Source organism: Biomphalaria glabrata, chromosome 18 (assembly GCF_947242115.1).
Source record: "Biomphalaria glabrata chromosome 18, xgBioGlab47.1, whole genome shotgun sequence".
Classification (NCBI taxonomy): Eukaryota; Metazoa; Mollusca; class Gastropoda; family Planorbidae; genus Biomphalaria; species Biomphalaria glabrata.
In genome coordinates, this window is record NC_074728.1 from 17190615 (window position 1) to 17262703 (window position 72089).

The 72089-nt window shown below is 33.8% G+C and overlaps 2 protein-coding genes and 1 long non-coding RNA gene across 4 annotated transcripts; 2 read left to right on the forward strand and 1 right to left on the reverse strand.

Moving 5' to 3' along the window:
* The first annotated feature begins 11194 nt into the window (after positions 1-11194).
* Positions 11195-32354, forward strand: LOC106063221 (mitogen-activated protein kinase kinase kinase A-like). Its single transcript, XM_056017636.1, has 8 exons — positions 11195-11281; positions 17560-17689; positions 21443-21611; positions 23408-23640; positions 27560-27666; positions 28037-28091; positions 31651-31733; positions 32268-32354. The coding sequence occupies exons 1-8, from the start codon at positions 11195-11197 to the stop codon at positions 32352-32354; spliced, it is 951 nt and encodes a 316-aa protein (XP_055873611.1).
* Positions 32355-33737: 1383 nt separating this feature from the next.
* Positions 33738-41212, forward strand: LOC129923989 (uncharacterized). The gene is made up of 3 exons (XR_008775963.1): positions 33738-33791; positions 37618-37813; positions 41060-41212. It is a non-coding gene; the product is annotated as an uncharacterized LOC129923989 (long non-coding RNA).
* A 14406-nt stretch (positions 41213-55618) lies between these two features.
* LOC106059703 (uncharacterized) lies at positions 55619-69505 on the reverse strand. Of its 2 annotated transcripts, none has more exons than XM_056017483.1 (3): positions 69441-69505; positions 60375-60608; positions 55619-60229 (listed from the first exon to the last, which is right to left on the reverse strand). In XM_056017483.1, the coding sequence occupies exons 1-3, from the start codon at positions 69495-69497 to the stop codon at positions 59021-59023; spliced, it is 1500 nt and encodes a 499-aa protein (XP_055873458.1). In that variant the 5' UTR covers positions 69498-69505; the 3' UTR covers positions 55619-59020. The 2 variants fall into 2 exon arrangements, with proteins under 2 accessions (XP_055873458.1, XP_055873459.1); XM_056017484.1 differs by having other exon boundaries at positions 60375-60598; positions 69441-69459.
* Positions 69506-72089: the final 2584 nt, after the last annotated feature.

The following is a 72089-nucleotide window of genomic DNA, read 5'->3' on the forward strand; positions in this document are numbered from 1 at the left end:
CAATATGGAAAACGCCAAACATACGCGCGATTAAAAAAAACAGCATTAAGCAATACCCGTAATTGTGGAATCTAGTGAAAGAAGCTTCTCGCACCTCAAACTAAAAAAGAATTACTTGAGGTCACCAATTCTCGTAGATAGATTAAAACATTTGCTAATGCTTGCTTTTAAGCGTGATCTATTTAAGACACAATACAGAACTAAGACTTCTTGAGCGCTTCCACCAAAGATGCTTGCGCTCCATCATGGACATACGGTAGCAAGACCGCAGTACAAACAGCGCTGTCCTTGCAAACGCCTGTATGATAGTATAGAGGGACTTCTTATGGTCCGACAGTTACGCTGGGTAGGGCGCGTATCCCATATGGGAGACGAACGTATGCCAAAGGCAGTCTTTTTTGGTGAAAAAAAGTAGCATCTTTGCTAAAAGGTGGTCGACGTAACAGAGACACCCCACGGCAACGCTTCAAAGACCAGCTGAGGCGTCAACTTTCCTTGGCTGACATAGAAGAGAGCACCTGGTTGCATGCGGCCTCAGAACGAGACAGCTGGATGTCACTCAAGAAGGCCGCGGGATACTGAACTCAAATGCCTCGGGCAACATTTCCCTGATCGACTAGCGCTGACCTGTGTCAAGATATAATCTCCCTTGCTCTGGCCAAGCCCTGATCATCTTCCCTTCGCCTTCTTTTACCACCTGGGCAGGAAAACAAAGGGACGCGAGAGACCTGTTTCCTGGTCTCCCAATTCACACCTTTACTCATTGTCTATCCCCGGGAAACTTTTGTCTCGATCAAGCGGGGAATTCTTTCTCAATTGGCGCCAGATAGTCTGCCTGTCGCCCCACAGTTCCTGCTCCACCCCCTCTCAATCTTTAAATGGACAAACCTTTCGGTCCGAGAGTTCATTCTCGATCAAGACCGGATTGGGAGCGGACGTTCTCTTGCTTTGTCATTTTCTTACTTTCACTTTGGATTGGTGCTTTTATCTTTAGACAATCTTCACCGGGTGACTTATCGACCTACCGCTGATACCAGATTTGTTGGCTCCAGATCTGCATATACCAGCCCTACACACACTTAACTCGTGTCCCAATAACAACGCTATCTGAAGACTCAACACTGGCCTCGCTTACATTAGCTGATCCCTGCCCCTACGTAGAGTTGGAGAGCACACGGCCTGGACCCTCTACGCCAGCCCACCAGCAGACAGCCGTCAGCACCTGTCTCCTTAAGGCAGCACCGGACACATAAGCTAAGGAAGATAGCATAATGACAATCAAACCACTTGGATCTCGAATCTAATGATGATATACCTATATATGTAAATAAACTAGATCTCATCCCAATCTATTCATTATCATTACACCATTTATTTCCTCTTTGTGTAATAAACATGTACATATCTATACATATATATATATCATTTGTTGCCTGCTTTTATAACGTTGTGCCTGTTCGTAAATTTGTGCAAATGTGGGTTCTCTATAAAACCCCCTAGATGCATTAAAACGCCCAACTTTTAAACCACCTTGTCACATATTCACATGCAGAACTGATCCCTCAGTGTGTTTGTGTTACTTATTTTAGTTCGTATAGATCATGCTTGATTTAAATGTTTTAAATACAGCAAAACAAGACTTGCATTGGAACTTATTTTATTGGAAATAAGCCTAAGAAGATACTAAAATGAAATTTATTGGAAGACATAGAACTATTTTTTTTAATACAAGAATTCTAAAGACGCTATTTACATTTAGGATTTATTAAGATAGCTTTAATTAAACTATTTATATTATACAAGAGAGGGCCTTCTAGACTACTAATACTCTTCTACCCTACACACAAAGTTGAACTATCCAGCTGAGACGGGTGGGGATTAGGAGGGTCTTGGAAAAGTACCAAACTTAACTGTAACGTAAACACAGTGTAGAAGTGTATATAAAGAGTCTCCAATTCCCTGGACAGAATCAGAATTCTCTGAGACGACATTTGTCACAGAATCTTCGGCTGAGAAGTTTATGAAATAAAAGAACTCTTCCACTTTAATTGAATATTAAGTACTAGTTGACCGGCGGCGTAGCATACGCCCTTATTTTGCATAGCCGGTCTTAGGCCACTGCAATCTATGCGACCGCAGTGGGCCGCCACTTTCAAAGGATCCGCACTTTCATAGTACCTGCGCTAATTCGAGGTGTATAAATTATTAAATTAAACAATTTTTTAACTTAAAACAGATTTACCGCGCCCCCATGTCGATTTACCAGGAGGTCATCAATTCTCAAAGATAGATTGAAACATTTGGTAATTCTTGCTATTTAGCGGGATCTATGTAATAAAAAGAATTATTATGATATACTGTATGACTTTGCTATACGCATGGCTTGTAATTAATTATGTACATAGTAAAGAATGCATAAAATGCAAAGACGAATTTGTTTTCTAATACAAACTCTTAAATTTGACTTATTGTCCGCTTCCCTATCCAAACTTGACCCCGCGAAATCCGTTTTGAATGGAAGTCAGGACTGAGTTCTGGTCAGCCTGAGCCTCCTGTTTACTGTAGAGGAGAAGGGGGCAATTCAGGTTGTTGATTTAACAATCTTTTTTTAAAAAAACTGACATATTTCTTTGTATAATTTGGATCTAAACTGAGATTCATTATCAGAGAGTATCTGTTCCGGGAATCCTATTCTAGTAAAAATAGCACTTAGAACTTCTATTACTACTATTGTTGTTGTATTAGGTAGTGGTATAGCTTCCGGCCATCTTGTTGCCAAATCAACCAACGTTAAAATGAATCTATTCTTCCGATCTGTCATTTGGAGTGGTCCTATGATATCAATAGCAACTTTAGCAAATGGAGTGGAAATAATATTCATGCGCCCTAGTTCTACCTTTCCAGCTTTTCCTGGGTATCTACCTCTTTGACAAAGGTCACAACATTTAATGTATGTTTTTATATCTTTATCTACCCCAGGCCAAAAGAAATGCGAATATACCCGATACCTGGTTCTAATTATAGACATATGTCCAGCTAAAGGTGTAGAGTGTGCTATTTCTAATATTAGTTCACGTCTATTCGTAGGATTACAAGTTGTCGTTCTATTACCCCAGGGGTATCTTTTCTCTCAAATTCTTTGTAAAGTAGACCTTCTTCTATTATAAATGATACCAATCCCTTTTTCTTATCTTCGACCGTTCCTGCTTTCGCGTTTTCCCATAATCTAACTAACGAACTATTATTTCTTTGATCCTCTCTAAAATCACTGTCCAATTCCATCCACTTGCTTAAACCAATCCTGTCATTATCTTCCGATTTGACCCTATTGTCTTCTGCTTTCGCCATTGCCCTACTAACAGCATTCCCATATAAAAATGCTTTAGCCTGATCAACATTTCCAATAATAATATCTGCTATTGGGTCCTTGAACATGGCCGCTACAAAGACTCCTTTTAAAAATGTAGTATCAATGTATATCCAAGCAAGTGGATACTAAAAGTTTGTCCATCATTTAACTTTAATGTAGAACATCTAAAGGGCAAACTAAATGTAATTGCTGACTTTCTATCTATACTAACAGAATAGACCAACATGACATTGATTACAGATAACTGACATTTAATATTTATTCATTTCAAAGTTATTTGTTTGCTAGGATTGGGGATATGTAATTAACCGCCTTTTACAAAAGGTAGAATATATGTTTGCACACTATTTTTTGTTTACATGTTGATATATATACATATTGTTACGTGCGCATCTTAGTGTGAATGTGAAATGGTGCGATTGCGTGTTGAAAGGAGAGAAGAACCGAAATGGAGGACTATGAACAAGAAAGTGTTTTCAGTGTTAATAAAGATTAAAGTATTTATAAACTGTGATTTGTCGTTTACATGTCTAAAGAGTCTCATCCAATATGAAAACGTAACAAGTGGCGCCCAACGCAAAGGTAAAACCCACGTATCCCTCTATACACAGGGGATCTCCTGTCAGCAGACAGTAGAGATAGTAAAGTCTAGATCTAGAGACAGGAGAACATTCGATTCGATATTATTAGTAATCGACTATGGCGGACAAGGCTGAGGTAGCAGCGTTGAAGGAAGAGGGAAGGTTGTTGGAGCTTGAAGGGGCAGAACTAAGAAAATACGTTCAAGAAAGGTTGATGGAGAGGGAGAGATTAGCGATGGAAAGGGAAAAAGAAAAGGAGAGATTAGCGATGGAAAGAGACAAAGAAAAGGAGAGATTAGCAATGGAAAGAGACAAAGAAAAGGAGAGATTAGCGATGGAAAGAGAAAAAAAAATGGAGAGATTAGCGATGGAAAGAGACAAAGAAAAGGAGAGATTAGATAAGGAGGACAAAAGAGAAAGGGAAAAAGAAAAGGAGAGATTAGCGATGGAAAGAGACAAAGAAAAGGAGAGATTAGATAAGGAGGACAAAAGAGAAAGAGAAAAGGATAAGGAGATAGTAGCAATTGAAAGGGAAAAGAAAAATGAATTGGTCGCCATTGAAAGAGAAAGATTAGCATTTAAAAAAGAGACAGCAGAGAAAAAGTTAAAAACAGACCAAGGAAAAGAGAATGATAAAAGAAAGAGTGAATCTACAGGGAATAAACTGGCAAAATATAAAGGTTTGATATTCAACGAAGACAAAATGGACATAGACATTTTTTTGAAGAAGTTCGAAATAGAAATGAGAGAACTGGAGTACCCTGAAGACAAATGGACATTCTTATTGTCGAGATCATTTACAGCGGAGGTGCCTTCAAAAATATGTATGAACCAGAGTAACTACAGCATTGTGAAAGAACAACTACTTCGAACTTTCGGGAAAACAGAAGCTTTCTATCGCCAACAGTTTGTTAATTGTGAATTAGAACCAGAGGATGACCCGCAGACATTTATGGACAGAATGAGCAGCCATTTCGATAACTGGATAGAAACCGCTGAGGTAGAAAAAACCTTTGACAGTCTTAAGACATTTCTCATGCTGGACAAAGTGATGTACGAGTGTCAGGAGGAATTAAAAATATTTCTGTTGGAGAGGAAACCGAAATCCATAGAAGACATAGTAAGACTATTAAGGGCTTATAAAGTGGCACATCCCGAGAAGAAATTATCTAGAGGCAGTGATATAGAAGAAATAGTTGCCTTTAACAGAACATGTGAGACACAGAATAACTCTCACAGAACAAGGGAGACACATGATAGACAGTATAGAAGTGGTACATATGAAAGACAAAATGATAGCCGCAACGAAGATATCAAGGAAACAGACAGGAAAGAAAGACCTGGGAGAAAGGTAGAATAGAGCAAGGCTTATCATTGTCATCTGATACTGGAACAGTGGAGATTTTTCAGACATTCGTAGGGAACAAGGCAGCCAAGACCATCAGGGATACTGGGAGCACTATTATTGGAGTGAATAAGAATTTAGTGGAAGACCATGAATATACAGGCGAATCTAGGAAGTGTGTTATGTTTAATGGGAATATTGTACAATTACCGATTGCTAAAGTTAGTATAGACACACCGTATGTTAAGGGGACAGTGGAAGCTTGTGTTGTAGATCAGGGTGAGATAGATTTAATTATTGGGAATATCCATGGGGTGAAAATATGTTCAGTAAAGGAGATTGAGAATTGGAAGAAATATTATGGGATAAAGTCTACGCGAGGTAGAAATGGGGATGTGGAAGAAGACATAAGATCTCATACATCAGATGACATGGGTAGCAGAGAGCACGAGAAGAAAGAATTAACAGATAAGGTAGAAAGCGATGCAATAGGAATGGGTCCAAATCAAAGTAAAGTAAGGCAATCAGTGGTACAGGGAAAGCGATTTAAACCCGCATATAGACGTACAAGTACATACATCTTATGCTTTAATTGTGGGAGAAGGGGGCATATTAGAAGACAGTGTCAACAATTAATTAGAATTAAGGATTCAAGGTACAATAGTGAAGAGGCGTATACGAGAAAAGAGAGGGATATTAGCAGCCTAGAAAACAGTACAGCTAGATCATTAGGTAGTAGGATCACAATGGGACATCATTGCAAAGGAGGGAAGCGGAAAGGATGGCATGTCAATAATGTTAGAATTATATAGATATGATTAGAAAAGGTGGGAATGATGGACATTAATTATTGTTCTATTCTACAATGAATAAATATATGTGTAATGAATTGAATATTGTTGTTACAATATGCATGGAGCAAGATAGACTTTGTTTGTTAACTATTTGATTGCGACTGGAATGATGGTGTTTTGTACAGGCATACGATTATGAGTGGGGAGTTGTATTAATAGAAATATGATTACTTATAGGTATATGTTAACAGAAGTGGTTTCAATTGCTCATAATAACAGTTATTATTGTGATGAATATAATTGTTATTCCATGTTGGCATTGTATTGGTATTAACATGACATTGTGTTTGATTTTGTGTAGTTATTACATTATGGTTTTATATGTTACCGATTTGTTTTAACTTGGAATAGTCTGATAATATATTCAGTGATTTGTATTTTGGACGTTCGATGTGCATCGAACTTGTTAAACAGGGGGGGTGTTACGTGCGCATCTTAGTGTGAATGTGAAATGGTGCGATTGCGTGTTGAAAGGAGAGAAGAACCGAAATGGAGGACTATGAACAAGAAAGTGTTTTCAGTGTTAATAAAGATTAAAGTATTTATAAACTGTGATTTGTCGTTTACATGTCTAAAGAGTCTCATCCAATATGAAAACGTAACACACACACATATATATATATATATATATATATATATATATATATATATATATATATATATATATATATATATATATATATATATATATATATATATATATATATATATATACATATAATTATTATTGCCTAGCAGGTTGTGTATAGTATTGACATTTCATGTGGATACACCGTTTTTTTTTTGTGTTTTTTTTTACAAACTGTAGGCTATGTTTTAGTACCAAGATTACTTTTGTTTGCATGTTGATATATGTACGTTTGGAAAATCTATTTATTGGAAGTTTGTCTGTTTTAAATTAACCCAGAAACAGACAAAAATTAGAGGGGGGAGAAATGTCAGGACTGAGTTCTGGTCAGCCTGGGTTTCCTGTTTACTGTAGAGGAGAAGGGGGGCAATTCAGGTTGTTGATTTCAAAACTGTTATTGTTTTTGGGTTGTTTTTATTTGGTGAGATTTTTTGTTGAACATAATGTAACTCATGATAAGGAGAGTGTTTTTTGTTCCTAGCCCAGGACAGTTGGAATTTTCGGATATATATAGTCTAAGTGTGGACTCTAACTATTTTTCTATATTATAGTGCAAATAATGTAATTAAACATGTTATAAGTCGGTAAAGTGGCATTCTGAATCTTATTTTGTCGTTGTATGCGTCATTATGGTATTGCCCAGGACTTGAGTACATTTAGCATGACACATACATATATTAGAGAGAAAATGAGTCTTGACAATGGGGCCTCACAATGTCTTGTAATTTAGTGTTTGTAAACTGTTTGATATGTTTCAGATTTCCTTCAGAGTTGACGATAGTTTACTTCCTAGTCCAAGCCTCCCGCAAGACGAAGGGGGATGGGAGCGGGCATGAATTGACAGTCCAGAGCGCAGCCATCCGTGGCGACGTGTGTTCTCACCCCCCCCCTCTCTTATTATTCATTTTTTAGAGAAGAAGAAAATTATATATATAGATATTACTAGGCAACTAAAATTAACTGTATAAATAGACGTAAGTTTCATGTTTTTCTGTTAGACTAAATTATATGGCAAATTTTTGTTTATATCCTCATTCTTAAAAGGAATAATAAATAGAATTATTCAGTAAAAAATAATCACTAAGTTTTTTTTTTATTTTTAATAGTTTTGAAAGTCTCACTGATAAGATTACAAAGAGAGATTGTGTTTTTGCAAATGTACATAAGCTACACTATGTGTCAGTCCATCTCTTCTAATTGTTTAGAAATGAGTGTAAAAATGTAGGCTTCGATATTTTTAGCTTGAATTTTAGAAGTTACAAACTTCAAACAACTAATATATTGCCTCTTCCATAAAACGTTGTATATAAAAAATAAAAGTATCCAATGCTTGAGATCCTGCTTGTATACTTAGGCCCTATATGAATCGATCTGGTGTCAATGTATTAAAAAGCAATAACCCCGCAAAAAAAAAAAAAATTAAATGAAAGAAGTATGAGATTTGCATATACTTTTGTGGTGGTACGCACCAGCACATTTTTTCAATGTCGGGAAAAATCAATACTTTTCTTGTATTTCAACGTTAATTGTTAATTTATTAGTAGTTGAAAGTTAGGCAAAAAAAAAGCACTTTATATAGTCTATGTATACTTTGTATACAGCTTACTTTCTGCCGACATGCCGTATTATTAACAATACCTATATGTGAACTTCTCAATCATCTATAGCCTTAGACAGTCATTATTTTAGACTAGATTTTAGAAGAGTCTAGAGCTAGATCTAGTAGGACTATTACTATAATGTGTATATCTAATAATCTTATAATTAATAAACGTAAGTCTTTAGTAATATCTAGACTTTATTCTAATAAAACTGACTATAGGCATATATGCTATAGATATAGCATAGGCTAGACTTGGCAATCTAGTCTCAAGATAGAATCTATAATATTACTAGATCTATTCGATTTTTATATATAGATATAGACTAGAATTAGATTTTCCATTTAAATATACTAATGATATGCGGTGTTAGTTAATAGCGTTGCACAAGAAACGAACCTGGGTTTTTCTAAACTCTAATACTTGGTATGTAGTATTAAAACAGCACCTACATAAATAAATCGTAACTAGAAATCAAAAACCAATATTTGTAGTAGTATATATAGGTCTGTGGTTGTATATTATATAGCCTTCGTAACTTCTTCTATAGAGAGATGACTTTGGTAATTTCTTTTACTGAAAAATTGGGCTATTCGCGTCTGACACGTATATAATTTTTATGTCAGCAACAAAGCCCATTAGATACTTTAGGAAAATATTCAATATATATATATGATGACCGGTCATTTCATCCCCGGTCACTTCATCCCCGGTCACTTCATCCCCGGTCATTTCATCCCCGGTCACATATATATATATATATGTTTTGTAGAGCATGATGTAATGTTTACAAAACAATAAAATTATCTTTCTATGTCATATAGAAGAGGTGTTACGACGTTTTATGTGTACACCTATGCAGAGGCGTCACTAGGGGGTGCAGGGGGTGCGGTCCTCACCGGATGACACGAATAAGGAGGTGACTACAACTGGTTAAAAAAGAGTTTTGGCAAAAATCGAAAATAAAAACCCAATTATGCCGGATTTATCCCGATCAATATATTTTATTTTAGGCCCTATTATACATATATTTTTTTTGTTACAAATGTCCAAAAAGTTACGTAATAGCAATGGGGGGGGGTGCAAAGGCTACCTTTTTTTAAAGAACGTAAATTTTTTGCATTAGTATAGTTATTTTTCATTTAGTATTAATTAGGCGTAAGCGAGTTTATTACAAAAATGTAAGAACAATTAAATTATTAATTATTTGACGTCGTTTTATCGTCCAAATAAAATTTGGATAAATAAAACAAAATAAAATTTGTGTACCTTAGCAGCAAGATAGATTCAAAAGGCTCTTTTAGAGAAAACATTTTAATGCGTCTTCATCGTGGTTCTATAGTCGAGCCCGTTTTTACGTCAGTACGAACCAATTTCTGCCGACCAACGTACCATCATTCTATTGACCTTTTTTAGCGTGAACAGAATAGACCCGCTACAAGACGCCTTCTAAGGATGAGGAAGATCTTAGGACAACAAGCCTATTAGAAACTCGCATAAAATATTGCAGCTTTCCTCAAGCTCTGGTGGGGCACCCCTATGGGGATTGATGTTCTCTCCTAACCAATGGGGAGAAGGTGAAGTAATTTAAAATATTTAACATGGGTTATATTAAAAAGTTATCTATTCATTTTTAGTATCAATAAAATTTTGAATATTAACCCACTGAAATGACACTATCAATGTTTAATGTTTAATGTTTAAAAAGTTAAAATATTGAAAATAATGACTTTGTATCTTCTACTACTAAGGATCTTTTTAAATGTATATTGTTTTTGTGTTTAAGGCTTCTGTCTAAATATCGATTAAAAACTTTTTGAAAAAGACGTTTCAAAACTGCTGACGTAATTCTTTTTGAATGATCAGAAAAGTCCATCTTCTCTCAAGTGGTTAACATCATTATGTTCACGTCTCTTTGCGACAAAAACGACAAGTTCGAGGGAAAGATTCTTACTGAACACGAAGATGATCTTAAGATATACGGGCGCTATATGTACCTCAAACATCTCTCGTATAATAGTATTGGCCAATGTTGTCTCCTTCTTTATTAGACTTAAGTTGAGCTACTTTTTAAACTAGTATAAATATTGTGACGAGATGTTTAATTAGTTAGTTATTGGATTGTTTATTAAAGTCTAGGGGAAATTTTATTAATTTATCCTGCTCACACATACAAGATTTTAAACAGTCACACCGCAACTAACAGTAAGAACAGACCAGTGAATTAAATGCATAAAATAAAATGATTTATTGGTCTAAAATTTACAATAGATGAATAGATAAATAATAAAAATAATATAATTAAAAAGTGAAATGAAGGTGTTAATATCTAACATAATTGATCATCATAGATTGCTTCTTTAGGCGTGAATGGAATAATGTTCCTATGTCTGACTACCTATATTCTTAGCTATTAGCCCGTGGGTCGTCATCTGGTGGTCGTGGGACTGGCACTCAGAAGTATGAGTCATCCAGATCTGTCTCAGGACGTCGGCTCGGGATGTTCTCTATTCTATAGGAAAGCTGGCTTTAGGGTGAGGCCACTGCCTGTTTAGTGGTAGAGAGGGTTGGTGCTGCAGACTAAGTTGGTGAGAATAACGGTAGGATGATCTCTCAGCTGTGGTCTCTAGCTCGTAGATGGCCGTGCTAACTCACACCAGTTTATCTTCTGCAGCGAAGGTTGCTCTAAGCGGTCGGCATTAGGCAATAGCTATCGGGAAGTGGACAGTCTGGGCTGGGTACTAGGCAGATGATACTGGGCAGTATAGGGCACTGTGGACACCAGGCAATATTTTATGTCCAAGGACAGTAGGCAATGCCTTCTTGCGAACGCATAGTTTCATATTATGGATTTTTGGAATTGGAATTTAAGAGTTTCATTTTCATGGAATACATCGAAGAAGTAATAAAATTTCATTTATTAAAAAAAAAACAAAAAAAAAACAACACTAAAATGTATATGATAAGGAAAGGCAGTATTCAAAAAATATATTTTTATTTACATTTTTCTTGCTTGGATTTGTTTTCTTTACTATATATCATTATTAAAAATGTATGTTTTCATATCAATATTTTTGTTAATAAACAAAACATACGGACAATTATTTTTTAAAAGTTAACTCACTTATTCATGGATGTCATTAAATTTTTAAAAAATATTTTAAATATGTTTAGAACATAATTATAAACAATGGCAACTAGAAAAAGTGTATACAATTCATATAGTTATATATGGACATATGCTGATTTACACAAATATAACTCTAAACCGGGATAAATTATAGGGTATAACTGTAGCATTAAAAAAATAAATCTTACTAAATTAAATTTAGCCATCAGAAAAATACTGCATAAAAAATATACAATTTATAGTACATTATATCACAAAAGAGGGAAGGAAATTAAGATATCCACTTTAATGATGAAATCTGTGCTTAAGATTTATCACATTTTAAAAAATAACAGCGGTACGTGACGTTTTGGCCCCGCCGTTTTGACGCTGGGGACGTTTTGGCGCGAGATATAATTTGACGATAATTTAATAAGCACGTAGCGCTTATAACGTATTTATAGCGTATTTATTTCACTCTACCATAATATTGTATGTATAGTATGAATTCTAACACAGCCCAGCAAATAGTGTTTTTTTTATAAATATAAAGGTTTTGCTTATTTCATGAATATAGGCCTAAAAAAAGTCTGATTCCTGAATGGTAATGACATGCTATTCCCTCCCCTTTATTTATATCACAGTTCTGCTAATCGCACTGGATGACATTTTTGGATTTCTTTTCAAAAGACAGTTTTTTTATTTGACATTAGTGTAATACTTTCATATAACAAAAAACTTGTTAACATCTAAATCTTTATTACGCTGAATGACGATAATAACTTCACACATTGTAAAGATCAAGACACGGAATGTGGTCAGTACAAACTCTAACGTGAATCCACTAATGTAAACAAACACTTGGGGCAACAATAGATAGAAACAAATTCACGACACTTAGATACTTTGAAAATATATATTTTGAGAAATTGGGTAAGGGTGATTTGGGTGACACATCTCGCATTGACGCAGATATAGTTAAACAAATGAAGAAAAGAGCAGCAGCGAGCACTGGTCGCTGGCGTCAAGCATCTGGCGATCATCTCCATGGGACTGGTCATTACCTGTGACACCTATCCCGCCCCCTCTCTTCTGAACACATTTCACTTCTTGTATATACTCTTTCACCGACCCTTTCCTCTCTCACGCGTAAGATGATAATCTGTTTCTAGCACTACACTTGATATCCCTAGGTGCGAATTTATAATTCTAAATCCCGCTCTTTCAATCTCTTCACCCCTACGTCTTTATAAGCTCGCGTAGATTGAACCATCTTCCAGCACGATGACAGACTAGAAAAACTTTCGCCATTTCATTCTATTATATTTCTAACTGAAAACCTGTGCCAATCTATATAGACAATGGAAAAAGTCCAGTCGAAGCGAAGAAAAGACAAAATTTCACATGAAGGATATCTCTATGTTTTTGATAAGTTTAGTGCAGACCACTCTAAGTATGAAGTATGGATGGCAGCCTGGTGTTGTGTAATATTAGAGATTTAAGAATAATTACATAACAAACTTAAATATCAAAAATAGCGGACAAATATACGTCTTCTTCTGTATGTGAAAAATATGTCTTAACACAAACACTCATGCAAAACATAAATATGCATAATTCCTTTTAAAGAAATAATACAATGAAAAATCATAATGTATTTTACGCCAAAACGCCCTGCTTCGCAGTAACAGTTAGATTACTAATTGATTTTAAGCAAAATAATAATAATAAAATATACATTCTAGCAAATTAAGTCATCTTGATATATAAATTATTAACAAGTGTATAAAATTATATTTTCGGTACTGAAAGCCAACAAAATGCATAATCTCAGGTATCCACAGTGCATTATCCTGCTATTAAAAAGTTTTTCAAAAAGCTAATCTGCTATTCTTAATTACTTAGATCCGCCCGCGCTCTTTGGCGCATTGGGCTTCAAGCTGCTTCTACAAAATCTGTCACTGGCAATGTCTGCAGACTCTTTCCACCTGCTCTGAGGTCCTCCATGAAACTGTGGCGCCAAGCTATACTATGATATCCCTTTTGCTCTTTCCTCGTAATGACCTCTATTTCATCGCATCTCTTACTCTTCATTTTGTGGGAGAACACATCCTGTAAATCTCTTACGAGGCTCTGTAGTTTGCTTAAGATTTTATATCGAAAAGGGAAGTTTTATCGTCAAAATAATCTGTTTGGAGGTTTTAAACTGAAACATCTCTGGAATTTTTGTTTAACAAATTCACCCCTCCCCTTTTAGCTACGCTAATATCAATTAGTGACTAGTTTGCATTAAAATAATATTGAAGAGAGAGGTTTTCAACCTCAAGACTCTCTGTAAGTGGATTTTAAACTCAAAACCATCTGGAGAGTGTTTAAACTTAAAAAAGCGCTATGGAGGAGTGGGGTTTAAACTCAAACTCTCCTTGGCTTGGCTACGCTAAGAGAATTTTGAGTGCGTAATTTGCTCTTTGTTTTATAATGAAGAGGTATTTTTAGCATCAAACCCCGCTGAAAGGGGTTTAAACTCATTACCTTTTTGGCTACGCTCAGAGAATTTTGAGTGTGTAATTTGCTTTTTTATATATTTTTTTAGCTTCAAACCCCACTGAAAAAAAAAGGAGGGGGGGTTAACACAAACTCCTCTTGGCTACGCTCATAGAATATGGTGAGTGATGTATAAATAGTCATATATTGAAGAGGGTTTTTTTTATCGTAAAATGCTCTTGGAATTTGGGAATTGTAGTTTACACTTTTTTTGTTTTGTTTTATACAAGAGGGGGATTTAACTGTAAAAAAAAAACATATATAATGTTTTAAACTCAAAACCCTCTTGGCTGCGGTGGTGCGAGTGATGGTTTAGTATTAAAATCTATCCTAAAATAAACAAAATAAAAACAAAAAATCGGTCACCAAGTCACCTACCCCCCCCCCCGGATAATCCCATGATGGTGCCGGATATTTTCACCTACACAGGTTGTATCATGGTTGTCTGTTTTCATCCAGACAATATTAAGATCTTCTCTGCAGTTTATCAATTCTTGATGATGAAGTCATCCTGATATTGGAATAGTGTGTTAACTAGGATGCTCCACACTGGCTTCTAATTTGAATAATGTTGAAATAGTTTTGATACGCTCAACAACCTTTAAATTTGTAAGCTGTGATAAGAAAGCTTAAGTAAAAATACTGCATAAGATGTAAGATTTCCTGGTTGAACGGTTGTGTTGTAATGATGAGTGATCTTCAGTCTATGCGCTCGTGCTACAAATAAGGTGAAAGTAGGTCACTGCCCAGTTTACACGGAAGTAGCTAACTTTCTCAAGTACTCTGTTTACAGTTAAAATAGATCTAATATGACAGATAAACTACTTGTAACGAACTGAATATGTGAGTCTATTCGATGAAAGATTTAGTTACTTCTGCATGAATAAAGAGGACCTTTCTGTTAGTGCAGCCAATATAGAGAATCTTGAATTTATTAATGTGTCTTTATCCAAAGTCACGTCATGGTGACACCTCATTGTTCACAAAATAAGGACCGTTTACTTAGCTCAAATTAGAGGTCACACGTTAGCACACAAAAACTCCAGAAATACGCTGATTAAAACGTAGGCTACAGCAGGAAAATATAATAAACATAGGCTAAATAAAATACCAACAGAGGAAGAAAATTAATATATGAACTGTAGGACTACATATTGTTTTAAGTTTAAGTTTAAAAGAATTCAACTCTAGAAAAAGTATACACACCGACTGGACTGGCCACCAAATGTAAAGTCAAAGCCATAATTAATGTAGAAATACTAGTGACGCAAATGTCTCGGATTCTAGACTCTGAACAAACATAAATGATGAAATAGCTAGTAATCGTTCTATGAAGTCCGAGTTAGCAGACATAAAGATTTATTAGAATAAAATAAGTAACAAAATGTGCACTAGTAGCTTCTTCAGTTTCATATACTGGAAACATAGAATACACGCCCAACCTTATAATAAAGAAATAATATAATCAATCCAGACTCAATAACTTTCATTCAATATAAATAGGTCCACTGAAATATACGTCATTCCTCTCTGAGGACAAAGCTAAAACTCTAATACATGTGTACTTTACCAAGAACCAAAAGAAACTCAGATATAGTATTTCTCACTTCGTCTTTCTACTCAGAGGTTTTCTGGTTATATAACCTTCTTGAATAAATAAAACTCAATGTGAAATGACGCTGTGACAAAGATCTTGCAAACAATATTAAGTCAAAGAAAATAGTACTAAAGCTGACCAGTAGTTTCACCGAACTTACAATCTTGTACGGAAGAAACAACTTTAGAGGCTAATGAACAAAGAATTTACATATACAGAAGTAGGTATACTTCTGTTTTTTGGTTTGTTTTGAAATATCCGATAGGGTCTATTATATTTTTCGGACAAAAACATTTAATTTTATAATGTTGTAATAACTAAAGAGAGGCAACTCATCGAGGCATAGATGTTTATTTACATGAGGACATCACATATACATAAGACAATGTCTGCCTTGAACACAGCATCTTCTTCTCCAAATGTCAACGTCCTTCCTAGTCTAGTCACTACTGGTGCGCAACTTCTGCATTATCTTGGATGGATGTGTGCTGGGAAAGATTATGACAATATGTTACATTTAATTGTCACTGTCTGCATTATAACTCTACCCCTTCCAACCATATACATTTAGCAGTCATTTCTAGTATCACTTGTACCACCTTTCTTTTCAGCTTACTCCTTAGGAAATAGTTTGCATACAACCTCTGAGTATTTATCGACTTTTCATATCTTTATAAAAATATTTCAAAAACTCTCTGATGCTTTTTGGCATGAGCCTTTTTTAAATCAAACGCTCACTTAATATTTTTGCCAACCCCTCCCTCCCATTTAACTCTCTTCTAATATAATTTTGGCTCATGATTTATAGCTTGTTAGTTTGAATTAGAACCGTTCGCTTCCGTCGACCTTCCACAGCCTGAGAATTCTAGTTTCGCGTTTTTTATTAGCTTTACCCCGTAAAAGAAATTACATATATCGCTGACTTTTATTCAGCTTCCTAATTCAAAAAGTAAGTATTTCATAGCTTTTATTCGGATTCCTTTTTTTTCTGTCCGTTATCACTATGGTGTCGTAACACTCTTTCACCCAAACATTTCTTCTTTTTCCACCTCCACAATCAGCGCAAATAATAAATGTATACCTACATTTAATTGTGTTTTTATACATTTTTACAACAAAACACGATCCTGAAAGTTGTTTAGTTGTGTCACGTGTTTATTATGTTTTTTTTTATATTTGATAATCTTCATGATATATGCTTATTTGGAGGTGCCATAATTATAGTTCACTTTAATAGACAATGAGGTAACAAAGTGCTGATTTGATTTTCTAGAGTTTAATTCTTTTAAACTCAAACTTGAAACGATAAATATATGTACTGTATATATATCATACAGATACATAATACAGTAATAATGATTAATAAAATGAGTAATAATTAATTTTAAAACTAGCGACTTCTAAATCTAACTTTCTAGCTCTCTCTCTCTCTCTCTCTCTCTCTTTCTCTCTCTCTCTCTCTCTCTCTCTCTCTCTCCCAGGCTACTACTCCTCCTTCTATATCTTTCCTTAGAATAATCTACAATCTTGAAGTAAGTTATCATAGGTGTCTCTCTGGCATCTAAGCGTGGTAACGCGTGACCTAATTTGAGCTCCATTAACTATTTTCATTTTGTGAACAATGAGGTGTCACCAGAGACATGGCAAGTTGTATAGACACTCAGAAACTCAGAAAGTAGTAACTGAAAAAAATGGTGATATGTTATTATATGAATACATACATTAGAGCCATTAGAAGTATAATATAGATTTATATTTAAAAAAAAAAAATATAATTTAGTTTTGTTATAGTTAGATTAGCTTCTCATTACAATGTTAACCGATATTAAGAAAGGTTTTAAACGTCTATTCTGTCAGTGACAGGTAAATTATATAGTGTTTCTATAAAATTTTTATCATAATGTAACTTTATTCTCAATTTTCTTTATAGGGATCCCTAAGGAAGTATATGTCTACCAATGGTCGACTAAACATTGATATGATTAAACATTTTACAAGACAAATACTTCAAGGCGTTCAATACCTTCATGGATTAGAATGTGTCCATAGAGATATAAAACGTATGAAATATATTAGAACTCCATCTGGCGTAACAATAATTATATGTTCATTTATATAAATAATGGCTCTTTTCTCTGTCTCTCGTCTCTCAAACACTGATTCATTCTTAGGAAAAAGAAATACTAGTCAATATGTTTATACTAATTCTAGAGATAATTGTAAATGTGTTTATTCTATTTTATTCATCTTACCAATGTCTAGTGACTAAAAATGTTCTCGCAATTAGTCAGGCTCTTAAAATGCAGGGATCTCTATTTGTTTCGGCATACTCGCGACGGCCCCTGGAAACACTGCAAACGTCTCTAGCAGCAGCTACCGTAGACCTACCCTCGCTCGTGGCTCTAAAGGCTCGTGGGATTTTAGAAGTACATTTTAAGAGACAAAGTTGTTATATTAAGCTACCTCTTTGACGGCGGACTTTCGGGTGATGAGAAAAACGGTCCCTGACAATCTCTCCAGCAGCAGTGCAAAGAGGGTAAGAGCTAGTCAAGAGCCCTAGCTCTAGGTAGGTAGCAACATCTCAACAGATGAGAACCTTTAGTCTAGCATGCAACCTGAATTCCCCCCGTCGGGGAACTATCTACTAGTACAAAATCCTCCTCAAAACGTCTAGGTATAAATCGACGAAGATGCACTTACGGCGTTGTTCTTGTGTCTATGGAAGAAATGAACGCTACCAACCACGAAAGCTTCAAGAATCCACTAGGTTTACATGCAAATATAACAAGAGCGAAAACAGGGCACTTGGCGGGAGGCACACGTCTCCCAACCACCCAGTTCAAACCGACCATGAGCAGCAGCTCAACCACATAGGAGGGAGCTGTAACCCTTACCCCACGAAATATGACGGCACCATGGGACAAGGAAAAGTGTCTTAATGCATCCCTACACCTTAAGGCGCCTGAGATCGATAGGTTATGTGATAAGTACAAGGCCGATGTTGTAATGATACAAGAAGTAGACAAAATGCTTTTGGGTTGTTCCAATAACTCGGGCTATGGTGCGGCAGTTGTATCTCCGGTGCAACTGAAAGCGATGTACACATGTGCAGGTGAAAGTAACTATGCTGCAGAAATGGAAGTTATCAGAAACGCTCTAGAGCATATAAAGCAACGTATTGAGGAAGGAACTGCTGCATCGGCCAATGTGATCCTCTAAAAGAATCACTCTCCTGGCTACAAACTCTTTAGCGCTCTGAGACGTGGCCTACCCACTGGAAAAGGCAATGACGTGTGTTAAGCGCCTAGAAAGAAAACATACGGCACGTATGATGATACAATTGATTCCGATGCATTTGAAATCAAAGGAAAGGAGAAGGCAGACAGTTTGGCGAAGCTTTTAGACCCACTAAGAGAGTCGCAAACATATCAGAGTGCAAAAAGCTAGGATTTTTTAACGGATCAAATTCAAGTGGTACTACCACTCGGAAGATAGTGGCACGGAATGGGCAGTCTGGAAGTTTCTAAAAATCATAAACAGAAAAGTCGAATGGTGGCAGCTAGGCAAAAAAAAAAAATATCATACAATTTTAGCACGGAACACTGTCCGATCAATTATCGCTTTTATATTTCACTCAATTAATTTCAACCTAAACACTTTTGTGGACATTAATGAAAAGGAAATCTAGGTGAACATTTTCTTTAGAGGACGGTAAGCACAATATAGCTTAAGTGAAATCTTCAATAAAATATTCCTTTAAAGGTTATTAGCGAAAATATATTTTATTAAAAGTCAAGTATAATTACCGTTTCAGAATTTTCAAAAGTAAACGTGAGAAATTAAAACGCTTAACCTCCCCCCCCCCGTCCCAAATCTCTTTCTGTCCGTACGTCTCGTTTAGAACCAATTAACAATAAAAGAAATTGAAAATCGGGCATCATAATATTTTAGACCTTTCAAAGTTCGCGTGCAGCGGCTATTTGTTTCTTTTTCAAAAGTGAACCATTTAATTTTTAAAATTAACTATGCAAGCAGATTTTGCGATCAAACGATTATTATTTATTAATCCAGCTTCTACTTCTAGATCTAGATCTTTTAGACTTACAATAGATCTAGGTTCTAGTTTTTAGGTATATAGATCTAGTGATGCTATAATTGATTTTAATCTATATATATTTAATCTTTTTAGATCTAGATTCAATTCTATTTGTAATAATTAAGTCATTTATTTTATATTTAGAGATAAGATGTTGAATTTTAAATCTAGTCATTAAATTCCGAGTAGCCATATTTTAGCCAAGTCTTTACACCTTCATATCAATTAACTTCTTTTAAATAACAACTGAACAAGTAGTGCGTCCACTGAAGTATTACTTTAGTATAAGCTATTATTGAAATAAACTAGAATAAGCTTCTCTAAAGCTGATGGCCAACCATGTATGATTTAAGTTTTGACTTGCATTTCTTTGCACTATAAATGTTCTGAAATAGTCTATGGAACTTTAGTTGTGACGTTTTGTTTTCATTAGCACATAATTATAGTTTTTATATTTAGTTAAAGCCTAGAATATAGATTGCTGTTTTTTTTGTAATTTTTTTAATAGGGGTTAAATCGTATTTGGCGTATTGCTGATACAATGCCTGATATAGTGTATTAGATACAGTTAAACAAAATATTAATGTTTTAAGTAAAGCGAAGGTGAATGTATAAAAAATTTAATCTATTCTTGAACCAGTTTACGTTGCAATCTGTACATCTTAACATAGTGGCTGCTCAACGGCTTATCAGCAGTCTCTTTGACATTATCAAAAACCAGCTTGACCATACTGAGGAACACTTCAGGGATGGCATCCCGAGTATGGCGAAACAACTGGCAGACAAAATTGGTAGTGAATTGGTGCTGCCGAGAATTCGCAGTCAAAGACACATCGAGCTAAAACTAAATATTTGGAATTTGAGAGTTATTTCAGAACAAGGCTTTAAGTTACGTATCTTGATTGGATAGCTTATTCATTAAAGACCCACGTTCCAAGCAGTAATAATGCTCAGCTCAACCTCTTTTGTCTTCATTCATAAAAGATGCAGGAGCTGGAAAGTGAAGAAAAAATCCACATTGTCCACGAAACAAAAGCGTTCATCGGCAGCTTATCTATCGCGACGAGATGCAATTCATTAGTGAATTTAATGTCAGTTTCCGCAGCAATAGTCAATGTTTGCAGTTGTTTGTTTGATCGACCGCAGGGAAGCACAGGCAGCACGGATAAACTTAACAACTTGTATAGTAAATTGTTTGTGTACAGGTTTAGTTTTTTTTTTTTTTAAACAAGTATTTACAGTGCTCTTTATATAGCAAATTTATTGGCGAGGAGGGGGACAAATTAAAAAAAAATCATTAAGAAATTCCAAGCTACAACTTTGAGCCATAGCCGCTACTTGCATCACCCTACTGAAAATATTATGGACAGCCCTGTACCATGCTTAACATTATATTTTTTTATCATTTATTTCATGATGTATCACAATTTTCTTCTTATAACTTTTATCCTTTTTCTACTTCTTATTGCTTTTCTAGATTTCTTCACTCTTAATAAAAAACAAAGACAAGATCTATTCGAAATATAAATGCAAACTGGACCATGTCAATGATTAAACTTTTTTAAAATAAAAAATTCAAACTTTTGGTTTTAAAAGAAAATCATATATGAGAAAAAAAAATTTTGTCGAGTTTCATAGGAAAGAATGACATATTCACAAATGCATTGATAACAATATCTATAAAATTTTAAACATTCTATCATCTTTTTCTCTCTAGCCGAAAATGTACTCATAAAAAGCAAAAACATTAAACTGGCAGACTTTGGATTAGCAAGGTTTTTTGAGGAGATTTCCAAAACATATACTGCATTTACTGGAACAATAAGATATATGGCCCCTGAAGTATTTGAAAAGGGCAAGAGCAATTCCAAGTCTGTGGATATATGGTAATTAGCCTCAAATCACGTAACTATAAAACAATCTTTTTTAAGACAATTGTTTTATAAACCTGATAACATTTAGTAAGAACAATAGCTCTACTTGTAATATCTTTTAAATAATAGATAAAACAAAAAATTCAGTTGTAGTTATGAGCTTGAACTAAGTTAATTTGTTTATATAATTCTAGACAAGCCCTAGAAATTCTAGATCTTCAATCTACACTGACTTCAATTAGAATATAGATCTAGATCTAGTCTGAAAAAAAACTAGATTAAATTTAAATCTAGCTAGTAGAATGTGCCTGTTCGTGTGGTAGGCACACTGGATTAACGTTTGGACTTCTTCTCTATGGTTTCAGGTTTATAATCTGCTAACAGCCATCCAGTGTCGTCTAGCGGGAGGTTTTAACAAGAAAGTAGTTTGAAGGAACATACAAAAAAAAAAATAATTCTACAACGTCAAATGAATCTTTGAAATATTTTGTGTGTGTTGACAATTGAAGCAAAATTACGACTTGAATATTCCTAAGTGGATACGATAGATATACGACGTGGGCCGCCTCTGATTACCTCAAAAAGCCACCACAAACGAAAAAGCTGGAATACTTAACAAATATCTCAATGGAGAAAAATTAATTAAGATATCAAGTCCATTGCCACTGGTGAGCTCTCAGATAACCATAGAGCAGAAATGAGATCACTGGAACTAGCGGTTACCTATCTAGCAAATCATTCATGTACGCCAAACAGTTCAGATTGTTTTCATGACTAATGCAAAAAGAAAAAAGTCCTCTAAAGCTTGGAGACAAATACCTATACAAACTTATAGAGAATAGAAAAAAAGAGAAATGGACAAGCTCTTATCCAAATAGCAATGAGGACGACGTCTAATATAAACTATCCCAACACGACCGACGACTAATTTTTAACATAAGAACCAGACACAACGGAATGAAACAACACAGGCTCCTGAAGCTGAAAATGGGGACCAGTAAAATTAGCCCTTGTGGAGTCTCACCAGAGAATGCCAACCATGTCCTTCAAAACTGTATTCTTCGTCAAAGCCAGAACACACCACTGGCCCCAACATAACACCATAGAAGAGAAACTCTATGGAAGGCTGCCTGATCTAGAAACCATTGCGCAGTTCATCTTATATAGTGATCTAGTCATCTGAACACTCCAACATAACAATAAGTACTACGAAGAAAGAGGTTTCACTGTTATGACTTATCTTTCTATATGATGTCGATCGAGATTTTATGGGTCTATTCTGAACTTTATCATTGTGTGTTAAAAATTTTTTCAAACTTTTATCTTTGTTATCTTTGTTGTTGGCATTGTCTCAAATGATCCTCCACAGTAATTGGTTTCATAGCGTCATAAAAAAGGCACGCTTGTTTGACAAGAAAGGAATGAAGTCCAATGTACAAAATAATTTCATTAATCGGATAAAAAAATTAGTTATAACCTGCTGAAATGAGATTCATTATCATAACACCCAATTTACTTTTTTACTTATGTAGACCCCTTGGAAGTCTTCGTAGACCCCTGTGGGTCTATATAGACCACTTTGGGAAGCACTGGTTTGGAAAACGCAGTGCATGTTAACCTAAGTTTTCCCCTTTTCCTTTTATACCATTTTTTCATGATGTAGTTACACGCCGATATTAGGAATCGTAATAAATAAATGTTTAAACTTATGTAAAATATTATTTATACAATTAAAACGTAGTCATTAAAAATGTACATTGTTATTTTTTTAAATTATTAAAAATGTTTGCCTTCTTCAACTAAAACAGGGCGACTGGTTTTGTTGTTTTGGAAATGACTACTTGTGATATTCCCTTTTCTAAAATAGAAAAATTTCCTTTACAAGGACTTATGAGCAGGGACAGTCTTACACCACTTGATAAGCAGTACTTGGATGCAGAATTACCCAAAGAGACAGAAAACTTTCTTTCTAAACTATTCACATTCGATGCTAAAAAGAGGCCAACAGCATCAATTCTTTTGAAGGATACATTTCTAAATGGTAAAAATAAATAAATACATGTAATTATTCGTCTATCTATCTATCTATCTATCTATCTATCTATCTATCTATCTATCTATCTATCTATCTATCTATCTATCTATCTATCTATCTATCTATCTATCTATCTATCTATCTATCTATCAATCAATCAATCTATCTATCTATCTATCTATCTATCTATCTATCTATCTATCTATCTATCTATCTATCTATCTATCTATCTATCTATCTATCTATCTATCTATATCATTCATTAATATTTAATTTATAAATATCAGTCTAAATAAGTCGATTTCTACTTTGCCTGACAAAATTAGTCATTCTATAAAATGTCGAGTCATTATATAGAATGCCTAGGCAAAGTAGGAAATATTTCGTACTTTGCATAAACCGACATTTTATAGAATGCCCGCGTTTCGCACTTTCTCGTTAGTATATATAGATTAGTGAGCAATGCAGTATTTGCCATGGCTGCGCAGCCCCAGCTGTGACCTACATATTTTGCCACATTCAGGGCAAAATCCGCAGGTGGTTGATTTAGATTTTATTTTCGCCGTCTACGTTTGTCCTCGGTAGCGCATTTTGTTTTGGTCTCAAATGTGTAGACTGCGGCCTTCGTGAGTGACCTCCAGCTTTCTTGTTCTGAGGCAGCATGCAACCAGGTGCTCTTTTCTTTGTCAGCTAAGGAAAGTTGACGCCTAAGCTGGTCTTTGAAGCGTTTCATGTGCGCCTCTGTTACATCGACCACCTTTTAGCTCACCAAAAAAAGACTGCCTTTGGCTTACGTTCGTCTACCATACGGGATACGTGCCCTGTCCAGCGTAACTGTCTGACAATAAGAAATCCCTCTATACTGTCTATACTGTCCATACCGGTGTTCGCAAGGACATCGCTGTTTATAGTGCGGTCATGCCATCGTATGTCCATGATGGAGCGCAAGCATCTTTGGTAAAAGCGCTCAGGAAGTCTTAGTTGTTTTCTGTATAGTGTCCATGCCTCAGAGCCATATAGAAGGGTTGAGAAAACCACCGCCTGATAGACATTGATTTTTGTAGGCAGGCGGAGCGATTTGTTCTTCCAGACTCTTGGCTGAAGGCGTCCAAAAGCGTTACTGGCCCTGGCCAGACGGTTATCAACTTCCCTTGAAAGTGAGGCGTCATTTGACACTATACTAACTAGATATGTGAAGTGGTCTACCACTTCCGTTTACGCTGTCCGTTAACAGTGATCTTTTGGGCTGATTATGTTTTATTTGGGCGACTTCTGGAACATGACTTCTGTTTTCCCGAGGTTTATAGATAAACCAAAAGAGGCGGCAGCGTAAGCAAACTTGTTAACCGCGTTCTGGAGGTTATATTCACTGTGAGCTAGCAGCGCGCAATCATCGGCATAGAGAAGCTCCGTTATGACCATCTCCTTTGTTTTTGTATGGGATAGTAGACGTCAATTATTGAACACATCTATCTATCTATCTATCTATCTATCTATCTATCTATCTATCTATCTATCTATCTATCTATCTATCTATCTATCTATCTATCTATCTATCTATCTATCTATCTATCTATCTATATATATATATATATATATATATATATATCTGTCTATATGTATTGAGTGATTTCATGAGGAAACAAAATGTACTGTCAAATTCAATGGAGCCCAATCAGCACCTTTTGAGGATAACAGTGGCATATTCTTCTCCTATCTACCGTATTATGCATACAACGACATCAACGAAGGTGTGTTTCTCCATAAAATACTCTGGAAAACTATTTAATGTATCAAGGCTGCAGGCAAAAACCAAGGTTAGGAAGATACTTATCAGGGAACTCCTGTATGCTGATGATGCAACAATTGTGGCTTATTCTAATATCCAGCTTCAGTCCCTGGTTGACAAACTATCTGCTGCTTGCCAGAAGGTCGGCTTAAATATTAGTCAAAACAAGACTAAGATACTAGCCCAGAAAGACAAATACTGCACCTCAAGTAAACATAATGGCCAACCACTAGAAATTGTTGCTCACTTTTGCTATCTCGGCTCCATCATATCCAACAATACTCTACTGGATAAAGACATAAACAACAGGGTAGCAAAAGCAATGGCCACCATGTCACGGTTGCAGAAAAGAGTGTGGGACAACATATAGCTGACTAACAATACTAGAGCCTTAGTCTACCGAACCTGTGTGATGAGCACTTTGCTATACATAAGTAAAGCATGGTCAATCTACTCATGACAGGAAAAAAAGCTGAATGTCATCCACCTCCGATGCCTAAGGCGGATCTTTAAAATAAGGTGGCAAGATAAGATAACCAATGAGGAAGTGCTACGAAGAGCAGGGTGCCAGGACATCCGCTCTGTTATCAGCAGCAGACTTCTTGGCTGGCTTAGCCACGTTCGTAGAATGCCAGTAGGTCAACTTCCACAAGACATTCTGTATGGCGATCTAATAGAAGGTACGAGAGCCGCTGGTCACCCACATTTACGGTATACAGATGTATGGAAACTTGACATGAAGCTCTTCAAAATTGACACTAGCAGCTGGGGAAAAGTGGCACTGGATAGATCCACATGGAGAGAGAGAGCGCATAAAGGAAAGGTCTCTGTTTGCAGATGCTTTCTACAACAGCAGAAGAAAGAAGTGTGAAAATGCAACGGCGCCTGGTGATCAAATTTGCCTAACCTGCGACCGCACGCAGCTGTGTATCAAGGATTGGCCTCTTTAGTCACACAAGAAGTTACAAAGGGAAAGCGTGATATTTCAAGACGTAAAATGCCACATATATATATATATATATATATATATATTAGTGGTGCACAGGATAGTCGCTCCGGCCCAGGCTTCTGCCAAATATCCGACACTTTTTCTCTATCCGGCGATATATATATAGCTCCTCCTCCTTATATGGACTTGAAGGTGACTGTAAAGTCCAATCATTGCTTTAAAAAACCGGCCGCATATGTAGCATGCGTTGGCTAGGTCAATGGCAGATAGGTCTGCTTCTTCTCTCAGTTTGTTCGACGCTCTTTCACCCTGGCCACTCTTCTTTTTTCAAATCATACATTTTTACATACATACATTTTTACATGCATACATACATACATACATACATACATACATACATACATACACCTTACTTTATGCTTTATAATATAAGACTAAGACTAAGACTAAGACTGCTTTATTGATCCTTACGGAAATTTGTTGTGATTACAAGGACTCGTTTCTCATATAAAGACAACACAACAGAAAAATACACATAAATACAACAGACAACATAAAGAGTTCATTCAGCGACTACACACAGGTATCTTGGTGCATTTCATGTTCCCTGATCAATGAGTGGCGGTGATAGAGTCTGACCGAGTGAGGTACGAACGAGTTTTTGTACCGCTCCGTTCTTGTTTTGATTGACAGCAGTCGCCCACTTCGCGACGACCTGGCGTAGTTCTGATGGAGCGGGTGGCCGTTGTCTTCCAAGATTTTTTCGATTTTTCTTAGGCACGTTTGTTCAAAAAGTTCCTTTAAATGTGGTAATGTTGTGAGTGTAATTTTTGATGCTTTTTTAATGATGTTTTCTAGACGTTGCAACAGTTTATATGAGGCGTATGTTATAATACTATAAAAATATAAAAATCCTGATTTTTGTTTGTTCGACGCTCTTTCCCCCTGGCCACTCTTCTTTTTTCAAATCATACATTTTTACATACATACATACATACATACATACATGCATAGATACATACATACATACATACATACATTACATACATACATACATACACATATACACACATACATACACAAATACATACATACATACACAAATATATACGCCTTACTTTATGCTTTATAATATAGTTATGAGTAGGACTATTATTATGTTAAAAAAAAACATACATCTGTTTTAGTTTTAATGAAAGAACACATGGGAACTCAAACAAGCGCTGATTGTGCAGATGGAAATTCGCAAATTATTTCATCAGAAGATATTGAAGAGCCAAGTACTTCATCTAATGTAAATAATGCAATTCTAAAGATGATATTGCTCTTTCTAACATAAACAAAAAAACGAATAATTTAGGTTACATTATTTTTAAATATTTGTACTGTATTGTATAGATTAAACATTCTAACTTATTGCTCGTTTCAAATCTTATCTTCAAAGGAATAAAAACAATGGAGATAACTTATAGCAATACGTTTCTAAGAAAGCAAACTTGTTTTAGTCTTATTATATAGTTTTCTAACAATTAAAAAGACTTTTGAATTTACATGTTAAAAATAATAACAAATAGAACAAAATATTTAATGATATTTAAATGCCTTGTTATGTATGCATATTCTTAAAAAATATTAACAAATGTAAAACTTTTTCTTTACTATAGAATGAAACCATCGGATCGCAAAAGAGAATAGAGCAAGGAGACTTTCCAAAACAAAGTAATTAAACATAAAGGCTGTATAGAATTTAATTGACTTATTTATTATCATACTAGACAAACAAAATTACAGTATAATGGGCATATTTTCGTTGGTTGCTATTTTTCATTTAGGATTTTTATATTACTTTAATTATAATTCTTCTTATTATTATTTTGTTGTTGTTTTTTTTCTAAAATAATACACAATCAACTCAATGGATCGTTATTCTTTGCGATTTAAGCAAAAAAATCTTTTGAAGAAATGAAAATTATCAAATTGTTCAATGCAAAATTGATTTGAAGGATGATAAAGGATAAAGAACTGAACTACTAGCCAGTATTGCATAGTCCACCGCCGCACTTGCAAAACTTTAAACAATATTTTTTTAAAAAGTTAAATCTATCGATACTAAAATTAAACTGTTTCTCACCATTGTCTTGGCCACAATATTTTTTGTTTGTGAATTTTGGACACTGGCTGCGGAAATAGAGAAGGAAGATCCTAGAAATGGAATTGAGATGCTACAGAAAGATTCTAGGTATCACATTCAAAGACCGCATCACCAACGAAAAGATTAGTGATAACCTGCTAACAACTCCCCTCTAAAAAAGCAAACTAAAACAGAGAAGGCGATGGGAAGACAACATAAAATAATGGACTGTCCTGTCACTGAAAGAGATTCTACCAAAAGCCGAAGTCAAGGAAAAATGGAGAAAGACGGTCAATACACAAGTGTGGTGCCCTAATGGTCCAACAGGCTATAAAGGAAAGATGAAGCTGTGAATGTAAAAATATTTTGTTTAATCACAATTACTTCTTTATGCAGCTGTTGACTAATGTAAGAGTGATTTCTTTGCTTTTAGTAACTACGGGATGATACCAAAAGTTATTTTCATTTAAACTTCGCCCCGATTCTACTGTTTAAGCGAATATATAAATCTTCTGACAACCAGTGTATATCCTGGCCTTCACATTAAAACTAGGATATTGGATCCTTCAAAAATGGTTTCAGTAACATGAGAATGGTAAAGTCAATTAACTGGGTCCTAAACTAGTAAGCTTCGGAAAGGAGATGCATGTTCCACTTAGCTGGAGGAAAAGGAAAACTCTGAACTCAAACCTATAATGCATTAATGCTATACAAAAACATGAAAGTCAACCCTGAGGAAAAATCCACGATTTGGCACCTCCAAGAAAGTTGGCACCGAACGGTGCTACACCCTGACAGAACCTGCGACGCGTCTGATACTAAATCTCATCAGAACTTTCCGTTTCTTTGCGTACATTAATTGTTTGGAGAGGAAAAGCTTCAGGCGACCTCGTTTCTATTAGAACTAATGCCTAGGCATTCATCTAATAGCTTCGCGAATAAAGGAGGTCCACTTTCATTAGGCCAATGAAACCAGACCGCTTTTGTATCGTAAGACTACATTATTAAGGAATCATTGTCTTCAAGTTTAAATTTGTTACATTTTGTTGGCATCTTCAGGGTGAAAGATCTATAACAATCAAACATCTTCCGTAAAACACCAAGAAACTCTTCTAATGGCAGACATAACGATTGTTTTTCTGATATATAAGTATCTGTATTCATATATAGAACGATCAAAAGTAAACAACCAATATAGTATAATCCAAGAATACCATAAAAAGCTGCTTGAAGAAAGATATAATAGTGTTGAGAGGAACTGAATTTTACTTACAACCTACAAAACGACTGACTCTCTTAACATAACTTCAACCGTAATGAGTGACTGGTTAAGTGACTACCTATCGCAAGAATAGTTATATCTAACACTGGTCTGCCACACTACCCTCAGTATCAGGTTAGTTTAACAATAAACTCTAACATTAATGCTTGTCATGTGTTAGCCTCACTAAATATGAATATAAGGCTTTCAACTTATAGCGCTCGACTTAGAAGTTTTAACACCATCCTTATGATATCCAAGTTATATGATACGGATCCAAATATGGAATTATTGAAAGACAGTACTCTAAAATAAGAATATTGGATATTTGGTATGGAAGATTTTAATTTGGAAATAGGCCTAGAGATTTAGACTTAGAAAACGGTAAACAAAATGTACCTAAACGAATGTTTATTTAGTTAATCTTAAGTTTTTACCTAGCCCATTTACTTTTTATAGATTACAAACGTTACTTCAAAAAAGAAGATAATTACGTCATACGCATTTTATGTGTCAATCTAGTCAACGACTTAATCTCTGCTAATTCGGAGTTTTCTGGGCAATCGATTCCATTCTCTAATGGCACTAGGCCAGAAGGAGCACTTGTAAGAATTTTTTCTAGAGTATGAAATAAGAAATGAGCCTCTATCCTGTGTCTTTCTGATTATCTCAGTATGTTTGGTTTTTCTATTTGTAAGTTATGGTTTAATGTTTTATAGCTACATTACTTATTCTTCTTCTTTCCTGAGGTGTCACTACGTTTAGTGATTTAACTAATGTTATTACTCTAAACAAATTGAAATATTCGTTAGTTATAAGTCTCACTGCTCAGTTTTCTTGAGTTGAGGGATCCCAAACTGAGGATACATTTTCTAATATTGGCCTAACTAAAGTTAATTAGCATTTTAATTTTATGTTTTTGTTTGATTAGTAGAAAAAATATTTTAATAAACCCAATATGGTGATTCCATGATTACTTTTCATTTATTAATACACCTAGATATTTTGAGTTTTTAGTGTGTGTAGCTGGTTTACCATGATATAGATAAGTTGTTTTTTGTCACACTTAATAGTTAAGACTGTTCCTTGAGGTACACTTGAGTTTATTATTATTGGTGTTGATTTTTAGCAGTTTTTTTTCCTATTAGAAAATCCTTAATCTATTGCTGTAATGAGCCATTAATGCCAAAGTATTTTGGGTTTTAAAGCAAGCTATGGTGGTGAGCTTTGTTGAATACCTTCGAAAAGTCTAATAAAGTTTCATCTTTATTCATCTAATCCCTATGAAAATCATCAATTAATCTTACTAGTTAGATTTCACTTGACCTATATTTCCAGAAGCATGTTGGTATAAAGTGAGGACATTATATTTATCTAAATGATTCAAAATGTTGCTACATATTATGTGTTCTAGTATATTATATGTAATGCTGGTGAGTGATGCTGGACTCTAGTTCCCGATCTGATATTCTCTGGGCCTAATCTTAGCTTCTTGCCAGTCCCTAGGTATCCTGACCTAATTTAGTGATTTAGTGTATTTTGAATACTTCTTTCAAGGTTTTCAACAGTAAATCATAGTCATTTGCGTTTGGGAAATAGACTCCTGAATGCCGTAGAATAATGCAAGAAAAAATAATTTCGATAAAAAAATATGTAGTAAGATTTGATAAATAAAAAAAAGATAAAGGGAATAATATCATAGTGTGAATGCAATACAAAACTAAAAAAAATATGAAAAATATTAAGTGTTTTTCAATGAAATAGATTTGTGAAAAAGTAAAATTTAATTTAAAATGTAGAAGGAATTTAGTTTTCTCTCGACTCACTTCGATTTGAGCGTATTCCTCTTTGACATCACTTTCCTTCTCTATTGTTTATCTTAAAAGTAAAACACAAGTTTACACAAACAATAGACAGCCATGCTGCTACAAAAAGAAAGTTGACAACGCCAACAACTTCTATTACTAAGGTAATGTTGTAATTTCTAAAATAAAACCTATATTTTTAAATCTCTTTTAATATCTATACTGCATTCTCGTTGAGAAAATGGGGGGGGGGATGAGATTCTGTTACTACTTCTATTACAGTTGAACAATGCGATGTATAAATACATTTTAAAAAATGGCATATTCAACGTTTAAAAGGAACTACAAAAAAAAATCGCACAAAAACGAATTTACTTGGCATTAAAATGAAACATGATAGTATTAGGCTTTTTTTTACATGCCAAAGCAGTCTTAAATTGCGATCAACATATTTTATGTCATTTAAAGCAGACTCGACCGTAGTTCGGCGGTGGTCGACTTAGGTACGCTTTTTTTTCCATCTACGTATGTTCTTAAAATGACCAGCATAGCTTTTAAACTATAAGCAGTCCCTCAGTGCTGTCCAATCCGGCATTTACAAGAACATCTCTATTTTTGGTGCGGTCTTGCCATCGTATGTTTGTGATGGTCAAAGTGTGCAAGTATTAGTTGCTTTTAGTATAGCTTCCATGTTTCAGAACCATATAGAAGAGATGACAAAAAACAGCAACACAATTATTCTTATAGGCAGGCAGAGTGATTTATTTAGCCACATTCTTACTTGAAGGCGTCAAAAAGTACTAGTGGCTCAAGCCAGACGGTTATAAACCTCCCAAATAAATGATGCGTTATTTCGTACTATACTTCCCATATTTTTTTTTAAATGGACTAACACGTTAAACGGATGTCCTTTCACAGAGATCCTTAGGGCAGATTAGATTTGTTGGGGTGACTTCTAAAACAAAAGTAAACTAAATATTGAACATTAAAAGTATTCACAAAAATATAAAAAAATCTTAATATACATATCTCTTCATGGCTCAACAGTTAGGACAAGATCACTCTTTTATTTTACAAGTCGGACTAGATTTACATTACGTAACTTTAGTGGCAAAAAAAAAGAAGGGGGGGGGGGAGAACAAGTAGTATTCACCCGTCACTAAATAGCAGGGCCGGACTTATCCATTGTGACCAAGAAGTCTTGGAAAGATCTATCTTTTATTTCTGCAAGTCGGACTAGAGTTAGCAGTGACAAAAAAGGAGGGAAACAGATAATCTACTCTGTAATTACCCGTCACTTATTAGCTGGGACGTACTTAACCATTATGGGGCCCTATGCGATACGGATTTCGCAGGGCCAAGTTTTCGTGGTGATTCGAATAATAAGTAAAATTAAGAATTTGTATTAGAAAATAAATTCGTCTTTGCATTTTATTCATTCTTTACTACGTACATAATTACTTTACGAGCCTTGCGTGTAGCAAAGTAATACAGTATATCATAAGAATTCTATTTCATACATAAATCACGCTAAATAGCAAGAATTAACAAATGTTTCAATCTATCTACGAGAATTGTTGACCTCAATTAATTCTTCATTCTTTCACCAGATTCCACAATTACGGGTTTGCATAATGCAGTTTTTTTTATTGCGCGTAGGATTGGCGTTTTCCATATTGAATGACACCCCAAAATGTCAATTTTGTCTATATATTTCAGGAGATTTGCCTGCGTTTTGAAAAGATTTTAATAACTTCCGGAGATTTCCAAGACTTTTTCGTATACTTGCAATTTCAGGAGATTTTTAGGAGCTCCTGGTAAATTAGGAAATCTGTTATAAGTTATGAAATGGTTTAATTTAATACTTTACACATAGGATTAACGTGGGGCCTATTTAAGTGCGGGGCCCACTGCGGTTGCATAGGTTGCAGTGCCCTAAAGCTGGCTTTGCAAAATAGCGGAGTATGGTACGCCGCCGGTCGACTAGTAATGTATTAAATGAAAAAGATTTTCTAAGAGAGCAGTTATAAGATTATAATGATAAACTAATCACTAATAAATGTTATTGTTAAAACAACACAAAAACATATTGAATATTATATTTTAATAGTCGTTGTATATAACGATATTCATTGGTTAATTTGTTCTTTTATTTATTTTTAAATCACAGACTGAATTACTGGATAAGGATGTAAAGAGACGTAAAACACCAACAAAACCAAGTAATTAGATCCTAATGTTTTTGTTTTAAATTGTTTTTATTTTCCAAGATAATAAACAATTCTTTTGTAATTGCATACTTTCCAAAGTAACAAAAATAAAAAAGGTTACAAAGACAGTTTGTGTGGAAACACAAACTTTAAATCGGCCCCCGAAGTGGTCCACCGAGGAAAGTAAAAAAAGCAGATTTTAATATTTTAAGAAAGAACATAAGAATGAAATTCTATCAAAGTCAAATGACAGAGAAGAATGGAGAAAGAAGGTTGACAGATCTTGTGTGGTGCCTCAGCGGTCCAGCTGACCAAAGGATAGATGAAAGTGAATGTAAAGTTAAATATGAATCTGGCCTACTTTATGTCTTTTAATGAAAATCTAATTGATCTAATTGTTTTGTAAATGGCCAATCTCTTTTTCCTCAAACAAAAAAAATCCTTTTGCTTAGTCTTCTATAGCCATGGTGTAGCCCTGCAGTTCACGCGGTAATATGAAAAACTACTTATTAAATGTTATTTTAAATTATGTCCAATTTATATGTATACTAAATAGATTTTGTGTACAAATAATGGGATTTTTACAAAAGGAAAGTGTTTTCAAACATTTTTACCTAATTATTGATTGAGGAAAAGCAGCTAACAGTGAAATAATAATATATTTTATATATTCTATTTAAAATTCTATTAAGCAAAAACACTAGAGAACATACAAAAAATAGTGAAATAAAAAAAAAAAACAACTAAGTACAGTATAAAGCGTAAGTCTCTGTGCTTTATTCCTGGCTCTAGGAAACAGCTAATGTATACATCTGGGCGGAGGGGGCATTGGAAAGGTGTAGAATCTTTGTTGTTCCAGCAAGCTACATCCTCACTAATCCCTTTGCATCTCCTAAATCATGTGGCGGCGAACTTTCAAGGTGGAATAAAAATGATAATTATTTAGACCAAGAAGAACCATCTCTTTGGAATTACTTGGCTGTGCTAAGGCTTGGAGAGGCGATTGTGCCACAATGCTGAATGTTCCTTTGTTAAACTTCATTAATTTACAACAATTAATCAATGCATGGCAGCTACCTCGCAGCTATCATTCAGACAAAAAAAGTCAAAGTAGAAGAATTTAAGAAAGCATTTGCAAAGCTCATGAAAAAATAGAAATTTAGGTCTCAAATGTGCTCTTTAGTCACGGTAACATTCTTGTATGCTTACAAAACGTGGACGCTAAATCTTGCATTAAAGAGGAAAATCTTGACTTTGGAACTGAGATACCATAGAAGGATTCTAGACATGAGCTGCAAAGACTACAACTAAAATGAAGAATATCGAAAAAAAGATCAATATGACCATAGGACCTTACCGTGACCAAATGCAACTTTAAAAAAAAAGCTTTAAATGTAACTGTATGGCAATATCACAAAAATGTTTGTAAAATGTTTGTAAAATGTTTTACATGTTTCGGATGTTCCTTCAGAGTTGAAGATAATTACTTCCTAGTCCAAACCTCCCGCAGGACGACGGGGGATGGGAGCGGGCAGGGTTTGAACCCGGGACCATCGATAAATCTAAACGACAGTTCAGCGTGCAAACCGCACGACCAGGCAGCCATCTCAGGGCTAACAAAGATATTTTAGTAAAAGTTAGAATAAAAGTTAGCAGTTTCCTTGATGTTTTATCAATTAGAGATAAGCAATATTAAGCAAGGATTAAAAGGATTATTTTAACATTGATACTCTTAATAAAGTAATCTTGTTTTACAGTGACTTGAGTTTTTAAAACTAAAAGTGTAAATACATTATTTTTAGAAAATGCAAAGAGCTTAAAAAATAGTTATGGAATTGATCAATCACGTGCTTAAAAAACATCAAACAAAAAAAAAACATTGTATGTTTAAGTAGATTAACGTTAGACTAAAAGTCATAAATACAATGATATTTACTAAACAATTACATGCTGAGTGTTCGCCTACTAACATATAAGTGAAATCAACGTTCACAAATTTCTTGATATTTGGTAGACAAAAAGTGGGAAAAAAGAGTATCAATAAAAGCAACAAGAAAAGCATAAACAAGATATACAAAAAAACAAATCTGATAAATAAGCGTGCTCGTATTATTTTCTTATCTTTTTCTTATCAGTCTTTTTTTTCTACCGAGGGCTGCATTAAACAATTTTTTTTGTAAATGAGGGGTGGATAGAAAAATCTTGTTCACTGGTGTATGTGGACCCCAATAGTGTGAAAGGTTAGCAGCAAATCCTATTGTTTTAGAGTGGGAAACTTTAAGAATTTTTAAGCTTCCGCCACCAATAAAATTTCCGTGGAAAAACTGACTGAAACTTCTCTTTCATCTCATAATTTGCTTGGAGCAGCCCCCTGTACTAAATGGTGAGCAGAAGATATTGAACACTGGTTCCAAGTTCTTGACAACTTAAAATTTGCTTTCAAAGTCCACGATCAAGCAATCTAGATAAATTGAGTAGTCTCAAACCATTTGACTAGAAATAGTTTAACTTTTTAGCAAACGAAAATAATAAAACTTCTTTTACTTGCTTGCTTGGACAAATGGGACAGATTTATTTCAAAAGAATGAACATACATTTCATGTGCCCATTGTAGTATGGGTGGCGACAAACATAAAGTCTGTCTGTGACTCTTAAATAGAAATATTAGTAACAAAGTCACAGTAAATATCGCTAAATGAATATGACAATTTCTTCTTTGAGATTCCATATTCTTCTCAGTACATTGTCCATGATAAGCTATCGAATACTACTGTGGTACTCCCGGTGGTACTCGGGACCAATGTTTTGTTTTCAAATCTTCAAGTACTTCTCGGAACTGCCTGTGGTTAAGACCCCTAGCACTAATACGTTTGATTACTAGTGTAGTTTGGTCTTCAAAATTAATATCAATGCAGTTTTGTGCAAACTTTATTGTTTAGAGCTTATGATTGGGATATTGTTCTTTAATTTTAAACAGAAACAAAAAAAAACACAACAACTGTTTTTCTAACTCAAAACAAGAGCCCACTCATTTGTAACACTCGCCATCTTGCTTCAAGCCAATCCATCACTTTTAACACAGTTCTTCACAGCATTGAAAATGTACTGGTCTGATTTTATGTATTTGACTGATTGTTCCGAAACATTTCCAATAAGAATAATATTCATTTATTTTAAACTTTTTAGAATGACGTGTAGAGAAAATGTATCTTGCCTTTTTATCATGAATGATAAGAAGCAGAAGTTTCATTAGTTTCTGTAGATATTTAAAAATAATTATTAATTATATCTTTGCATTTTTATATGTATAATCTGTAGTTGTTCGCGGGATGCATACAACATTCCGGCATGCTGAATGTGGCTCGAGGACCATAATTTGCCCAAACGTGATCTAGACTAACTATAAAAAAAAGCATTTATAAAAATAAGTTCTACAAAATAAGTCAAGTACTTTTTCATTACCTTGTTTGAGACATTAAACAAAGAAACTTATTACCAACAGTTATAAACTATTTTTTTTTATCCTTTGTTGTAAGGTAAAAGAAATAATAGTGCAAAATTTCAGCTTTATCCGAAATTGTGTCAGAAAAATAACTTGTACAAATTTTAGGCCAGATAGACAGACAGACTGTGTGGGTTGATATAAGCCTTGTAAACATATGTCAGCTATACCATTTCAATCAATTCCTAGCAAGAGTTAAAAGTGTGTATATTTTAATTAAGCTTAAAGCTACTGTTAATCAGTCCTTGTTTTTTTTATTTTTTAAAGTAACTTTAAAAGAAAATTAGTTTTAACATTTAAATATGTTTTTTTTAAGTTTATAAATTATAATTTAAGGCAATGAAAACAGCTGTAAAAGTAGCAAAACTGAGTACAATTGCTGTTCTGAATTCAAGAAAAAAGTTCTTAAGAAACATCAAGGTAAAAATACTTGCATGACAAAGTGGCCCATCATTAAAAAGAAAGTGTTGAATGAAGATTATTTAGTAAAAGAATACGAGCCTGAGTTTACATCTCCACCAACATCAAATAGGTGAGGTCATTGATATGTATATGATACCACTAAAATGCTAATTCCATGTATACTGATGAACTAGGTATTGTGCATATTAATTAGGGGATTTAATGAATGTTCAGAAAATTGTTTCATTTTTTTTTACAATTCCTGCTTAATTTGCATAATACCTAGATGTAGTTACGTTACCTCCTAGGCAATCGTTAAAATGATATAAAAAGATTTCTATGCAAATTAAAAAGATAGCTATGACTTTAACCTGTAACACTAACACTAATTACAAACCATCACCTAAACCTTCTGCAACTTTACCCCAACCACATATAACTTACCCTTACCCATAATTCAACCCTAACTCAAGCCCTAACACTAATCCTTAACTTTAACCCTAGCGCTAAACTAACCTTAATATCAACTTTAGCTAGGCAATTAGCACAATATCGGAATTTCACCTTTAGCGGTAACATATGTTTATGCATTTATATTTATTTATTTATTCATTATTTATTTATGTTTCATTCATTAATGTATTATTGACATTTTGATAACTTTCAGTGTTTTATTCAATAATTGATATGTGTTATTTTTATCTTAACTTATGCTCTTCTAGACTTTGTCGGTGGTAAGGTTGCAACTTATTTAGTATTTATGTATTGTAAAAGATTGACTGCTGCTGAAAAAAGAAAAATGCCCACTTCTCGTTTTTATTTTAAACTAAACATTAAAAACAAGCATAATACGATAAAATACTTTAAATAAACAAGGTAACAAAGACAGTTAGTGTGGAAACACAAACTCAAAATCGGCCCCCTAAATCGTCCGTCGAGAGTCCTCACCAGGTTTCGTATCAATTAGTTTGGATCAGTCATGTAATTAAATTTATTAAATACTAGACATATATTACCCGCGGCCCGCGGGTCTTTATTTGCGTATCACGGTCGATAAAGTCAATGAGAGTGTTTTGTAAACAATTAAACGAAATAATAGTGTTATAAGTAAATCCAATGCGGAATGCATAAATGTAAAAATAGTATGAATGGAGCTCTAAAATAAAGCTAATCGACTTAAATGCATTTTTGAAATAAAAACATTTGATTGTGGGCATACATATATTTGATTAAAATTTGAAATGAATAAACTTAATTTTGTATGTTCATGTGTTAAAGTATAAAGTATAAAGGAGAGTTAGACAGATCTAGATCTAGAATCTAGACTAATCTGGAGTTAAATATTGGCTTGGATAGAGTTTTCTGCGCGTGCGCATGTGTGACCTTTTTAATTAGATGTACGCGAATGAATGAAACTATTAGAATATATATCAACACAGCTTCGCAGCTTTAGCGAACGAATGTATTGTTACGAATCTCACTATCCAGGCTCTCTGCAAACTGCACCTTACACCACCAACTTAAAGAACTTGACAACTCAGGGCTCCAAAGTAACGTAACACTTTAATAGTTGAATAAATAACAGCCAATACTGTACAATTGGCAACACGTACACTGTATAAATATCTCTCCGTTAACACCGTTCCGCCGTATCAACTCTTGCACTGGCCTCTCCGTCTCGTTCCGGGCTTGCACTGGGTTCAACAGTTCAGGACTGACTTCACACACTAGGCTCGTTGTGTCGCACTCGATCGCAGACTAAGATCAAGACGCCAGTCGTCTCAACTGTACCTGACAGTACTCCGCACTGAACCTTCGTAATGCTCCGTACAGAACCACACCGTTGAACTGTGCTGTAGTCGACCGGACTGTAATGAACCGGGCTCTGAACCGTCATGACTGCGTCACCTCCGCTTTTATATAGGGTCCCTACTGGCCTTCTCGAACCTGATAGAACGCCGCTCGACGTTTCTAGGTGGTCAGATGACTACAACTCTCGTGACGCCCCTGAGCTCTGTTCACGACGGCGATCCTTCCCGAACCGCCGTGTTGACACTCGACTCGGCTGACCGTCGTAACTCGTCACGGTTGACCGCTCGTCTAGCGCTGGCCTGGGGCGATGTGCGTAGGCTGACTACACACACACTAATACCCATATCTGTGCCATTACCAAGTTTATAACAGTATGAAAAATGCTTTAGAAAAACAAATTTCAATGTAAATTTGATTAACATATGAAATGAATGGACTATAATTAGTATGTTCATGTGTTTAATTATAAAACTATATTTGCGAAGAGAAGTTCCAGCATTTTAGAGTTAAATTATATTTTTAGACTTAGGAATAGAGAGATGTGTAACATTTCGGGTATTGTCAAATGAGAGAATGTACGTCAGGAATTCTCAATTCGCAGATAAAAGGAACGAATTTATGTAAAAATGCTTTTAAAATACAAATTTGAAGATTAATTTTATTACATAATGAGCTCAATAGATAGACTACACTTTTTATTTTCATGTGTCAAAGTAAAAAACTATCTGCGCAGAGTGTAGTTTTAAAAATTAGATCTAGATCTAGATTCTTTTGATCTTTTCTCATGTAAACATGGCCTAGATCGATGAAGTTATAATGCGTTCATACAGTTGATCAAATTTTTTTTTAAGGTTCTAAGTTTGTTTTAGGGCTACAATACATACACTACGGTCTAAGTTAGTACTCAAGGAACATTTATGCCAAGTTTTATCAAGATTGGTCAATCGGTTTTGATTTCTATTAGGGACATACATACAGACGCCTTACATTCTACTTTATATATATATAGGAGGGATAGACCTAAATTCGAACTTATAGCCTTCTCAACCTTTTCAACATAAAGCGTTAACCACAAATCTAGTGAATAGACTATGAACATGAAAGATTCTATAGTGATCTATTGTTTCTATTTCATGTTTGTGTTCACTAAGCATAAGACGGCAGCCTAATATAAAGGGGACTAAATCAGCTTATATCACCACTTTAGTGAAGTAAAGCTTTATTCCCTTGTTCAAGATACGAAACAAAATAATTTATTACTAATAGTTAACTAATTGTAATTATTGTTTTTAATTGATTCTCTTGTTGTCAGGTAAAATAAATAATAGTGAAAAAAATTTAAACTTCATCCGAGATTGGGTGCCGGAGAAATAGCGTGTGCACATTTTTGGCCAGACAGAGTGGACAAACAGAAACACACAGAGTAAATTGATATTAGCTTTGTAATCACAACAAATTTCCGTAAGGATCAATAAAGCAGTCTTAGTCTTAGTCTTAGTCTTAATAACTTACAAATAATAAAATATGTGCTCATTTCAGATATATTTGTTGTTTTTTTTTTCAGGGCCTTTTTTAGCCTTGCTTGCAAGAAATTTATAACCCGAACTTGTGGAAATCGAAGTCAAGAGAAAGATCCTCCGAAATGTGTTCTTGATGCAATTTATGGAAAATTCCCATGTCCAAAAAACAAAAACTAAAAACGTTTTTAATTTTTTTTTTTAAACTGTAACAAGCTATCTTCCTCTCTCTCTCTCTTTCTCTCTCTCTCTTTCTCTCACTCTCTCTTTGATTTATAGTGTAAATTATATGTATTTGTTATTTAAGATTGTTATAACAAGCTAATGTTCATAAATACATGTTAATGTTTTAAGCTAGTGGTGCTCAAAAAATGAAACACTGGTCACGTCCGGAACGCAAGCTGGTGTTGTCTGGCCTGCCAAAACATTTTACCTCGTTCCATATGCTAGGAATTTTTTTTTATAATTGCTCCTACTTCCTTAGTGCTATTAGAGCAGGAAATGGGTTGCCTGAGCTAGCCAGGAAAACCGGTGACTTGGCAGATTTTCAGTCATTGGTTAACACGCATGAATAGATGCTTGATGCATAGAACGTGATTATCCTTCTTTTTTAAAGAAACGTCTGTATTTTATAAGATAAGATGAATGTAAAGAAAAAAGGAAATTTTAGTTTTTTATTTGTTAGGCTCTTTCTCTTTTCTACGTTAATTTTATTCAATGTATTTCTGATGTATATTTTGTGTTCTTTTTTTTTTGATAAAAAAAAAACGAAATATATTTTAACATATAGGCGAGATGAATAGATATTTAGTTTACTCTTGGAAACATCGACAAACTTTAGAATCACAGAAGAAGTAGCAGCTTAGAGGAGCATGCGTGGCACTAACTGTGGGGAATACATGTTTAACACGTTTCATCCATAACATAAGTGTACAAAAAAGACTAAAGGAGTTGTCATGAGATTTGCAAAATTTTAAAAGAAAGGAGATTTTTTTTTTTTTTTTTTTTTTTTCACAATCCAACATCTCATTTCATAGGTAATCGCATTTGTAATTTTTTTTTGTTTTAATTATTGTAATAAAAAAATACATCAGTCTGTTATATTTATTATTTTTTTGTTATTATTATTATTTAGTTATTAAGGAAATAGGGAATGCCCTAGAATGACCAAATGTTTAGTATTTATCTTCCAACTGCAAAAACGTTTAAACAACTTCATTGACCAAAATGTATTGTAAAGTAGTTTGTTCATTGCTGTGCACAGTAAAATGTTTTCTCTCTCCCTTTTCCCAGCCGACCAAAAAAAAAAGTTATAAACATTTTTTTTCTTTTAATGGTCATTGAATTAGATGTTTAATATTACAAACTCAGAGACGACACAAGTCGAATGGACAAGGAGGCAGCAGCATTATTCATTAAGAATAGACTTAGACTACATCTATAATCTATCTATCTATCTATTTATAGATGTTGGTTTTATTTAGATTGTTGTCAAGTTTATAATAATGATATGTTAAAACTGCGAGTTATAAAAGTTACAACTAAAGTAAGATTCCTATCAGAATTATTTTGAAACAATATTTTTGATAATATTTCTTTCAGTAAGACCAAACGATTATCTAAAATCTTCTGGTATATTACATTTACTTTTCTTGCCAAAATACACTTACAATTCCAGGTTTTTCAGTTACTTTTGAAGTTATTGTAAAGCCAATAAATCGTTTACATTTTATTTTTTAGATCAAACTGGTCCAGTGCGCTGCGATGAATTCAAATGGTTCTCACATTCACCATCACCTATCCTTAAGTCTGATGGACCTTTGGGCACTAAACAAGCTTTATCGACCGTCTTTCTCAATTCATCTCTGTGATCTGCCTTGGATATAGCCTATTTCAACGACAGGAACGTCCATTGTTTTATTTAGTCTTTCCATCGCTTTCTCAGTCTGCCTCTTCTTCTTTTTCCCGGTATTGTTCCCTAAAGGAAGGTCTTTGCAAGCCCCGAAGAGTTTTAGTTTTCATTTTTTTTTTACAATAGTAAGCAGATCATTATGGGGTCCAGTGGCCTTAGTAACACTGTCTTTAATCTCTTCATTTGTGATGCGGTTTTCAAATTTTATGTATGGATCCTTCTGTATCATCTCTCTTCGATTGCTTGGATCCACCTCTCTAGCGTCCTAGACTAGCATTCATGTAAGAATGTGGTCATGACTGTAAGGTGGGTTATTCGCTTTGCTCGGGTATAATATTATGCTCTTGTAGCCCCACCCTGAACAGTTTAAAGCAAGAACCAACAGGTAGTAAGTAACATGAGCACTGAATAAATGTTAGTCAACTAAACAGTTAGTAAATAAACGGCTATTGTTCAACACCAACACTATTAATGTTAACAATAAGTGAACTTACACTAGTTAACAGCACAAACGGAAATTAAACAATTTAATGAACAGATAAAATATTATCTTCTATACTATAAATTAGAATGTAAGTTGTATGTTTGTTACTTATAGACATCAAAACCTCTTGACCAATCTTGATAGATCTAGGCAGGAATGTTCCTTGGGTACCAACTTAGACCGTAGTGTACGTATTGTAGACCTAAAACAAACATAAGACCCTAAAAAAAATAAAGTTGTCCGACTCTATTACAGCTATAGTATTTTATGGATCTAGGCCATGGTTAACAATGTTGACATGAGAAAAGATCGAATGGATTTAGACCTAGATCCAATTTTAAGAAATACACTTTGCGCAGATAGTTTTTACTTTGACACATGAAAATACAAAAGAAGATCCACTGATTTCATTATATAATAAAATTAACCTTCAATTTTGAGTTTCAAAAGCATTTTTTACATAAATTAGTTCTGATATCTGTGACTACAGATTTCCTGGCGAACATTCTTTCATTAGACAATACCGTAATGAATCGCGTACTAAAAATTAATTCGTTTAATTGTTTACTTTATAATCCCATCCCTAGATCTAAAACTCTAATTCAACTCTAAGATGATAAAACTTCTCTTCGCACAGATAGTTTTATACTTTAACACATGAACATACTAATTATAGTCCATTCATTTCATATTTTGATCAAATAAACATTCAAATTTGGTTTTCTAAAGCATTTTTAAGAGACTACATTCGTTTACGAAAGCTGCGAAGCCGAGTTGAGATAGGCCTAGATCTATATTCATTCATGAATCGCGTACTAAAAATTATTTCGTTTAATTGTTCACTTTATAATCCCATTCATTTAACAAAGCTATCGCTCTTTTCGTTTTTAATAGATATGAATGTATCGGCTTCGGGTAAACCCAATTTCGCAAACCTAATTTTATTTTCGTAGCGAAAGAGAAAAAACTTGAAAGGATCATTAGCTAAGTTTAACATACATCTAAATCTAATCCGCTAGATTAGTAAACACAAACTTAGACCCGCAGGCCGCGGGTAATTTCAGGCTAGTGATAAATATGATAAAGTCTTAATGGTATTTACAAAAACAAGTACACATAATAATAATAATAATAATAATGTCAGAGGGCGGTACTGCTGCAGACCTGCCACATCACCAGAAAATTCCTCAGTGGAAACTGTTAAAGGGACTACGATGAATTTTGTTTCTCTTTTGCGAAACTCGACCCTGGCAGCGCCAGAGAATGAATACTCGTTCATTTCTAACATAATAATAATAATCTTTATTATCCGTAAGGAAATTTGTCTTACAATTTGTGCATTACACCAAACAAAAAACATTATAACTATTAGAAACCAAAGTGTACATTCACACCAGACTCATAATTTACATGTGACAAAGTTTATACCATATTGTTCTTATTTAATGATTTGATTGCCAGGGGAACAATTTACAATAGCTATAGCACACCTCAAAATGCGGGGCCATTGTCAAGCAGGGCTCGCAACGCCCTACAGACCAACAACTTTCTACACCTCAACAACGATAGTTACGACCGGCTCCAAGGGCGAAAAGGCGACATTCCCATAGCACACAGCCTAACACCCTGAAACGAAAAGAAAACCTAGATCTAGCAATGCCGCTACAACAAAGACCTTTTCATTCCAGAGAGCTATACCTTTGTCTTTCCAGATTGTTTTGAGTTTTATCAGTGCTGCTGTGGACTCTGAAATTCGGACCAGTAGTTTGGGTTTAATTTTCTCATCTGACATGAGATATTTAAAACTACTGACATTTGTCAGCGTTTCACCTTCAATGCTGAAGACCTTTTTTGGTATTTATTTGCATAGCATATGCTGTTGAAGTCTGTCTTGTCATCACCGAATCATCTAGTTCTTCAGTTTCTGCTGGGCTATCAATGTCATCAGCGAAGCGAAAGCTATTGATTCTTCTTCCTCCAATGCTTAAAGTGTCTTCCTAATCGTCGAGAGCATCTTCTATTATACTCTCAAGGAAGATTCTTAAAAGGGTTGTGAGAGTAAGCAGCCTTGTCTTACTCCAACTGTGGTTTTAAAGCAACCCATCTCTAATGTTATTGTTAAAGTACCTTGCAGTATTGGCCTCCTTATACAGGCTCTAGCTCTTTGGCTCTGCAACAACGCACAGGACGTTGATTTTGAAAAAGGGAAAAAAAAGTCGGACCAACGCTGGGGGGCATCGGCTATTTAAAATTTATTTTTTTTCGTTTTCATTTCTCCAATTCATGTTTTTTATTGCTTTTTTTTTAAATCTAGAATATTTTATTTTGTGTTTTTATTTTGTACAAAGTTTGTAAAGAGATTACATTTATTTTTTCTGTGTGCGTGTTTTTTTAACATGGAGCTTTAACCAAGGCCATATAAACTTTGTAGATCTAAATATTTCTTTGATAAAGAAGTATAATAATTCAGATGATAGTGGTTTTGTTTCATCTGATGGTGATATTGATAAATCTAATTATATAGTCTAGATCTAGTAAATTAATTTTTAGATCTAGACCTAGGGCTAGGTCTAGTAATGATGAAGTTTATCAGCTGATGAAGCAGCTCCACCCCCAGCTAATTTTCAATGTAGATCTAGAACTAGTTTACCTGTCTCTACATCATCTAGATCTAAATCTAATCAGATAGAGGTAGATCTCTAGATCTTATCATCTAGGCACTGAAACAGATCAATTTCAGATTTGTTCCATCAAGAAATTGGGTTGTCAACCTAGACTTAGTCAGTACTGCATCTATTGAGCTGGAATGTTGTTTTTTTTCATTGACAATCACATTGTTGATAGTCTTGTCAGAAAAATAAATAGTTATGCTGACCAAAGGATTAAATTGAAAATTTTCAGAGAATAGAGACCTATAACTATAAAGAAAGACAGAGTATGTAAACACTGTAGTTCAGGAAGAACGGTTTATGTTTGCGCTGGATAGGGTCGAACCCACACATTCATATTGACTGCTTCCATGAATATCGCAACTAGAAGGAATATTTATATACTAAGTACATGAAGAGCTTTAGAAGAAAATACAATAAATATATATATATGCTGTACAGTTGGACTAGTTTAAGGCAAAAGTTTTTGTTCAAGGAGTGTTGCTTTTTTTATGGGCTTTTTCATTAAAGTAGTGACATTGGATTATTATTTCCAGTTTATTATTTTTGCATCTATTGCTGTTTCTTATATGGTGTTCTGTAAACAAAAAGAATAAAAATGAGAAATAAAGCTATTCGGATATAATTTGAACAATAAATTTCTTGTAACATGCTGTTGTGATTGTTGTGAACTCCTAGCCTATGCAATACTTCAAGAAACACCAGGGATGCATTAGAAAAAAGAAATATTTAATAAAGCAATAAATTATAACTGAAGATAACTCAAACAAAAGCTGATTTCCTAAATATACATTAACTATCAGAACTGCCTTATAATGGCTCCTACTATGCTATCACGAAAACTCCGGTCCCCTGTCAACAATAAAAAAAATCCCAACCAATAGACCAAAAATCGTAAAATCAATAAATAAACATAGAATTTCTTGAATCTTATAACCCAGGTTGTATCAACTGCTGTTTACAATCCTATATACAAACATAATCACCACACATGCACTTGGGTGGATATTTTCAATGTCAGTTGGTGAGTTTTTCATTTTTAATTTTTATATTCAAACCCAAAATTACTAAAACAGCATAATTTGCAAACTAGAAAACATAAGAAATGGAAAGAACATCCATTTCTCTTTAATTCTATATCAAATTTATTATTTCCAATAACAAATAAAAAAGTTATACAAGTTATATCGAAGCAAAGTAGCGCACTCTGAAATGGCGGAAAAATAATTAATTCCTTCCAAAGGTGGAAAATAATTCCGAAGTAATTCCAGAGTCAAAGAAATAAATTCCTTTTATTATGATTTTATTTATGTTGCAATTTTCCATTGTCGCCCAGAGTGCCCCATACCCCACTCTGTCGAAAGCTTTCTTGACATCATCTCTGAGTTGAGCCTGTCAAGCCCTCACTCAAATGAAGTTTGATAATGATGATGAAGTTCCGTCACAGCTCTGCTCTCGTTTTTTTTTTCTTTATCTTTATATGTTCCTGCTCGCTTTCTATTCTCTCTCTCTCTGTTTCTCTCTCACTCTGTTTTTTTTCTCTCTTTTTTTTTCTCTCTCTCTCTTTTTCTCCCCCTTCTCTGTTTCTCTCTCTCTCTCTCTCTCTTTTCAGTTAGCTTAAAAACATATGTTTTATTTACAATGGTGATGCATATTTTTAAGTAGCCTGAAGTAGAGAAAACTGCTTTTTATATTTCAAAGTTTTTTTTTTTCTTAGTTAAATATACATAGTGAGACGATATATTTGGAATGTCAGATCACTCGATATATTGGTTGATGTTAGGATGAAATTGTGTTGATTAGACAATAAGTTACTGATATTATTTTTTGTATATTAGTCTATTCTCCTTTTAAACAATTACTAAACACTCAAACAAAACCGAAATACAAATTAAAACTATAAAATCAATTTTATGATCCCATAAAAATAAATGCAAAGCTTTTATTCTGAAACTAGGAATCAATTTAATTATAAACACACTTTATAATCTATATGCACACTATAGAATTTAATTTAACACATTTACTACACACTTTCAAGCTCACACATTTACCATGCAGTCCTTCAAATGGTAAAAACACCTTCGTCCCCTTGCCTTTTAGGAATCAACCAATCACCTTACGCCCGCGTGGAATTTCTTTACAACTCATTTTAAAGTATGGAATTTGAGTCATCGACATACCGCCATGACCTTGTGATGCAAGCATTCAGCCAATAAAATAATAATAATTTGTCATTCGAAATGGCCTGCACGCTTCCGTTCCGTGACACATAGCTATTGAAGTAGAGACAATGATCCACCTTTTGAACACAATCATAACCCCCAACAAAGACCTAAGTTTCTAAGACATGGAAGCTATATGTAGAGATTGATAGGATGTTAAATATGGCTCAACTGAGCAGCCTTAGAGGGATATTAACAATTCGATACAGAGGATAATTAGTTTACTAAATGAAGTTTATTATTTGTCATTTGGACGTTCTGTTAAGTTTCCTGGATGAATAGAAAAATTTAAAGAACATACAATTATCTTTATCTGTACTTTCATAATACATACTACCCATTGCATATTTTTTTCTTCCTTTTCCCCTTGAATCCTAGTTGTTTTTTTTTTTTTAAAGAAATACAAACAAATATAACAAATATTTCCTTGCAAAGTAATGTAGTGAAGGAGACGCGAAGAACTAGCCCGAACATTTCAACAGCTAGGTAAGAAATGCTTATCTATTGCCCATGTGACTTATAACAGGTTTAATCTCGTTATTGTTAAAATTTAATTGTTTGTTTTACAAGTTTCGGGCGTCCTCTCAGAAATCAACTAAATTAAATTCCAGCTCTTAACACCCAGCAACACAGAATTAATTACTTGAGGGTAGATTTGTGAACTCAAGACCATCGTGTAACATTTCTAAAGCACATACACACGACCAGAAATACTTGATGATTTTACGTTTCGATGACTGGGTCAACGGACTCTTGTAACCAAAAGTAATAAACATTCGTCAACGAATACTCAAATATTAAATTATATTTAATTAAAGCGCAATAAATTAATTTATCTAAAAAAGTACCTAAGTACTTCTTTTTCATTTGATCACAATTTTCAATCTAATTTAATAGGTTCACGGGAAATGCTGCATTCCTCATTAGTCTTCTGACTCGAAGACAAGCGTTAGAAATAGTTTCAATAATAATTATTGTGACGGTACGCACCGGAACGGCATACGGGCACCTTTTTTAATGTGGGGAAAAATTATTACTTTTCTTGTATTTTTACGTTTATTATTGATTTATTAGTAGATAAAAGATAGGCCATCCAATTTTTTTTTCCCGAAGTATATAATTATTTTTTTTAACTGACTAAATTGTTATCCTGTTTTAGTAGATGAAATTTGAACTTTAAAAAAAAAATTATATTGGTGTTTTAATATATTTGAACAAGGGATTAGTGACATCTTGCATGTATTTAATACTTTAAAAAATATTTTTAAATTATTTTTCTTTAATTGGAAATATGTGTGACGACACGTCTAAGCTCACTTAAAAAATCAATCAGGTCCAAGCATTTAATTATTTTATTTCATATATTAACTATCTATTAATACATCAAAAATAAAATAAAGAAAGAAGGTATTATACTTCAAGGCCTTCTTTTTTTTAGCCTGATAGTTAATTAAGTTATCTCGAAATATCTGATTACACCATCCATGTTAGCCAAAATGTATTACTTTGGTAAAAGCATTGCAGTTTTAATTTTACTTTAGTTTGGCGCCTTCGTCCCAACTATATATAAGTTTATAGTAAAAGATGGGCGAGCATTAGTCATTGTTCTTCCCTTTCTTCTTCCTATTTGTGCATGCAATAAAAACTATTACAATTCATTGGTGAACATTACTTATGTACTATTATTACTATTTTTTTATTTCACCTGACGGGATTCCCTTTTATTATTTAATATCTCCCCTGGCTTGGTAAAATATCTGCTTGTTAGGTCCCTTAGCTATACTAAAAATGGTATAATTTATGGAACTAGCATGTAGTTTCTTTACTCTCAAGATATCCTTCTCAGAAAGACATCTACATCCCCGATATATCTCTATGGCTAATTGGCTCATTCTTCATATATTTGCCCTTCTCAGCTCATATTCTACTGCACACTTACTCTTATTCAGAAGTCTACACCAACACCGCTTGCCACGACCCGTCATTGGTTTTGCTGACAGCCGATCCCTGCCTTTACACACAGTTGGACTTCCCACGGTCTGGACTTATTACGCCAGCCCACCAGCAGACAGCTACAGCCTCATTTTAGCTCTGTGCCTGTTGATGTTGCATTTCTAAGAAAACCTCTGGACCTCAGAAGACGGCCACAGCATTTATAAGTTTTATTTCAGAAACATAAAATATATATTAGGGCATTCACGATTATATATTTGATTACAATAATTAATATCAGCTTTATATAAGCTACTGCCAGGGAATCTTAATTTGCATATTCACTGTCACTGATATAGTGTATCAGAAGCAATGAAACAAAATAATAATGTTATAAATAAAGCGAAAAATGTGAATTAATAATGTTTTTTCCTGCGCATGCTTGACTTTTCTAAAGTTTGCCAAATCATGAATGGCTATTAAATGAACGTCAAACCGGATACGTCGCAGCATAAGTTAACAAAATTATGTAAAAATGTGAAACACACATTGGAAGGTTAATTTTTTTAATGAAAAAATCGGATATATTTTGTATGATCATGCAAAGAGCAGATCTATAATATTAGAATTCTATTCCGCGCATGCGAGCTATGGCTATATGACCTAGATCCATAAAATATTAATACTTTTATAGAGTTAGGCTACTTCTTTTTTGAAGGTCTTAATTTTGTTTTAGGGCACTTTTACAGTTAGTATCCCAGGAACATTTATGCCAAGTTTTATCAAAATTGGTCAAACGGTTTTGATTTCTATTCGGGACATACATACATACATACAATTATTCCATTATCATTTGAAACTATAAACGACATTCGTACATATGAAAATATTTTTGGAAACTAGAACCAAAAAAATGGAGCAGTGTGTTAGGGATTCCAAAGGTGTTTTTCAAAAGGCGCCTATTCTTTTCTGGCCTTGAGTTTTCGTGGGTTGTTTGTAATATTTGTTTTGAGTCGCATAGCCCGCACTGTATGTAGATCTATTACCCGTAATAAAAAAGTCAATTTTAAAAACAATTTCACTAAGGGGGGGGGGGCGCTAGTTCATCTCATGTGGAGGGGGGAAGGGCGCAACGTCCTCACAAAAAGGGGTGTTATGGAGTGTGTGTGTTTCCTAGCCGGCAGTGAGAAGAGGTTAAGAGATTGATGGTGGTTATGCAGTGACAATGATGAAATTAGAGTAGGCCTATCTAGTGCAAATGTGAGACGATCTTAAGATATGTAAGAGTAAAGACTTTTTTTGTGTTGTAAGCTAGATTTTGTTTCAATATCAGTTTATCTCATTACTATTAGATGTATATTTCATGTCATATTAAATCGTGAATAATAACAATTATATAGTTATAAACCTGGTGGTGGCACAAATGGGAGTAGTGGTGTGTGTGTAGTCAGCCGACGCAAATCGCCCCAGGCCAGCGCTAGACGAGCGGTCAACCGTGACGAGTTACGACGGTCAGCCGAGACGAGTGTCAACACGGCGGTTCGGGAAAGATCGACGGCGGTCCGGGAAGGATCGACGTCGTGAACAGAGCTCAGGAACGTCACGAGAGTTGTAGTCATCTGACCACCTAGAAACGTTGAGCGGCGTTCTGTCCGGTTCGAGAAGGCCAGTTGGGACCCTATATAAAAGCGGAGGTGTCGCAGTCAAGACGGTTCACGGCAGGGGTTCAGAGCCCGGTTCACTACAGTCCGGTTGACTACAGCACAGTTCAGCGGTGTGGTTCTGTACGGAGCATTATGACGGTTCGGTGCGGAGTACTATCAAGTACAGTTGAGGCGAACGGCGTCTTGATCTTGGTCTGTGATCGAGTCCGACACAACGAGCTTAGTGTGTGAAGTCAGTCCTGAACTGTTGAACCCAGTGCAAGCCCGGAACGAGACGGAGAGGCCAGTGCAAGAGTTGATACGGCGGAACGGTGGTATCGGAGAGATATTTGTACAGTGTACGTGTTGCCAATTGTACAGTATTGGCTGTTATTTATTCAACTATTAAAGTGTTACGTTACTTTGGAGCCCTGAGTTGTCAAGTTCTTTAAGTTGGTGGTGTATGGTGCAGTTTGCAGAGAGCCTGGATAGTGAGATTCGAAACAATATTAAGTTTTTGTTTACATAGAATTTGTTATTTCAAGTTTATTTATTTAAAAATATAATACGCGTACATCACTTCAGTTCTACTAGCAATTTGGAGCTAAAAGCCAACAACCGACCAACAACATGGGTGGGGTGGGGAGAAAAATGTTCAGACCCCTTGCCAACTTGAGCGGAAACCTGCCTTATCTTCAATTTTACTCAAGGAATAACTTTTTACAACGCTTAAAAATTATGTAGACAACACTATTTCACCCCCCTTCCTTTTTTCCAAAAAAAAATAAATAAAAACAAACAAACCACGTTTTAGTGAAATTTAATTTCATTTAGTTAATTTGGATTCTCTACACAGTGTTAAATTAATGTAAATGAAAAATAAAATCTAAAATTTGTGACAAATTTTCTTTTCTTTTTTATTACATTCTTAAAAAAAAACAAAAAAAACACGGACCTCATTGGGAAGCCTACAGCGCTCCTCTAGCTTCTAAAGGAAGCTCGAACGAAAGTGTTATTTAAAGAGTCGCCACCCGGGAATGTGAGAAACACTGCCTTCCTATGTTTTATTTTAAGTCATTACTAAGTGACTTGAACTTTGGATTATTTACTCTGTATTAAACTTAAGAAAAATATTCAGCGCTGAGTTGCTTCATTTGTTGGATTAATTTATAGGCAACTTTGAATCCGTGTATGTCAGATGATTATGGATTCAATGCACATCTCAAAATACAATCGTGATAATTATCATGAAAGTTTGTGAATCGTTGAAAAAGTCCCACTGAGATTTTTCTACTTTGAACTTTTGAGATAATGTTAACAAGTTAACATATCCATGTCCAGACCATGTAACACTGTTGAGCTGTCAAAGTTATCGAGATATTGTATATAGATCATGATCATTTACACCGTTCATTGTAATATACCTGCCGCAGCTCATCAATTATATATTCATCGTCACAAATACAGAAGCATAAGTGTGTAGTCAGAACGAGATCAGTTTTTAATGTTCACCACAAAGAACCGAAATGTCAGATGTCTAAAGGCACTTAAATCCGACATTGTTCATAGTGCATGGTTCATCGTTGTACTTGAGGGATACAACAACAATGCGAATATGAACGGAAACAATGGAATGGTAAAAAAAAATAGATTTAAATCTAAGGGATTTTTTGGAACAATGTCCAGTTCAGTCTCAATGTAATTTTTTTGTTTCTGTAAAAAAAAGGGGTGGGGGCGGCATTTTTAATCTTGCACGCAGGCGGCCAGAGACATTGCGGCGGCCCTGTACATACATACATATATATATATATATATATATATATATATATATATATATATATATATATATATATATATATATATATATATATATATATACATACATACATACACACATACGCCTTATTTTTTGCTTTAGCAAACCATCCATCTTATTCACAACATTATCTGTATAAGTGTAATTTCTTAGTTTAGTAAACAAATGACATAGTTACATTGTAGTTTGAATACATTAAACTTAATAATAATAAACGATCTATTAGTCATTATACATTTAAAATCTAGATCTACATCACAATTACAGAGATAGATCAATAATTTTTTTCAGAATTTATTTTAGATCTAATAAATACTATCTTTAGCCTCTGCTTGTTACTGAATATTATGTAGATCATGATTTTAAACTAATCTAGAAAAAATTTTAATTTATAGATGGATCTATATCAAGGCTACAACTCGAATGTACATTTACATTTATAAAAGCTAGACGTTAATTGATCTGTATCTAGATTTACAAGTTTTGAAATAAGCCAGTAGATCTACAGATCTAGATCTACTAGAATCTAGATCAAGTCTAGAATCCTTTCCTTATTAAATTTTTAGAAACCAATGTCTTAAATGCATTTACGGGAAAAAAATTGGAATTGTATAAACGAAATATAGACCACACCGGGAGCAAATGTTGACAACATAGACATAAATAAATATAGACTGGCCGAAGGAAGTAACTTCATGTAACTTGAAAACATGTATATCTATTGTATTCGGATTTCCAAATTATGAAAAATTGCATGATCTTCATTCTTAGAGTTTAAACAAAACTACACTGCCTCCTTATTTGCAATATATGTAATACTTATATAGGTTATGGCTGAAATAGATATGAATACTTAACTTTTATACTGCTCATAAATGCTGTATAATAAAGTACACAAAATTGCAAGTCACAAATTTTCGTTTCATAAAACTCTTTAATCGGCCAGTCTAAATTAATTATGTCTATGGTTGACAATAAATGAGTTTTGCATTCAGTATATTGATTTCGCATTTTTACAAAAAATGAAAATAACCTCTATATTGTTTTCTCGGAATTCGTACTTCGCGAAACAGAAATCCAGACAATGTGGAAAGGAGAAAAATGTGGTTAGGGTTAGGTTTAAGGGTTATGGAACGGTAGGTATGTCTGCGAATACCACATGCAATTTCACAACATCTAGTATAAATAGCCAGCCCTGGAATCACTGAAAACATAAATTAAGGTCTGGATGATTAGAAGAAATAGCTGTGATGATCTATTATTCTAAAATATTAAATATATAAAATAACAGCTTCTTTGAAAATGGATGGAATTTTTTTTAAAATGTGAGTGTATAGAGCCAACACAAATTTTCAGATCAAAACTGGTGACTCGCTTAAGTCGTGTAAACCTTCTTTATTAATTTTTTTCAATATTACTCAGGATGCGCAGACTGAATGCGTAAAGACCCAGTTTAAAATTTGCTGTTTCTTTAGTATAGTTCCATGGACTAACGGACACAACTTTTTTTTTTCAAGTAGTGCTTGTAGCAAGATTCAACAATAGTGAGTTGTGCCCGTCTTTTGTGTAATAATATCACAACACAACAGTCAAGATCATCTTATTTATTTATTCTGTTGTTATTGTTGACAATAATAAGAATAGCGACTACAAACAGCGTGATCTCAAGTCACATCAGAAATACACCACAACTTCTAAACAACAGACAAGTTGTTTTGTTTTTTTTTCACTAGAAAATTAGGAAATATTTTAAAACAGAAAACACTACGTATTTAAAAAACTGTTATATTGTTTTATTGCAATAAATAAAGTAAATAAGTTCGAAAAAAAAAACATAATAAAGTTATACATTAAAAAGTTTATAGCAGAATTTTTTTGAAAAAACACTATTTTAGAAAACATAAAAAAAAAACTCCAACTATTAATTTAAAGATATATTTATATTATAATATATGAAAATTTTATTTAAAGTTTAATGAAAACAAAACGTTATAAAGTAAAAACTTTGCTTAAGCAGTAACATAAAACTTCTATTTTTTAAATAAAAAAAAAATGTTTCGAGATAAATTGTAATATTTAAGTAAATCATTTCTATTGGTGATCTTTTACATGTAAAGCTCGTCACTGTCTACAATTGATGTTAAAGCCGTAATATTTTAGTATCTTGTATCTTTATTTTTTTTTCTCTATTTGATAACTATTGTTTTTTGGTTTCGTTTATAACCTATTTATTTTTAAATAAAAATTCAGAGCCTAAAGCATGTTTTTTTTTTTGTTTTTTTTTTATAAAAATAAAATCTATTGAGTGATGTACACTAAAGTTTAGACAGATTAATGTGTAATAGACCTATAATTTCGTGATTGTGTCCTGATGGCTAGTGCAGAACATTAACTATATTTAAAAATGGAATTATAAGCTATATAAATGATATTTTTAAATAGAAATATTTAAAAATGCAGATTTATAGAAAATATGGTTCGACGAAAAATTAGTTGCCTATCGTATTGATGGTTTACTTTTAAAAATGTAATGTTATGTGTAAAGCACAATAGTTAAACACATTGCCTTACGATAATAAAGATTATTAGTATTATATTATTATTATGTTAGAAATGAAGTAATATTTATTCTTTGGCACTGCCAGGGTCGAGCTTCGTCAAAGATTATGTTATTAGTACTATTAAAATAATTAAATGTGCACTAATTATTTTGTTAACAGTAAATTTATTAATATTGAAATAGATATATGCGACGCGTCGTTAGGCGATGTAAGAAGATATTCTTATGATAGTCGTTAAAATGTATATATACTTATACATTTTTAAATAATGTTTATAATTAATATATTTTCAACATCCTCCGCCCTCATGAGGGGAGTTTCGACTCAGATAGAGACATTAGAAATTTGTAAAATAAACAAACACAATGTATTATTTTAAAAAATCATTGTTCGACTTATAAGTGATTCTAACTTGGTTTCGCGGGACAAATAGTTATCTTTTTAATTGGCTACATTTAACTGACGGAATTCAATTTAAGCTCTTTTCCCTAGCTACATAGAGTAAAAAAAGAATCCCCTTTCAGACCTTTTGATCTATGGACAGACTTTGTAAAGGTTATATATTAATTTTCTACCCAAGGTAAAAAAGCAATGTGTCATGTAGTAAGATTAACGATAAACCACCTCTACTTTTCTTAAATAGGAAGTTATCCGTTCGAGTCAAGTGGAAACAGTTGCATCAATAAAATCCCAAAATTAAAAATCCCAGTCTTTATTGACATTTAAACCCTAATCTCTCGGTTTGAGGGCAGGGGATTTACCACTTAGCCACGACAATGAGAACAAATAGATAAGACTCGCAATTACATGCAATGTACATACACAGCCGATATATTTCATAAAAATGAATAACTTAATATGTTAGAAAAGAAGCTAGAAAACGCATGGGTAATATTAAAGATGAAAAAAAAGTAATTAATTTTTCATTTGTAAAATAAACAAATATGCTATAAATCATCATTTTGTCAGTGCTATTAAATGTATAACAAGCGTAACCGGCATAAGTATAAACCAAACATATATATAAAATGTTTACAGACAATAGTAAATTCTACTATAGGATAAAAAGTACATGACGGTAATATACGTTTTTGTCATATACATGTAAATTGCTGTGTCAAATAAAAGTGTATTTATATTCGACACCATTAAAACTAACTTAAATTTTAATAAAAGTATAGAAGTATCAACACTTATATAGTACTATATATTTTTATATCACAACTTTGCTATTTAATGTTCATATATTTCTAGATAAAATGGACACTTAATCAAAGGAAATAAAATAACAAGCAAAAAAAAATCATTTAAAAAAAAGATTTTCTCAGTTATAAAACTCGTAATTACAACTATATCTAAGTATTTTAGTAGTTATCTCCCTTATTGATGTTAAAAATTATTAATTCCAATATTTAATTGACTAATTATTTTATTATTATTTTATTCATGTTTTAGTAGGTACATTTTTTTTCTAAAGTTATCTGAGAAATAAGTGTGCTAGCAATAAATGTAATTTTATTTTACTAAGCAGATTGGCAAACATATTAAGTTGATATAAGCTTTGTAAAAAAATAATTTTATACTAGCTCGACGTTCATTAATGTTGAAATAGAAGTATAGATGGCTTTTCTTAAATACAAAACAAAACAATCATTATTTTCGTTAATCTTTAATATAGTATGCCTGACTCTTTGCATTGAATTAAAAAGATATGTATTTTTGAAGATAATGTCCATACAATAAGTTGAAAAATATTACATTGTATATATTTCAAAGCAAATTAATATAAAATTATATTTTATATAATTATGTTATTAAACATTAGATTGCATTTCTCTAATCTATTAACTTTTCCTTTTTATAAATTATTCTGTAATGATTTAGCAAAGGTAATTTTAATTAAAGGTATAAATTATTCCAACGGAGGATTTATTTTCTATAATCGGAAACAATGTAAGTTATTTTACTAAATTTATTGAAAGTGAAGTAATGTGAAAAACAATATATCGAAAAATATATTTTTTTACATCAAGTGGATAAATACAAACAAATATTAATTTGAAAAGTTAATATATTTACAGAAGTTTAATAAAATCTTAAATAAAAGAAAAAAGCTAAAAAAAGCTAAATAAAACATATATATACACTTATAAATTGTAAAAACATGCTCTTAGAAAAAGTAGCTCACATTGAAAGCTATAGTCAAAGAATGTACTCTGACATGATTTATTATTTTTATTTTTTTTTGCAATAACTTTTAACATATTTAGATAAAAAAACAGACTATTTTACATTAAAATAATATAAATCTTAAACAAAAATCAATATTTTGATTTTACAAAATTACAATCATTTTCTCATAGTAATTCATTTATGTCTTATCACAGAAACAAAATAAATAAACAAAATTTTTTTATAGATTGAAAAAAAATATAGGTAACACAATTAGGCCAAATAAACCAATCCAAATTCTTCTTTTAAAAAAATTAAAGACGTATTAGTCAGCCATTTACAAAAATATCAAGAAACTGACACAGACATAATTATATAATACTACTTTTTATAATCTAAATTTGCTGTTAAACGTTTGAAACTTGTTGAACACAACAGAAATTTATTCAAAATTTAGGGGAAATGTTTTAACAAATTTTGCAGCTTTCTCATATGAAGGTTTATTTATTTATTAAATTTCTCAATCTATCCTAGCCAATCTATTTCACTTTTAAAATATGGGACTGCTTTGTTTTGTTTCAAATTTCATATTGTCTAGTTTTCTGTATGATAAAATATTATCGCACGTATGCAGCTCTCGATTCTTTTAGCATATTCCTTTTCTTTTAAACAAATTTGTCTAACAACTATGTTGTTAATAGTATAGGCACTCTTATCTCTTTTAGAGATATTACCTTTAATAAACTTTGCATTGTTTATTTCGTTTAATTCACTGTCATTGAAATTTGACTCTGTATTGGACTCTCCATTTCTAAAATAGTCGACAACCCTACCCCATTTTTCGTCATCACTTGTAACATCAAGTCCTCCCTGTCCTTCTGCGTTCAAAAGTTCTTCTGGTATTGCAAAAACAATGACACAATGGTCATTCGGACTTTTGTTTCCTCCCCATTCACGGGCTGCATCTAGTGTATCTGATAAATAAAAACCACATCTGTGTGAAAAGTCTTGTTTTCCGTTCCCTTTCCTCAGATCTATTCCTTTGCTTAGGATGCCATCTTTCCCACGTTCCCCATATAAACAATACTGCTCTGTACCATGGTAGTACACATTTTTATTTTCAATACAATATTCCCTTTTTACTGCCAAATCTGTTAGTTTACTTTGCTTAGACGCTCTAAATAGTTTTATGTGTCCTATAGCAGTTTTATTGGACAGTTCTATTTGTCTTATTTCTATAATCTCACGGCATTCTATCCACTTATCAACTTCAGTTGGTAAAAATTCATTATTACATTGGCTAATTAGTGGATGTGAAAACCAAACAGTTTTCAAGTAAGACTTTGCCCAATACAAAGAAGTCTGCATTTCTCTCACATTCATCTTTATGCTTCGACTTAATATTTCTGACACATCTGAATTTATTCCAAGTTTTTTGAAATTACTTTCGTGGTCATAAGGGTTGTGATTTGTTTCAGATAACATTTCTTGCCAGTAAGACTCTAACCATGTAGAAAAGAAGTACAATATATTTCCATGCTCAAGACCCATTGGGCCAAGGTTTGAAAGTCTAAATGCAAAGTTCTCATTAAAACCAAAGATAGCACACTGGTACTCGCATGCCTCCACATTAATCAATTTATTTCTGTTTTCCGATTTTGTATGCAGCTTAGACTTGTCTTTAATTCGACTGGTTAGTGATTCTATAAAAGTTGTTTTCAATTTTTCTGGGAAATATAAGATATTATTTACGCTTTCTTGAATTTCCTTAAACAGTTCTTGTTGTTCCATTGTGTCAACTACCTACATACACAAAAAATATGTTGTTAAGAAGTTTACATCTTACATTCTTTTATCAATATTTGATGTCTTTTAAATATTAATTTTATTGTTTTCTTGTTTATGCTAAAAATGTATATCTTTTAATATATACATATAAACACATTACCTCAAAATGTACTTCTTTCATTATTTTTTTGATAAAGTATTTGATAAGCAGTGCCAAGGATATAGCATCTTTATTTTCCTCTAGTTGCATATCAATCAATGGGTTGACATTCTTTATAGCAGTCCTCATTTCTAACAATGCAATGTTGTTTTCATCAAACGAAAAAGTTTTATTGTTGAAGGTTAAATCTGTACAACTAGCTTTAGCAATGTATTCCAAGGATGCTAGGCAAAACTAAAAAAAATCCAAACAATAATGCTTATCTAAACATTTGTTTAGCATAACGTCGGTTTAAAGTACTGAATTAAAGAAAAAAAGCATCAATTCTGTTAATGTATTGATACTAATCATCTACCATAAATTCTTTGAAATATTAAAGAGATTGAATTATATTTTATACATCCAATATCAAAATTTAGGAAGAAAACATTCAAATTCACAACAAAGTGTCACTTAATATTGTTTCTGTAGCTGGAGAGACCATTCAAATAGTTCAAACATATAAATATTTTTTTTACTATCTTAGACATTAAATACAAATTTACCGCCAATACTGATAATATCAGAAAAAAAAAGGCCACAGAGATTACGATTGCTTAGAAAAATGTCTTCTTTTTTCGGCTATGTTTATCACGCTAACATCTGCAATATTTTAAGTTTCAATATCACTGCCTAGTATGGCAATCGGAACATTTAAAATTAAAATAAACTTCATAGAATCCTAAATGCTGTTGGTAAAATCGTTGGCCAAAAGAAGAAAAAAAACATTTGGGCAGCTGTTTCAGACAAGCATTCATAAAAAAAGCTAAAAAAATTCTAGAAAAAAAAAACAAGGTTACAAAGACAGTTTGTGTGGAAACACAAACTCGAAATCGGACCCCGAAAAGGTCCACCCAGGCAGGCAAAAAGGCAGGTTTCCATATTTTCAGAAGAATATCGTTATTAAATCAGAAGTGGACCACCCAGGCAGGTTAAAGACAGGTTTCAATATTTTCAAAAAGAATATCAGAATGAAATTCTATAAAAGCAAATGACAGAGAAGAATAGAGAAAGATGATTTACAGATCCTGTGTGGTGCCTGAAAGGTCCAGCAGACCAAGGGATAGGTGAAAGTGAATGTGAAGTTAGATGTCTTATAAAGAGTATGTAATTGATGTAATTGTTTTGTAAAGGGTCAATCTCCTATTTTAAAGCATCAAGAAAAGTACATTTTTGTAAAATAAAAAAAATCCTTTATTTTTGTGTTCCACAGAGATTTGGACACTTTGCAGTTCACGTGATAATATGAAAAACTTTTTATTAATTGTTGTTTTAAATTATGTCCAACTCTTTTGCAAAGTAAAAAGAATTTTTCTCTTTCAAAATAAAGTACAATTTATTTTTTTATAAATGCAGTATTTAGTATGACAGAACTGTATAATTTAGCAATACAATTGTAAAACTAAAATATTTTTTGACCAAAAATCTAAAACCATTTGCATTAATGTGTTAAAAAATAGTATATATCCATCCCCCTTACTAAAAATTCTCCAGTGTTTGTTACTATTAATAGTGAATAGCTGTAAAAATGGTGTATTTTTATGATAACTGCTTGCATAATTGATTTAAAAAATTAGATTTTTCCCTTTCAGAAAAGAAAAAGGTAGCCGATGCATAAGAAATTTGAATGATCTAAAATATCATGATGTCTGATTTCATTTTCTTTTCTAGTTTCTGAGATCTAAAAGGGACGGACGGACAGAAGACAGAAAGGCCACAAAAATCTAAAGCGTCTTTTCCCCATTTGGGGGGCGCTAAAACTCCCCCTTTGACTCAGGATTTAGTGATTTAACCATCACAAAAAAAAGATACAAGATACCAATAGAAAAGGATAAGAAACTCAGAAACTCACTTCTTCCCCTGGCAATCAAATAATTAAATACAAACTATGTGATATAAACTTTTGAGTCTAGTGTGAATGTATATTTTGGTTTTCTATTATTATAATATTTTGTTTGGTGTAATGCACTAATTGTAAAACAAATTTCCTTATTATTAATAAATATAATTATTATTACTACTATTATTATTATTATAAAAGAGCGAGTATTCATTCTCTGGCGAAGGGAAACAAAATTCATCGTAGTCCCTTTATCAGTTTCCACCGAGGAATTTTCTGATTATGTGGCAGGTCTGCAGAAGTACCGCCCTCTGACAGGCAACGAGAATGTTCCTAGGAATGCCAAGGGCCTTGAAGGTATCTGTGAGGTCAGTTGTTATTATCCCCTCGGTTGATATGACAATGGGGTATATTGTTATTTTAGATAATTTCCATAAACGCTTAATCTCCAAGCCAAGGTTCCCATATTTTCGTTGTTTTTCCAGCTCAGTTTTTTTTTTAAAATTATGAGATAGTGGTACGGCGATGTCAATAATGGTAGCGGCCTTTTCTTTTTTATCGATGAGCAGCAAATCAGGGCGATTAAAATCTACCGTTTTGTCAGTCAAAATAGGCCTATCCCAGTACAGTAGATGATCCGTAGACTCGAGAACCTCTTGTGGTGAGTATTTATAATATGTAGGAGTATCCTTACCGATCAAATTGTGTGTCAAAGCCAAGTGCTGGTGTATTAGCTTTGCAACTTGGTTGTGGCGACCTAGGTAGGCAGATTCCGATAGGGCTGAATATCCCGCCATTATGTGTTAAATTAACTCACCCACATTTCCACATTTTCGGCATTTGTCAACAATATTGAGTTTTATGATATGTTTCTCGTAATTTTTTGTTCTAATTACTCTGTCCTGTATTGCTGAGACAAAGCCTTCAGTTTCAGGGTAAAGGTGACCTGCTTTTAGCCATGCTAAGGAAGCAGCCTTGTCAATGTTGTCCCCATGTAATAAAGCCGGGAATTTTCCGTGGAGTGTTTTTTCTTCCCATTGTCGAATCTCATGCCCTACGTCGTCCAAACCGACATTAACATCAACATTGTTTAGGTTCAGAGGGGTTGCATCATAGTCATATTTGCGTAGGAAGGAAACTAGTTCATTGCTGGAGGCGTGCAGTTTTGATCGTATTTTGGAAACTTGCGTCTTACACAGTTTGAAGATGTTCTGCAATCCACGGCCTCCATCCTTCCGGGACAGTTATAGCCTTATGGTGGAGGACTTGGGGTGTAAACATCGGAATTTGGTTAATAATTTCCTCGTGAGTCTGTCAATGTCATGAATGTCGGTATCTGTCCATTTGATGACGCTAAACGTGTAGAGGAGCACTGGGACGGCCCAGCTATTTATTGCCGTGTTGAGGTTACTGCTAGACAGTTTTGTGTTGAGAATTTTATTAACTCTCTGCTTGTATTTGCCAAGAAAGTCATCTTTTAATTTTTTATGGTTTATCGTGGCATTCTGGTTTATTCCAAGATATTTATAAAGGGAGGCAGAGTTCAGTTCTTCGATGCCTTCAAATGCAATGTTGGTGTTGGCTGCCTTGCCCTTTTTTTATGCTTATGATACCACACTTATCCAAGCCAAAAGACATGCAGATATCGTCATTGAGCGTTTTACTGTTTTAATTAAGGTGTGTAGCTTTTGCTCGTTCTCTGCATATAGCTTTAAATCATCCATGTATAACAGGTGAAACACAGACTTTGTACATTTAGTATCAACCCTAAAACCGTTTGTAGTGCCATGAAGTAATTTAGATAGTGGCTTAATAGCTAGGCAGAACCACAGCGGAGATAGAGAGTCACCCTGGTATATACCCCTTCTTATGTGTACAGAACCTAGTCTATCACGATTAAGGTGTAGAATTATCTTCCAATTATCCATACAGACTTTCAGTAGTTGTTTTATTATTGGGTTGATTCTATGAATTTCCAGAAAACAGCCAATCGTGCGGAACTGAATCGAATGCTTTTTTGTATTCGATGTAACACATGTGTAAATTTCTCTTTCTTCTATTATTATTATTATTATAAACACACATATATATATATATATATATATATATATATATATATATATATATATATATATATATATATATATATATATATATATATATGTGTGTGTGTGTATATATATATATTTAAAAGACATAGCTTTGAAACCAATAGATTGCTGTTAAATTTTAGTTATTACAAATAATTTTCAAACCTTAGAAAGCCAAAATTAATTATATTGACTGCTGTTGCTTTAATACTCCATATGTTTATGAATATTATATATTGGTAGCTAAAGTCTGAAAATTCTCAGGTTAAAAGTTATCAACACTTATTTTTTTTTAAATAGTGAGGCGAAAACTTTTGTCGGGTCAAAAAAGATCCCTTAAGCAAGAAGATGATTACAGAACTGCTTTTTTATAAGTACTATAGTACTATAGTGAAATCTTATTACACATTTAATAATAATTATAATAATAATAATATTTATTAATCTTTATTGTCCGTGTGGAAATTTGTCTTACAATTTGTGCATTACACCAAACAAAAAAAAAATTAACTATAAGAAACCATAGTGTACATTCACACCAGACTCATTCATAATTTACATGTGACAAAGTTTATACCAGATTATTCTTATTTAATGATTTGATTGCAAGGGAAACAAAAGAGTGTTTGTGTCTGTTTGTCTTTGCTATCTGTGTCTTGTATCTCTTTTGTGATGGTAAAATCACAAAATCCTGACACAAAGGGTGATTCTTTATTTCGAGGATCTTTTTAGCTTTTTTTTTTTTTTTATAGATGTTTGTCTCAAACAACTGCCCAAATGGGGTTTGTTTTTTGCCAATGATTTTAAAAGCTGCATTTTGGATTCAATAAAGTTTATTTTTATATTTAATGCTCAGAATGCCATACCAGGCAGTGATATTGAAACTTAAAATATTGCATATGTGAGCGTGATAAAACATAGCCAAGGCCTTTTCGCTAACATTAAACGAGGACAGTTTTCTTAGTAGTCGTAATCTTTGCTGCCCTTTTTTGCTGATAAAATCAGTATTTGCAGTAAAATTTAGTTTTTTGTCTAGGATAGTACCAAGGTATTTAAAGGTTTGCACAATTTCAATAGTCTCTCCAGCTACAGAAACAATATCATTTATCTTCTTTTCCCTACGAATATCGATTATCATTTCTTTGTTTTTTTTTTACATTTAATAATAAAAAAAATATCTTTACAGTATTTTTCACTGTGTTTCTTTAAAATACTCATTTTTGTCTGAGCTCTCTGAGAGCAGGACAAGAAGAGCCGCATCATCAGCGAATTTTGTGAAGGAGCAAAAAGGACTATCGGATTTAAAATCATTGGTGTACAAAACGAACCATAATGGCGATGTCACAACCAGTGGCGTAGCTAGAGTGTATGATGCCTGGTGCGGTACCTCATCTAGATGCCCCCCCCCCCCCCAAAAAAAAATAACTAATTAATAACATTGCAAAACCTGTTCAAAATAATATGTATTCATTAATCAAATATTGTTAATTCAAAAAAAATCACTTTTACATAAACATACTACAAATGAATTTTACGCGCTTTCTTGCTGGCAAAAGTATCAATAATTTTATCGAAATCTATTTTTTTCCACCAGCTCTTGTTCAATGGACAAAATGACCAAATTAGTGACTCGTAAATTTGTCATCGTTGATTGCAAATAATTGTTGATCAGTTTAAGTTTGGAAAAACTTCTCTCGCATGTAGCGACGTTTACCGCAATAGTCAAAAATATGCGAATCACGATGACGATATTCGGGACTGAATCATCTAGCTGATATTTTTTTTTATAAAATTCAAGAGCTCAACAGGTCTTTGTTTTGGATGAAACTGTGACAAACCGTTAAAGCCTCTTTCGCTCCAGCATAAATTCGTTTTTATCAATGTCGCTAGGAGTACTATCGAGATATTTCAACCTGAGGATTTAATAGCTGGGAAGGCGACAAAAATTCATATCTATCTGCTACATTATGAAGTTGCTTTAATCGGGTGATTATTTCTTGAACAATCCTGTCCAAGGTAGAATAAATTTCCCTTCGTAGCTATTCTTTGTGTGTAAGTACAGAGTAGTCACTTTTCTCACCAGGCATCTTTTCCTTATGGCCCATACGTTTTTGAGGTTCTTTACTGATTCTCAGATCTGAGCACACGCTTCCGGCAAAGGTAATGCTGGCTTCAGCGACGTCCTCTCGATTACTACTTAAAAATGTCTCTAATGTTTTTAGTTTGAGTGAGCAGCCTCGAATAGACAATCCTTGTTTTGGAAGGTAGAATTGCGCATCATTAATTTCAGTTAATGCAGGAGCCCAAAATCCAAGATAGGTGACATATTAAAAGACTGAACAGCAACCAATAATCCACCTGCTTCAGATATAGTCGATGAATTTTCATCTCTGTTAGTTAATGTCTCCAGAGTTTGAGCAGGCAATGAATAGTGACTTCTAGAATACGTTTTTGGACACCGTAGTTTTGATCTTTCATGACCGCAGCATCATCATAGCCTTGGCCCAGCAGTCCATTATGTCTAAGCCATCCGAACGCAGTTTCTCTAGAATCATCTCAGCGATTCCAGCATCATGCACGTCCTTTGTGTCGATGAAGTCGATAAAAGACTCACGAACCTGCACCCCGTCATTATCCATGACAACATACCGTAAAATTTGGGAAGTTTGATTCAGCTTTAAGATGTCAGGTGTACTGTCAAAAATAATAGAGAAATATTTGGCTTAATGTTTTACTTGCTGTATGATTTTTTTTTTTTAGCGTGATCCCCCAATATTGTAATAAATTCATTTTGTATTTGTGAAGACATGTATGTATTCGGACTGGAACAAAGCTTAGTTCGAAGCACATGATCCCTCAAGAGTGGATCGTACGTTGATAGTAATTTTACTACCTCTCCAGGTTTTCATCTCTTGTATAATCAAATCTTGGGCCTTGTTGTCAAAACTGTTCCCTACTCTCAGGCAAACTACAAGTTCCCTCCAAGCAAGCGATGACTGAATGTGAGCTCTGCTGGTCTCATGTTTTTCTATTTTCGGGGATAACCTCCACCACTCATTGAATCCATCTTTGGCCCCTTTACATTTAAAGAGGGAGAGGGCGGTACTTACGGCCTACGAGCGCTACAAAAGAGGCGACTCTAGGCTACCCACCACAATCTTAGTGCAACAGTGGAGAGAGAGAGGAACCGCATAAAACTGCGATCGTTCCTCCACATTGCGGCAAATTTGTCAAAATCATATGGGCTCTCCACTGATAGAATTCCTATTAGAAGGATTAATACTTGCCCTCCGTGGAGGAGATTGCCGGCCCCACAAATAAGCATGTTTCTTATAGGGCAAGAGGGAGCCACCAAGAGGCGATTAACACCTGCCATACTCCAAAACTTGACATCAGCTACACTAAAGTCCTACCCATCAGTTGCCATTTTCTGCTATACCGATGGGTCGGTAATGAGGACCCCGATAGATCTGGGTATGGGGCCCTTATAGACTACACAGACCGGACAGAACCAGAGATGCCGATTTCTCCGTCTGAGCTTAAAAGGGTTTTGAGGCGCCAGCCAGACTAGTCAGTCTTGAGCACTGTTCATCATTTTGTTTACGTTACAGTATTACAATTAACTAGTTAGTTAAAAAAAAAAACTCGTAGAAAACAAAAGTTAGCTTATTTTTAAAACTTGACATTGCAATGGAATTATTTCCAAAATTAAACTATTAAGAATCATAAAGAAATGAATAAACTAAGACAATTGTTTAGAGCTAGAGTTTAGAAATATATTTGTAAACTCAATATCTAGATGAAACCAATGGACTAAACAATGAAGTAAAAAAGGTTGGCCTATCTTCTTCTTCTTCTTTATATTACAAAGCATCGATCAGTGTAGTAACAACAACAAATAAATCTAGTAAATTAGATTCCAACTGTTCTAGACCTTACATTGTATGGAAGAAATAGTCAAGGAGATGAAACAAAATAGCGACATGACTAGTTTATAAATCGTTAGTTTATGTTTAAAATACAGTAGCTTATGTTTGCTCGTGTCCATACACTTAGTCGTTTTTACTGAAATGCTCAGGGAAATAGGAAATTAATACACACTGGGGGAATTTTGGTGCCCCTCTCCACTTGGTGCCCTGTGCGGCCCGCACCACCCGCACATTGGTAGCTACGCCACTGGTTACAACCCTCTGGGGCGCCCCTGTGTTAACTATGCTTTCATTTGATATAACATTCTTTACCCTAACACTCCGAGATCTCTGGGTGAAAAATTCATTAGCACATAGTAGTATGTATGGACTAATCTTAACCGCTTTCATCTTTTCAATGAGTAAACGAAGTTGTATAATGTTAAAAGCTGATGAGAAATCAATAAAGAACAATCTCTTTAACACAAACGTAACGTTCTGTGCATCAGTGATTGTATTATTTGTATCATAATGATTTATATTTTTAAAATACGTTTTAGCCATGCATTTAAATTGTCAAATTTTGGTCACTTATTTATTTCCGTAAAACATGTTTTAATCGTAATCCAACAAATTAAAACAAATATCCATTTTAAACGTAAGTAAATAACAGAAATAAATAGTTTTTGAGTACAATATTTCTTTTGAAATATGATATTCTTATAAAGTTTTATATTAAAATTGAAGGGCCTTTAGAACATTCACAAAAAAAAAAACTGCCCAGCTCCATCGCTTACTTAAATGCTTTATTTGTTGTCTGTCTGAGATCAATGGATAGTGAGTTCTAAACCTTTTTCTCCGTGCACTAAAAAAAAAAACGCAGATCGTAGATTTTGAGGGAGAAACCACTCGAAGCGTTGAGTCCATTAAGCGAAGGGCTCTCTGAGAGACATATGAATTGATCGTTTCGTTTAGATATTTTTTTTTTATAATTGATGCACTAATAACTAATTTCAGCTTTCTTGTAAACGATTCTCGCATTCACAGAAAGCCAATGAATCTCGTCTATCGTAGGCCCTCCTTTCTAGGTGCCCTTATTTGTTAGCCTATTTACCGATCTTTGGTTTCATTGAAGTTTGAGATTCTAATGTTGCAGGTGATTAAAAAAAGACAACAAAATATAAGTTACCTGGAGTTCAGAAGGTCTTGATTTTTTCTCAGGCTTGAATCCCAAAGTCTTTCCCATGTTTGGGTATAGCTGCAAAGTAGCAGAGGTTTTAATTAAAAGTTTTTCATTTCAAAAGTGGGTAGCTAGCCATGGCTAACGAGCCTCTCTTTGCCGAAGATTACTAGTTAAACTGCTAGTTACTCGTCTTCGTCCCTTCTCGTGTTAATTAAAACACTTAATCCAGACTCAATGTCTGAGCCACACGCAAAGGCCAGGATTTCTACTGGTTGTGAGATGCTGTTTGAGACGCACATCGTTAGGGAGTTCCTTGTTATATATATATATATATATATATATATATATATATATATATATATATATATATATATATATATTGTAGTAACTCCAGTGGCGGAACGAAAGGGTTAATATGTGTGCGGCCTACTGATACACACGACTCAGGCCAATCACACAGGTCAACGGGTCAACGGCTGTCGATAGACAAGGGACAGTACTGCTAGTTCACGCAAGCATGACCTGTGTTGTGGTCATGTGATCAAGAGCCTTCACGGTCGAGAGACACGGTGTGTAACGAGAGACAGTTGTGTCCAGAACATCAAGGCATAAGGACTGTGGTACCTTTGGTACCTTCGAAAATGTAGCTGTACGAGCTAGAGAGACTTGTAAAGTTAGGCAGATCTATTGTGTTAAAGCATTTGAATTTGATGTAGCCAATTGTGTTGAATTGGCTGTTGATGTAATTGTCATTAAATCGCCACTTTGTTACTTGAAGCTCTTGTTGTCAAGTTCTTTTGTTAGATGTGCTGTGTTGTGTTGTTAAGTAGTGTTTACAGAAGGCCTGATTGAGAAGATCGTAACAATATATATATATATATATATATATATATATATATATATATATATATATATATATTATGGGCGTAGAAAAAAAATTATTTAAATATATGTATTTATGTGTGTGTGTGTGTGAACATAATCTTTATTACATTCTAATGTGCTTACTGACTTAAACCCTCCAGCGTTGTTCGGCGCATTTGCCGTCAAGCTGTTTCCACAAACATTTGTCACTGGTAATGTCTAAACCCTTTTCCCACCTGCACTAAGGACCTCCATAAATGTGTGGTGCCAAGTTGTACTTAATAGGATTGTCATCGCAACTCTTATTATGCGTAATTCATTTTGTTCCGCAAACCTTATGCAACGTTCTGTCACAATCTTACTAAGGGGTCGACTACCAGTTTGGCATAGGATTTCAATGATTTAGACCCGATCTCTATAACTGACTTAACCATATTTGTTGAGCCACATTTAGTGTTTTTCAATGTCGCAGATGACTATTTACTGCACTTTATTATTGGAGCCTCACCACTGGTAGAAAAGTGTAACCTCTCTTCAATACGCTCTTAGAATTAGATGACTGTAGTTTGCTTTAGGTTTTATATCGAAAAGGAAAGTTTTATCGTCAAAACTATCTGTTGGGGGTTTTAAACTAAACAAATTCTAAAGTTTTTGGTGTTTTTTTTTTATTCAAAACCGCATTTAGTAACGGTCATTGAATTTGGTAAGTGTAGTTTGCTTTAGAATAATGTTGAAGATAGAGGTTGTCCACCTCAAAACGCTCTGTAAGAAGATTTTAAACTCAAAACTATCTTGAGGGGTTTTAAACTTTAAAGAAAAAAGGCATCTGTAGGAGAGGGATTTAAACTCAAAACACCCAATTGGCTTGGCTACACTCAAATAGTTTTAGTGTGTAATTTTCTTTTTTATATTAAAGAGGTATTTTTTAGCATCTAACCGCTCTGAAGGTAGGTTTAAACTCAAAACCCCTTTTGGCATGGCTCATAGAATTTTGAATTTGTAATTTGCTTTTTTTTAGCTTCAAACCCCGCTTGCTGGGGTTTAAACTCAAAACTCCTTTGGCTAAGCTCATAGATTTTAGAGTGTGTAATTTGCTTTTTTTTAATATTGAAAATGTATTTTTTAGCTTTAAATTCCACTGGAGGAGAGTTTAAACTCAAAACTTCCTTTTACGACACTCATAGGATTTTTAGTGTATAATTTGCTTTGTTTTCAATATAAAAGAGGTATTTTTTTACCTTCGTATGCCGCTGAAGGGGGGTTTAAACTCAAAACTGAGTCAAAACCCATTTAGATACGCTCAAAACATTTTTGAGTGCGTAATTAGCTTTATATATATATATATATATATATATATATATATATATATATTAAAGAGTTTTTTTCCTTCAAACACCGCTAAAGGGGGATTTAAACTGAAAACTGAGTCAAAATCCATTTATCTACGCTCATAACATTTTGAGTGCGTAATTAGCTTTTTTTATATATTGAAGAGGTATTTTTTAGTTTTAAACCCTACTGAAGAGGGGGGGGGGGTAAACTCAAAACCCTTCAAAATTTTGAGTGTGTAATTTGCTTTTTTTTTTTTTTATTGAAGAGGGGTTTATCGTAAATTTCGTAGGGGGGTTTAAAATCTAAATCTTCCTTAACTGTGCTCTTGGAATTTGGGGATAGTCGTTTTTTTTTGGTTTTTGGTTTTGTTTTATAAAAGAGGGGGATTTAACTTCTAAAACCCCTGGTAGGGGTTTTAAAATCAAAACCCCTGCCAGGGGTTTTAAACGCAAAAAGCCT

Bases quoted from the DNA above. Each gene is read 5' to 3' on its own strand.
- LOC106063221 (XM_056017636.1), top strand. From the start codon at position 11,195: ATGCCTTCTTGCGAACGCATAGTTTCATATTATGGATTTTTGGAATTG. The intron at 23,641-27,559 runs GTAAAAATAAAT...CATCTGTTTTAG, and splicing joins GAAGGATACATTTCTAAATG to TTTTAATGAAAGAACACATG. The intron at 28,092-31,650 runs GTAATTAAACAT...TTATCTTAAAAG, and splicing joins AGGAGACTTTCCAAAACAAA to TAAAACACAAGTTTACACAA.
- LOC106059703 (XM_056017483.1), bottom strand. From the start codon at position 69,497: ATGGGAAAGACTTTGGGATTCAAGCCTGAGAAAAAATCAAGACCTTCT. The intron at 60,609-69,440 runs GTAACTTATATT...GATTTTTTTTAG, and splicing joins CAAGACCTTCTGAACTCCAG to TTTTGCCTAGCATCCTTGGA. The intron at 60,230-60,374 runs GTAATGTGTTTA...TTGTGTATGTAG, and splicing joins TGAAAGAAGTACATTTTGAG to GTAGTTGACACAATGGAACA.